This window comes from Hyla sarda, chromosome 2 (genome assembly GCF_029499605.1).
Source record: "Hyla sarda isolate aHylSar1 chromosome 2, aHylSar1.hap1, whole genome shotgun sequence".
Lineage (NCBI taxonomy): Eukaryota > Metazoa > Chordata > Amphibia > Anura > Hylidae > Hyla > Hyla sarda.
In genome coordinates this window covers 292,663,470-292,735,558 of record NC_079190.1, presented here as the reverse complement: position 1 = coordinate 292,735,558, position 72,089 = coordinate 292,663,470, and the positions used below count along the sequence as shown (strand labels likewise).

The following is a 72,089-nucleotide window of genomic DNA, read 5'->3' as shown; positions in this document are numbered from 1 at the left end:
GATTTTTATTCCTTTATTTATGGTATAAAAAGTGACCAAAATTTGAATTTTTGGCGCGTACGCCATTGACCGTGCGGTTTAATTTATGACATATTTTTATAGTTGGACATTTACGCACGTGGCGATACCACATATGTTTATATATTTATTTTTTATATGGAATTTGGGAAAAGGGGGCGATTTAAACTTTTAATAAGGAAGGGGTTAATGTGTGTGTTTTTAAACTTTATTTATTTTTTACATTTTTTGTCCCCTTAGGGGACTTTTAGGAGGAATCATTTGATTCCTCATACAGATCAATGGGATTCCATAGAATCCCATTGATCTGTGGGCCCTGCCAGGCTTTATCATTCAGAGCGCAGGAGCCGCCGCAGCAGGAGAGGTAAGCCCTCAGGCTACCTCAGCAGTGGATCGCCCCCCCCCCCCAAATCATGCTGCGGAGGGGCGATCCACCCCACTGGACCACCAGGGACAGGATAAAGGCACCTTTAGACGCTGCTGTCAACTTTGACAGTGGCAATCTAAATGGTTAATAGCCGGCCGCGGCCACATGTCGGCTATAACGCTGGCCCCCAGCTACAGGAATCAGCTGGGGGCCGGCCGGTATGACGCGGGCTCAAGTCGGGAGCCCGCGTCATATCCCGTTAACGGCCATTGGACGAGCATAGACGTCCATGGTCATTAATGGGTTAAAATAACTGAACAGCAGGGATGACGAGAGTCAGACTCTCACAACCTGATATTCTATCCTAAGGGTTAACAATATGTATGTTAAAGAACCGGATAACTTGATGGCGTATCGGAATAGATGAGTTCCACATTCCAATCAAACCATAACCAGGGATTCATCCAATAATTGTAATGTAATATGTATCAAGCCATGTGCTAAAACAGTGGAGCAGGTGCTTATAGCAACCAGACTGCAAGAGTTAAAGGACTCTAAAAAATTAAAGCAGGAACCTGATTGGTTGCTACGGGCAACTGCTCCACTATACCTCTGCATAAGTTTCATAAATCTCCCCCAACATGTAGTAGTATCCTCATTCTCAGAGGCCTATAACAAAATAAAATAAACATAAAAAGGGGGCATTTATCATTATATATATATACACACACAGTTTTCACTGTCTGTATTGCGCAATCTTTTTTGCGCAATTCAGATTTTTGTATGTTTGTTTTTACATAATTTTTGATAGAAGTTTACAAGTGGAATTCTAAATCACGGTGTACGGTAGAGCTGATTATGTGGTGGATATCGATTTATCAATGGTGTCTTTTCTCTTTACACGCACAAATTTTGCGCAAGTCCTGATTTTATTGCGCAAATATACACCATCAAGGAGGACCCTTAAAATGTTATAAGAATAAGTCCAGCAATATGTAATAAATATTTAGATTAGACTCCAATCTGCATAGACTGCAGATCTGTAGAACTGTGTAAAATTTTAACTCCTGTTGTTCTTGATGAGTGCAGGAGATTGCACCTGTGTAATGTAACCATGGTGACCATACAGTTAAAGGGGTATTCCAGGAAAAAACTATCAACTGGCTCCAGAAAGTTAAACAGATTTGTAAATTACTTCTATTAAAAAATCTTAATCCTTTCAATAATTATCAGCTGCTGAAGTGGAGTTGTCTTTTTCTGTCCGGCAACAGTGCTCTGTGCTGACATCTCTGCTTGTCTCGGGAACTGCACAGAGTAGAAGAGGTTTGCTATGGGGATTTGCTTCTAAACTGGGCAGTTCCCGAGACACGTGTCATCAGAGAGCACTTAGACAGAAAAGAACAACTCAACTTCATCAGCTCATAAGTACTGAAAGGATTAAGATTTTTTAATAGAAGTAATTTACAAATCTGTTTAACTTTCTGGAGCCAGTTGATACATACGCAGAGCTGAGCGTGTGACCAGGCGTATGCAGCAGAGCTGAGCGTGTGACCGTGCGTATGCAGCAGAGCTGAGCGTGTGACCGTGCGTATGCAGCAGAGCTGAGCGTGAGAGGATTTCTAACACTGTGAGCTAAAAGAAAAGGGGTAATTATTATAATAAATATAGGTGATAGAGGCATAAAAATTAGATGTACATTGTCAGGATTAGGTACTGAGTAACCTAATTCTTTTTTTGTGGGATCTGACCGGTACAGTTTAAAAGGAAATTTATCAATCCTTGTGCAGAGGAAACATTAACCAGTTGCCCATAGCAAACAATCAGATCACTTATTTTTCAGAGGCCCTTTCAAAATTAAAAAAAGCAATCCGATTGTTGCTATGGGCAACTGGTCAACTTTTCCTCTGCACAAGTTTTGATAAATCTCTCTTAGGCTACTTTCACACTGTCGTTAGAAGATAGCGCAAGTAAAATTTGTGCTTGTGCCATCTTTTTCTCCCGCTATCTTCCGGCAGAATAACAGCCGCAATAATGGTGGTCAGAGAATCGCATCTAAGTGAATGAAAAAAAAAAAAAAAAGGAGAGCCTTAACGGCCGTTTTTTGGGCAGAGCCCCAGTGGCAGTGTGAAAGTAACCTTAGTCTTTTGTTAGATCTACCTGAAGTTACTGACCAGCATAGTGAGAGAGTGTTCACAAGAAGAATTTATACTACAGTTAATCCCCCTATTCCAGCTGTTTCAGCCATTTACACTTTTATTGAGGATGTTTTAAAACAAGGCATTCTGTCCTCAAAATTTGCGGAAAGATTATTAGTGGATTTCTCCTAGAGACCATATTGGTACATTAATTCGCTGACCACCCACGGGCTGCACTAGTGTTGCGGGCCGGGATACAGTGGCTGAACCTTTATCGCATGACCTCGACTGGCGTTCGAGATAATTGTTTGGGGGTATCACTTCTCACAAGATCCAAAACATTTGCTGTGCATTTTGGATGTTTGGTTGGCAGGTTTTTCATTGGTTAGCATTGATGTGGAGAGCCCCTACACCCACATCCTTCGCTACAGATTGCAACAGATACAACAATAGTGTGAGACGTTTGGGGATTATATATGTGATATGCTGGAATTTGTGTTAAATCACAATGCGAGAGATTTATAAAAAAAAAACCTGTGTAGAGAAAGAGTGGTATAGTTGCCCATAGCAACCAATCACATTGCCTCTTTAATTAAAAAGGCCTGTGTGGGGGGGGGGGGGGGAGATCTGGTTGGTTGCTATGGGCAACTGCTTTAGAATTTCTTGGCCAGAGGTTAAAAGCAAATAGAGAGCTCTGAAGTTTTTAAAATTTTTGAGGGGTCCTAGAAGGAATTTCTGGCAATAACTCATATCTTAAATACATAACCCCATCTAAACGCTATGTGGACAATATTCTCATACTATGGGCAGCCAAGATATAGGCAGCACTTAGAGGACTACCAATCCCAGAGGGCTGAGAGAAAAAAAAAGACTCAAAGACCCCTAGCTACGCAATACATGAAGTATATAACATGACAGACCACAGAAAACAACATCCCAGCTGGCGAAGTGCTGAGAAAGCCAGATCCTCCAGTGCTTCCGGAGCAGTAACAGGTGGGTGCTGCGTGCTATATTGCAGGGGTCCCCAGCGGCGGGATAGGGTATAAGATGTCTAGGGGTGGAGTACCCCTTTAACCCCTTAAGGACCACGGACGTATGAGTACGTCCCTGCGCCCTGGGTCTTAAGGACCAGGGACGTACTCATACGTCCCAGCGAATTTCTCATCCCGCCAGGCGGGTTGCGAAACCGGACGCCTGCTGAAATCATTCAGCAGGCGTCCCAGGCAAACGCCGAGGGGGGTCCCGGGACCCCCACATGTCAACGATCGCCGCAGATCGTCCGCGAAATCGCGCGGGCGATCTGCGGTGATTCCGGTTATTCGGGTCAGTGATGACCCGGAAATAAATGGTGATCGGCGATGTACAATACACCGCCAATCACCTACCGTTGCTGGGGAGCGGTGACAATACTGTCACCACCCCAGCAACGCTGCTATTGGCCGGCGATCGTCCAGCCAATAGCAGAGCGGCAGAGGAGCGGTTAACGGCTCCTTCCCGCTGCTGTACCCGCTCTCTGCGTTCAGTCAGCGGGTGCCGCAGAGAGGTGAAGCCATAGATCCCCCTCGGAGCCGGAGCCCCCTCAGGAGCCGTTACAATAGGGATAGCAGTGTATAGGGAAGGGTAGGAGAAATAAAGTGAAAAAAAGAAGTAAAAAAAAGAAAGTACCCCCCGACCCCCTAATAGCTCCCCAAGGGTCCTATTAGGGTCTGATCCCTGACCCCGGTCCTATTAGGGGTTCAGGGAGCTGCGTGCGCCACCCTTTTCTTTCTTTTCCGAATCTGTCATTGAGGACGATGAAGATCCTACATTTTTGTGTTCTTCATCGCCCTCCTCATCATCTAGCAGTGATGATGAGTCCCTTGTACGGCGGCGGAGACGCCGCCAGGCGAGGCCACGCACCCCCATGAGAGTGACCCAGTGGCCAACACTAGTACGAGTGGCAATGCCGCTCGTAATAGGAGTCCGGCCCCCCAGACAAGTGCACCGGAGCCCCCTTCCAATGACCCTGTCTGGAGCCCCCCAGAGGATTATCAGCCACGGATTCCTGAGTTTGTTGGCAACTCTGTATTGACCATGCTGGATTCACTGATCTGGACATTTTTTTTCAGTGACAGCCGGGTCAATCACATGGTGGAGCAAACGAACTTGTACGCCCAGCAGTTCATTGCCCACCACCCAGATTCCTTTTTGGCCAGGTCCCATGAATGGCGCGCAATTGATGCAGCGGAAATGAGGACATTTTGGGGCCTCTCGCTGCATATGGGCCTGGACAAAAAACCAAGTGCTCATCATTACTGGAGCGGGGACGTCCTCTACCAGGCCCCGCTTTACAGTATGGCGATGACACAGAGGCGGTTCGAGGCTATTCGGAAATGCCTGCATTATGCAGATAATGCGGCATGTCCGCCCCGAGGTGATCCCGCCCATGACCGGCTTTACAAAGTGAGGCCGGTCATCGATCACTTTGGGGCCAAATATTTGGAGGCCTACGTACCGCTCAGGGACCTCTCGGTAGATGAGTCTCTCATCAGTTTTAAGGGGAGACTCATCTTCCGCCAGTATATTCCCTCGAAGCGGGCGTGGTATGGCGTGAAGCTCTATAAACTCTGTGAGAGTACCTCCGGGTACACTTGCAGGTTTAGAGTATATGAGGGACGAGATTCCCGTATTGAACCCCCAGATTGTTCCCCCACTCTGGGTGTTAGCGGGAAAATCGTTTGGGACCTTATGCACCCATTGCTGGATAAGGGATTCCACGTGTACGTGGATAACTTTTATACCAGCATCCCTCTGTTCAAATCCCTTTCCGCCAGATCCACGTCCGCTTGTGGGACCGTACGGAAAAACCAGAGAGGCCTCCCTCTAAATTTAGTCAAGACGCTTATTCCCAAGGGTGAGTCCCGTGCCCTGACCCATGATAACCTGTTGTTGGTGAAGTATAAGAGGGATGTCCTTATACTCACCACTATTCATGGGAATGGCAGCACCCCTGTCCCTGTGCGAGGTACCGAGGGACCGGTCCTCAAACCCGATTGTATTCTGGACTACAGTCGGTATATTGGGGGAGTTGATCTCTCAGATCAAGTCCTCAAGCCATACAACGCCATGCGGAAAACACGGGCATGGTACAAAAAAGTTGCGGTCTACTTGGTACAGGTTGCCATGTACAACGCTTTTGTACTATCCCAGTACGCTGGCAACACAGGGACATTCCTCCAGTACCAAGATGAAGTCCTAAGGTTCCTGATCTTTGGCGACCGGGAAAGATCAGGGCGGACTTCCCAAGGGTCTGGAATTATACGCGCCAGGATCGTCCCTGGCCAGCACTTTCCAGGTGTGATCCCCCCCACTGGAAAGAAGGAACGAACCCAGAAAAATGCAGAGTGTGTCACAGGAAGGGGAGACGGAAGGACACCACATATCAATGCGACACTTGCCCAGATAATCCGGTCCTCTGCATAGGCTGCTTCAGGGAGTATCACACTTCTATGGAGCACTAAATTTTCCCTTTTCATTTCAATTTTCCATAATTTGACCAATGTACCAAGTCCAGAGTACATTCCAAAATTTAACCCCCATAAAATCACTAAATTGCCCCAAAAAACCTGAAAAAAACCCAAAACCTGATAAGAACTCTGGGGGTGTTTTTTCAAAAATGGGTCATAGGTCACTGAGTCACTATCATCAGGGACTTTTTATGTTGCCTCAAATGCGCAGTGCTCTCTCTCCACCTGAGCGGGTGCGCATTTGAGGCAACAGGTTAGGGACGGCCACACACATCACATTCCCAGAATAATGACTCAGAGCATAGGGTTTGGGGCGGGCATATTTTTGTTAGTTTTGGCTATGCTCTGGGTCATCATTCTGGGAACATATCCTGTTTTATTATGTTTTATAATTTTCTGGCCCACTGTACCCCATATTACGGGCCTCTGTACCCCACCTGTCTACCCCAGTTACGGCCCGTTGTCCCACATAGTGTTCCCCTATTTTAGGGCTCAGTGCTCCCCCCATTAGCGCTCCTTGAGGGGGGGGGGTCCCATATCCTGGCTCCATATCAAGCTAAAGGTCCCTGACTGCGCTCCCACTCAAGCAAGACCTGCTGTGCACCCGCCAAGCCTAAATCATCAAAAAATAAGGTATGTCCTTACTCCAAAGAAATGTATTTACAAATTGTGGGGTGTCTTTTCTGCTATTAACCCTTGTAAAAATGTAAAATTTGGGGGGAAATACACACTTTAGTGAAAAAAAACTTTTTTTTACATATGCAAAAGTGGTGAAACCCCTGTGGGGTATTAAGGCTTACTTTACCCCTTGTTACATTCCTCAAGGGGTCTAGTTTCCAAAATGGTATGGCATGTGGGGGGTATTTTGCTGTCCTGGCACCATAGGGGCTTCCTAAATGCGACATTTCAGCAAAGTTTGCAAATGTGACTCCTCTTCTGAGCATTGTGGCACTCCTGCAGTGCACTTGATGTCCACTTATGGGGTACCTCCATACTCAGAAGAGATGGGGTTACAAATTTTGGGGGGTCTTTTCTACTATTAACCCTTGCAAAAATGTGAAATTTGTGGGGAAACCCACATTTTAGTGAAAAAAAATATATATTTTTTTACATATGCAAAAGTCGTGAAATCCCTGTGGGGTATTAAGGTTCACTTCACCCCTTGTTACGTTCCCCAAGGGGTCTAGTTTCCAAAATATAATGCCATGTGGTTTTTTTTTTTTGCTATCCTGGCACCATAGGGGCTTCCTAAATGCGGCATGCCCCCAGAGCAAAATTTCCTTCCAAAAAGCCAAAATGTGACTACTCCTCTTCTGAGTCCTGTAGTGCGCCAGCAGAACACTTTTCACCCCCAGATGGGGTGTTTTCTGAATCGGGAGAAATTGGGCTTCAGATTTTGGGGGGTATTTTCTGCTTTAACCCTTTGTAAAAATGTAAAATTTTTGGGAAACCAAGCATTTTCGGTAAAATTTTGTATTTTCTTTTTACATATGCAAAAGTCGGGAAACCCCTGTGGGGTATTAAGGTTCACTTTACCCCTTGTTAGGTTCCTCAAGGGGTCTAGTTTCCAAAATATAATGCCATGTGGGGTTTTTTTTTGCTGTCCTGGCACCATAGGGGCTTCCTAAATGCGGCATGCCCCCAGAGCAAAATTTGCTTCCAAAAAGCCAAATGTGACTACTCCTCTTCTGAGACCTGTAGTGCGCCAGCAGAGCACTTTTCACCCCCATATGGGGTGTTTTCTGAATCGGGAGAAATTGGGCTTCAAATTTTGGGGGGTATTTTCTGCTTTAACCCTTTGTAAAAATGTAACATTTTTGGGAAAACAAGCATTTTATGTAAAAAATATTTTTTTTTTAAACATTTGCAAAAGTCATGAAACACCTGTGGGGTATTAAGGCTCCCTTAATTCCTTGTTACGTTCCCCGAGGGGTCTAGTTTCCAAAATGGTATGCCATGTGTTTTTTTTTTGTGCTGTTTTGGCACCCTAGGGGCTTCCTAAAGGTGACATGCCCCCCAAAAACCATTTCAGAAAAATGTTCTCTCCAAAATCCCCTTGTCGCTCCTTCGCTTCTGAGCCCTCTACTGCGCCTGCCGAACACTTTACATAGACATATGAGGTATGTGCTTACTCAAGAGAAATTGGGCTACAAAAACCAGTAAAAATTTTCTCCTTTTACCCCCTGCAAAAATTCTAAAATTGGGTCTACAAGAACATGAGAGTGTAAAAAATGAAGATTTTGAATTTTCTCCTTCACTTTGCTGCTATTCCTGTGAAACACCTAAAGGGTTAAACTTACTGAATGTAATTTTGAATACTTTGGGGGGTGCAGTTTTTATAATGGGGTAATTTGTGGGGTATTTCTAATATGAAGGCCCTTCAAATCCACTTCAAAACTGAACTGGTCACTGAAAAATAGTGAGTTTTAAAATTTTGTGAAAAATTAGAAAATTGCTGCTGAACTTTGAAGCCCTCTGGTGTCTTTCAAAAGTAAAAACTCATCAATTTTATGATGAAAACATAAAGTAGACATATTGTATATGTGATCCAAAAAAAAATGTATTTTGAATATCCATTTTCCTTACAAGCAGAGAGCTTCAAAGTTAGAGAGGCGGAGCCATGAAATCACGCGGCTCCGTCCCCTGTATCGCCCGTCATTACGCACAGAGCGAACTCGCTCTGTGCAGTAATGATAGCGGGGATCCCGGGGCTCCCCAGCAGTGGGACCGCGGCGATCTGACATCTTATCCCCTATCCTTTGGATAGTGGATGTCTAGGGGCGGAGTACCCCTTTAAAGGGTTAAGGACCAGAGTATTTTATGTAAATCTGACCACTGTCACTATATGCATTAATAACTCTGTGATGCTTTTACTTATGAATTTGATTCAGAGACTGTTTTTTCATGACTTTTATGTTAATGGTAAAATTTTGTCGTTACTTGCATAATTTCTTGGTCAAAATTTCCAAAATGTCATGAAATTTTTTTTACATTTTGCATTTTCCTAACTTTAAAATGCTCTACTTTTAAGCAAAATGGACATGCCAAATAAATTATATATTGATTCACATATACAATATGTCTACTATATGTTGGCATCAGAAAGTTGACATGTTTTTACTTTTGGAAGACATCAGAGGACTTCAAAGTTCAGCAGAAATTTTCATGAAAATTTCAAAATCTGCACTTCCACCAGTTCAGTTTTGAAGTGAATTTGATGATATGATATGATATGATCTTTATGATAGAAATCCCCCATAATGGACCCCATTATGAAAACTGCACCCCTCAAAGAATTCAAAATGACATTCGGAAAGTTTGTTAACCCTTTAGGTGTTTCACAGAAATAGCAGCAAAGTGGAGGAGAAAATTCTAAATCTCAATTTTTAACACTAACAGGGTATGTTCAGACTACGGATTTGTAGCTGAATCTCCTCCGCTCGCGGATTCAGTCTGGCAGCCAGCGGCAGCAGGACCGCGCGGCACTGCGCCTTCACCATTGACGGCTGTGCAGTGCTCGCGGACTTCCACGTGAAGCATAAACATGTTCTTTCTTTGCGCCGAACAATTTCAGCGGCGGAATTGTCTGCTGAAATTCCGCAGTGTGAACGGGTCTTGCGGAAGACCCATTCACACAGATGCTAACATTCACTGTACGGAATTTCACTCACGGAATTCTGCAGTGTGAACATACCCTAATGAAGGGAAGGAGCGACAATGGGCTTTTGGAGAGCGAATTTTGCTGAAATGGTTTTTGAGGGGCATGTCGCATTTAGGAAGCCCCTATGGTGCCAGAACAGCAAGAAAAAAAAAAAAAACACATGGCATACTATTTGGGAAACTACACCCCTCAAGGAACGTAACAAGGGGTACAGTGAGCCTTAACACCCCACAGGTGATTGATGAACTTTCTTTAAAGTGGGACATGAAAATGAAAATTTTTTTTGTTTTTTTCTCACTAAAATGCCCCAACTTTTTCATTTTCACAAGGGTAATAAAATGTTATGGAAATAGCCCATATGTGGATGTAAAGTGCTCTGCAGGTGAACTACAATGCTCAGAAGAGGAGGAGCGCCATAGACACCATAGTGCATTTGGAGAGAGAGTTTGTTTGGAATGGAAGTCAGGGGCCATGTGCGTTTACAACGCCCCCATGCTGCCAGAACAGTGAACCCCCCCCACATGTGGCCCCATTTTGGAAACTACACCCCTCACGGATTGTAATAAGGGGTACAGTGAGCATTTACACCCCACTGGCGTTTGACAGATCCTTGAAACAATGGGCTGAGGAAATAAAAAAATATAATTTTTCAGTTTCACGGATACCTGTGGGGCGTAAATGCTCACTGCACCCCTTGTTACATTCCGTGAGGGGTGTAGTTTCCAAAATGGGGTCACATGTGGGGGGGGGGGGGTTTGGGAATTCACTGTTCTGGCAGCATGGGGGCTTTGTAAACGCACATGGCCTTCAATTCCAGCCAAATTCTCTCTCCAAAAAAACAATTTTGCTTCTTCTCTTCTGAGCATTGTAGTGATCCCGCAGAGCACTTTACATTCACAAGGGGTATTTCCTTACTCAGGAGAAATGGTGTTACAATTTTGGGGGATGTTTTTCCTATTACCCCTTGTGAAAATGAAAAATTTGGGGTAACACCAGCATTTTTATGAAAACAATTAATCAAATTTTTCATTTTCACGTCCCACGGTAACGAAAGTTTGTCAAACACCTGTGGGGTGTAAATGCTCACTGTACCATTTGTTACATTCCTTGAGCGGTGTAGTTTTCAAAATGGGGTCACATGTGAGTGTTTTTATTTTTTTTTTTGCGTTTATGTCAGAACTACTGTAACAGCCACCCCTGTGCAAATCACCAATTTAAGCCTTAGAGAGTAGCTCCCACCATCCTATTTTTTTTTCTGTCCCTGCCTATTGCCAATCTATCCCTAACCCCCTCCCTGCTTTTAATTTATATTTTTACTATATTAAAAATAACTTTTTTTCTGCCTGGTACTGTGCTCACTACCAGGCAGACTTCCCCAGCAGGCACCACGTCACTGATGCCTGCTGGGGCCGACACTTCCGCCCTTAGTTCATCTACACAGGGTGCCTCCAGCTGTTTCACCACTACAACCCCCAGCTTGCCCTGACATCTACTGGCTGTCAGGGCATGCTGGGAGTTGTAGTATTGAAACAGCAGGAGGCACCCTGTGTAGATAAACTATTAGTTAGTTACATGCGGCGCTACGGCACTAGCCCGTTCCCTCCGCCCCCCCCCCCCCCCCGCGCCATACCCCGTTCCCTCCATCACAATGCCCCCCCCCCGCATACCCCGTTCTCTCCATCACAAACCCCCCCTCCCGCATACCCCGTTCCCTCATTACACTTACTGCAGAGTCCGGCAGCGGGCGTGCAGGGACAGCCGCAGCGACGACGATGTGCGGGAGGAGTGGCCTCACAACCAGTGGCCGGGGAGCCAATGCGCTCGCTCCCTGCCTGTCTGATTGACAGGCAGGGAGCGAGTGCAGCCTAACTGAAAAAGGACTGATTGCCAGGCCAAAATCTGTCCTTTTTCAGGTGTGACGTCACGCCAGGCTGCAGCCGGCCACTAGGAGGGAGACCACTAGTGGCCGGTTTTCAAATGTAAATTAAACGATTTTAATAAAAAAATAAATAAATAAATAAAAGTATATTAGAGATATGTTGTAGTACATAAGTACTACAACATATCAAGAAATAAAGTTGGTGACAGTGCCCAGTGACAGTGCCCATTTAAATGTACATAGTGCGCTCTCACTCCTGAGCCTTGTAGTTCGCCCGTAGAGCACTTTACGTCCACATATGGGGTATTTCCGTACTCTGGAGAAATTGCTTTACAAATTCTTTAGTTTTTTTCTCCTTTTAGTCCTTATGAAAAGGAAAAGTTGGGGGCAACACCAGCATGTTAGTGTAAACAATTACATTTTTTTTTACACTAACATGCTGGTGTAGCTCCCAACCTTTCCTTTTCATAAGGGGTAAAAGTAAAAAAAATTCAACAAAATTAGTAACGCAATTTCTCCTGAGTACGGAAATACCCCATCTGTGGCACTAAACAGTTGCCTTAAAATACGACAGGGCTCTGAAGTGAGAAAGCGCCATGTGCATTTGATGCCTAAATGAGAGATTTGTATAGGGGCGGACACAGATGGAAGCGTTACACTTGCCTCCACCACCACAAATACCCTATGACAGTGTTTCCCAAACAGGGTGCCTCCAGATGTTGCAAAACTCCCAGCATACCTGGACAGTCAATGGCTGTCCAGCAATGCAGAGAGTGGTTGTTTTGCAAAAGCTGGATGCTCCGTTTTGGAGACACTGCCGTACAAGATGCTTATAATTGGTACATTCACATGGGCGGGGGTTTCCAGCTGGGAGTTTGAGCTGTAGCGGAAAATTTGCAACAGCTCAAACTTGCAGCGGGAAACTCACTGTAAACCCCTGCTTGTGTGATGGTACCCTGTACTTTCAGCTGTTGCTAAACTACAACTCCCAGTATGCACTGACAGGCCGTTCATGCTGGGAGTTGTAGTTTTGCAACAACTGGAGGCACACTGATAGAAAAAATTAGTTAGGTAACAGACTCAGTGTTTTCCAACCAGTGTGCCTCCAGCTGTTGCAAAACTACAACTCCCAGCATGCACAGTCTGTCAGTGCATGTTGGGAGTTGTAGTTTTGCAACCGCTGGAGGCACACTGGTTGGAAAACACTGAGGTTCTGCTAACTAACTCTGTGTTTTCCAACCAGTGTGCCTCCAGCTGTTGTAAAACTACAACTCCCAGCATGCCGAGACAGCCGTTTGCTGGTCGTGCATGCTGGGAGTTGTAGTTATGCAAGATCTGAAGGGCCACAGTTTAGAGACCACTGCACTACATGTGATGTCGCCCACCTGGATCGCTGCCACCTCCTCTGCCTGGACCCGGTAACCACCACCGCCACCCGCTGCTCCTACGTTCCCCTGCTCTGCCCGGACACCCATTGGTGGGCAGAGCAGGGGAACTGAACTTTAATACCCCCCACCCCACCCCGGATCTTCGATTGGTCGGTCGCTTCTGACCCGAAATGCCACAAATCGCCGGTCTGAATTGACTGTCGATTTGCGGCGATCGCCGACATGGAAGAGTGGTGCAGTTGCCTATAGCAACCAATAAGATTGCTTCTTTTATTTCTAAGGGGACTTTTTTTTTATTTTTTTTTTTCCTAAAAAAAAAATAAAAAAAGAATCTAATTGGTTTCTATGGGTGAGTGCTCCACTTACGAGATGAAAATTAAAGGGGTATTCCCACATTTTACTTCTTATCCCCTACGGGATAAGTGTTTGATTGCGGCGGGAGGGGGTCCAAAATCCCACTTGTCTGGTATTGTAATCTGCTGTGGATGTTACTTGTGCAAATCCATTCTTTGTGGACTTTAGCGTATCTTCACACATTGCGGATACACCGCAGATCTGATGCAGATTTTAAACTTCCTATTGAAGATAAAGGGATACGTTTGCGGGGATGCTCAATAGCTGCAGGATGCATCATCCTGCAAAACCACATGCCTGCACATGATCACGACTAGTACCTGCCCCCTCTAGACATGCAGAGGGTAGGAGCGAGCATTGAAGCATGTTAAGCAGTCTTTCCCAACCAGGGGGCCTCCAGCTGTTGCAAAACTACAAGTCCCAGCATGCCCGGACAGCCAAAGGCTGTCCGGGCATGCTGGGACTTGTAGTTTTGCAACAGCTGGAGGCACCCTGGTTGGGAAACACTGCATCTAAAAGGTAAAGTCAGATGTGCAGACTTGTTGCTACAGAAATAAAAAGTTTACATAGATTGAATAGATTTTTTTTGGTTGCAGAATAAGTCTACCAGGTGTGAACATAGCTCAACACACTGTAACTGATAAAAGAATAAAAGGAGTTACGCATCTGTATTATTTCTATGGATAAACTATCTGAGCTGCCAAACTGACAGCTGATGAATTAAAGAACAGCGCTGAAAACCCCATCCTGTGTGAGGTAACTGGATGAACAAGCTGCACTCCCGCTGGCGGCCAGAGGCGGCGCTCTCTCACCTGTGGGGCCTGCGTTGACTTTAGGCTGCAGGATGGTCGCTCCATGCCTGCACAGTCGTAGCATCCAGGAGTGACGTCCGCCCAGCGCCATAAACGCCATACTTTCTGGTTGCTAGCTCACTGACAGCCCCGAGATCCCGCCCACCTTGACCTACCCGGAAGTCTCTACTGTTCTGGGTGACCGGAGCAGCACGTGACCTGCGGGAGCCGGCCGCATCACGTGACTAGAAGTAGTCAGAATAGAAGCCATGAATGTTAATTCTAGGCGTCTGTCTGTCGTTTTTCTTTTAGTATGCGCAACCTGTGCCCTGTCCTTTATACTGCTTCAGCTCCATGGTTACTGTGGGCAGCGGCTCCATTAGTCTCTTTACCAATTCACAACCACATTCTTTTTATGCCAAATGGTATTTCTTCCCACCTCCAGGTGGCGCTAGAGTCCGTTCCCCTCTTTGGAGACGAGCAGTAATTATACAGTATGCCCAGATTTATCAAACTGTGTGAGAGAAAAAAAATAAAGAAATTTTCCCAAAGCAACCAATCACAGCTCAGCTAACGAGCTCTGGTAAAGTGAAAGCTGAGCTGTGATTGGCTGCTGTGGGAAAATCCCTCTATTTTTTTTCTCACACAGTTTGATAAATCTCCTTCATATATATGTGGTTGTTACCCAATGGAAACCTCTATTTGGCCCTGTTCACACTACAGTGATTCCACGTGAAATAAACGTGAGGGATTCCACCTTGCAGTAAAATTGAGAATTTTTCTATCCTTGGTGACCGAAAATTTAGATTTTAATAAAGACAAAAAGCAAGTATTATGCTTTTAACAACTTCTTTACTGTCTCAGCAGCAAATAGATATTGAATGTATTAGAAGTAAAAAAAATTAACATACCCTGTTTCCCCGAAAATACACCCTACCCGGGTACATCCTACTCGGGGTGGGCTGCAATTATAATCCCTACCCCGAAAATAAGACCTAGGCAATGCCCGGGCTGCAAATATTAAAAAACAAACTTTAACTTACCTTCGTCCTCCGTTCCCCCGTTGCTAAGGAGCCGGCGTCACTCTTCTCCGCTGCTTCCTGGTGTTGGGACGTCACAGAGCCTTCAGCCTATCACCAGCCGCAGCGATGTCCCGCCTCTGCCGATGATAGGCTGAGCCCACTGTGTGAGTGGGCTCAGCCTATCATCGGCAGAGGCGGGACATCGCTGCAGCCGGTGATAGGCTGAAGGCTCTGTGACGTTCCCATCCCCAGGGAGCAGCAAGAACAGCGCAGAACAGTGACGCCGGTTCCTTAGCAACGGGGGAACGGAGGACGAAGGTAAGTTAAAGTTTGTTTTTTAATATTTGCAGCCCGGGCACTGGAATACAAAGTACAATTATCTGGCAGGGGGGGGGAGAGAAGCAGCGCTCGCGGGTGACATACAGTATGATTAGTCCCCCAATGTGGGGTGCAGCGCTGGGCTGATAAACTGGTGGGGGGGAGGGGCAATGTATGTTCAATGTACATACCGTAAATAAATAAGCCCTACCCTGAAAATAAGCCCTAGTGTGTTTTTTTTTGTGACTAAAATTAATATAAGACCCGGTCTTATTTTTGGAGAAACACGGTATGAAGTGCATATAAACACTTAAACTAGTATGCAACCTATAATGCTGGATAACACAGCCAATCAGTCCATAGCATAGGTGATAAAGGTATCAGACACCCAAGTAAATCCCTTGCTGTGCACTGGGAGAAAGAACTTGGAAACTTGAATGAAGACCTCATAGGAGAAAAGCAACGATGAAGAAAAACTCAACTCAACGTAGACAGTGACTTCTGTAGAAGAATTAATCGTAGATGCAGATGTAGGTGATAATCGATATGTATCACTGAGAAGCTGTAGAGAGAGATAACATAGATTACAGGGATGGGTTGTAAATAGGGCGGGGGATAATACTAGCGTTTTGTCTTTATTAAATTAAATTTTCCGTCACCAAGGATAGGAAAATTCTCAATTTCAAGACAAGACAAAACGCTCCTATTATGCTAGTTTAAAGCTATGTATTTAAACACAATTACATCAATATAAATTTTGAAAATACATTAAATAATAATAAGAAACTTACAACAAAACCATAGATACATGGGGATCAGGTCTAAAATAGAAGGTTTTGAAAGTAGAATCAGAGGACCAATAGGTGGCTTTCAATAAATCAGAAAGAGAAGCCCCTGATTGAAAAATCTTTGTGGATACCGCTCCTCTGGTGGAATGAGTGCCGAATTTTGAAATATCAATACCTGCCATATGCATGGTCTGTCTGACCCATCTAGCGAGAGTGGATGAAGAGACAGGAGCGTGGGGTTTACAGAAACAAATAAGTAGTTGAGAGGAGGATGACAATCTAAGAGATTCAGTTTTGGATTCGTAAGTACGAAGACAGCGAACTAGGCAGAGTTTATCGTGATGAGGAAAGATGTGAGGGATAGATGTTCGTAAGGGATCCAAATCCGATTTACTGCACCAACGAATCCAAAGTCCCCAGGCAGATCTGTAAGCTGCTCTGGTACCTGGAGACCAGGCATCTGATAGGATGTCTCTAGTTGATTGAGAAAATTGAAGGTCAGATCCTGTTGACCTTAAATCAACCATGCGACTAGAGGTAATTGATTGGATAGAACCAACAGATGGTAATTCCCTTGAGGGTCCATAAGAAGGACGGGAGAAGTCGTGGAAAATCGATGAGTAAATTGAGTAGTTGAGGGAACCATGATTGAGTTGGCCTAAGTGGAGTTACAAGAACTAGATTGATCTTTTGAATAATTGTTTGGAAAAGCACTCGAGGAATTAGGTTGAAAGGAGGAAAAGCATAAAGAATTTTCTGTGGCCATTGTTGAAGGAAGGCATCTATGCCTAGCGCCTCTGGATCCGGACGCCAGCTGAAGAAAAGAGGAAGTTGAGTATTGAGACGTGAAGCGAATAGATCTAAATGAAGGAGACCCCATAAATTGTTGATCAATTGAAAAATCGGAGGATGAAGTCTCCAATTGCTGGAGTCCGTCACATAGCGGGAATACCAATCCGCTATGGAATTGGAGATTCCCGGCAGATACTCTGCTTTGAGGACAATGTCTCTGTCCAAACAGAAGTGCCAAAATTCCTTGACAAAATCTGAAAGCATTTTGGAATTCGTACCTCCCAGATTATTGATGTATTGGACAGCCGAAACGTTGTCCATACGTAAGAGGATACAGCAATGAGAAGAAATTTTTACGAAACTCTTCAAGGCAACAAAATCCTGCCAGGAGTTCTAAGCAGTTTATATGTAAACGGGATTCTGAGGGAGACCATTTCCCTCCAGTAGAAAGGTGACCGCAATGAGCTCCCCATCCCGAAAGACTCGCGTCGGATTCTATAATGATGTCTGGATTTGGGTGAAAGATTGTGAAAGATTGCTTTCCCGTTCCAGGATTCTATGTGGGAGAGCCACCAAAGAAGTTCTTCTCTGGATTCGGAGGAAATAAGAATCTCATCTGAGTAACCTAAGCCTTCTCTCAAATGATGAATTTTTAAGGCGTTGGAGAGCTCTGCAATGGAGAGGAGCAGGGAAAATGGCTTGAATGGAAGCTGCCAGGAGACCCACTATGCGAGCTATTGTTCTCAAAGATATCAGATCTTTGTGAAGAACTTGACGAATCTCCTTCCGAATGGTTTTCAATTTCCTGGAAGGAAGACTCAAAGTGGTCAACTGGGTATTGATCATGAAACCCAGGAATTCCATTTCTTGCGATGGAACAAGAATTGACTTCTTGAAATTGATTAGAAAACCCAGTTGGGTTAGGAGCAAGAAGCAGGAAATGTCCAGCGAGGTAGGATGCAAAACAGGATACTTTATTAGGACAAATGGTCAGCACATAAAACCAACGCGTTTCGGGTCAGACAGGACCTTTAGTCATGGCCATGTGCTGACCATTTGTCCTAATAAAGTATCCTGTTTTGCATCCTACCTCGCTGGACATTTCTTGCTTCTTGCTCCAAGTCTCAGGCCGGTGGCACTGCCGGCCAGTCCGTGTGTGGGAGACGCAGCGGAGGTAAGCCATCCCATCTTCTTTCAGTTGGGTTAGGAGGGATAAAGTCCATTCCATGTGAAGAGAAAGAAGTTCTTTCGATTGGGCCATCAGAAGGATGTCATCTAGATAAATTATAAGACGAACCCCGCGACTTCTGAGAGAAGCTACTATTGGTTTGAGCAATTTCGTGAAGCACCAGGGTGCTGACGACAGGCCGAATGGGAGGCAAGTGAATTGCCACTTTTGATTGTTCCAAAGAAACTGGAGGAAAATTTGGGATGAAGGATGGCTTGGAACCGTGAGATACGCATCATTCAAATCTATTTTTACCAGCCAATCTCCTTTTAAGAGAATGTCTCTTAGGAGATGAATACCTTCTATTTTGAAGTGGTGATACACCACCAAATTGTTGAGTATTTTTAGGTTGATGACAGGTCTGTGACCCCCATCCTTTTTCTTGACCAAGAAGAGATTGCTTAGGAATCCTGGAGAGTGTATGGGAACAGGGAATAATTGCCTTCTTTGCAAGAAGTTCTTTCACCTCTTGGTCTTTGAGATCCCTGTCTCGAAGGGAAAACTGAATCGGGTGAGGAAGAGAGTATTGAATGGGAGGAGCAACAAATTCTATTTGATAACCCATGAAAGTGTTTAGAATCCATGAGTCTGACATAATCGTAGTCCAATGTTTTGAAAAATGTAGGAGTCTTCCCCCTAAGGGGATATGAAGGGAAGAAAACAGAGTTGGAATTACCTGTAGGTGGTCGTGAACGAGGGTAGCCTCTTTGTCCTCTGGAACGCCAAGGTCTTCCTCTGTATGGGAAGAAAGGTTGGGGTGTGGTGGAGGGATTTGTAAATTGGTTTTGCGTGGGGTTTTGATAGGAGCCTCCATATGATGGTCTGGGTTGAGAGGGTCGGCCGGAAAAGCGGCTCGGTCCTCTTCCGGCCTTCCCAAAAATGTTTTTTGGGAAAAAACTTTCTTCATGGAAATTTGGGCTTTACTCAGAGATGAGAAAAGGCCCACATATTTGTTCAACTCTCGAATAAATTCGTTCCCAAATAACATACCCTTAGTGGGATTAGGGGGTTCAGTAGACGCCAAATTTGTTAATTGTGGGTCTATTTTCATTAATATGGAACGTTTCCGTTCAGTGGTCAATGCCGAATTGGCATTGCCGAACAGACAAACTGTTCTCTGGGCCCACCCTTTAAGGGTTTCTGTATCAACAGTAGTGTTATTTCTAGAGGCTTGTTCAGCCAAATCTAACATTTATGTGATAGGGCCTAATAAGTCCATTAACTTATCTTGACACGCTTTAAAACTTCTATCCACCCCTTTCTTAGGATTTTTCCCCATTTTAAATAAAAATTTTGTTAACAAGGGATCTAATTCGGGAGTAGCTGAAGAGTTATGAGGGAGAGTTGGGCGTGGACATTCAGCCTTTAATTTATTTCTGGAAGCCCTGTCTAAACTTTTATTAGACCATATAGCCATATATTCCGCCACTTTGGGATCTGGTAACCATTCCCCAGAACGGGGGTGGTAAATCAGGGAGGGATCAAAAAATGCCTCTCCTCAATCATCTATATTAGCGTCTTCCTGTGTTGCAGGGTCATTGTGGTCTTCACCACTTTCCTCAGAGAAATATGATATGTCCTCAACATCATGTAAATCCGAATCATCCGATTCGTTTGAGGAATGATCTCTGAAGGAGTCAGGTTTATTTCTAAAGGCGGATTGTTTTGCCCTAAAAGTAGGGATCGACCGATATTGATTTTTTAGGGCAGATACCGATAACCTGTAAACCTTCAGGCCGATAGCCGATAACTTATACCGATATTCCGTGCATTTAAATTTTTTTTGAAAAAATGCTGTTAAATGAACATGTTTATTGTTAATGTTTATTGTTAACGTTTAGCTTTTTTTGTAAAATTTTTTTTATAGGTAAATAAACATAAATAATACAGAAACATACCAGTCAGATTGCAGCAAAACAATGGTGATATGGTCAAATACAACAAATTGGACCACTTGTGTTTTTTAAATAAATATCAGTCAAAAGGTAACAAGAACAACAATGTTCAATGGCACATTTACTTAAATGTTAGTAAAATGAGCAGCAATGACATAGGCAATTATATCAAAGGGACACTACAGTGTATATGAGCAAGGCACCAAGACAGCTTCATTAAAGGGGTACTCCAGTGGAAAACTTTTTTTAAATCAACTGGTGCCAGAAAGTTAAACAGATTTGAAAATGTACTTCTATTAAAAAATCCTAATCCTTCTAGCACTTATTAGCTGCTGAATACTACAGAGGAAATTCTTTTCTTTTTGGAACAGAGAGGTCTCTGCTGACATCATGAGCACAGTGCTCTCTGCTGACATCTCTGTTCATTTTAAGAACTGTCCAGAGTAGAAGAAAATCCCCATAGCAAACACATGCTGCTCTGGACAGTTCCTAAAATGGGCAGAGGTGTCAGCAGAGAGCACTGTGGTCATGATGTCAGCAGAGAGCTCTGTGTTCCAAAAAGAAAATAATTTCCTCTGTAGTATTCAGCAGCTAATAAGTACTGGAAGGATTAAGATTTTTTAACAGAAGTCATTTACAAATCTGTTTAACTTTCTACCACCAGTTGATTTAAAAAAAAGTTTTACACCGGAGTACCCCTTTAAGCTACATTTGTTTTGTTGCCTAACTGCTTAGCCTTAGGGTGAATTTAAAGTAATTTAAACACATGGTTTAATGCATATAATAAAGAATATTACATTTAAAACAAGATAAATGTTGAGTAACTTAAGCTTTCTAGCTGAGTAACGATAGGTAGCATAACCTATAAGGCTAGACATAGACAATACGATTAGTCATCAATCATACAGGTATTGGTCTTGGGGAGCAGAGGAAATAGTAGTGGGCACTACACACAGGACCAGTTCCTGAGCAACCCAGATCATTCAGCGAATGCCAAGCCATGTTAACCTGCTATCCAGCTTCAAGGTTACAAAAAAGTGAGTTAAGACAGACATTAAATAACATTTTTATGAAAAGTATGCTAAAGTAATCTAAAACTTTAGAATTTCTTCAATAATTCCAGTTGAGAAGGAGTACATTGTAGTGCAGAAAGCACAACATTTCTGCATGTTCTCCTGTTAAATGGCTTCTGTTTCTTTCATAAATTGCTGACACTTCACTGAAAACACGCTCACTAGGTACAGAGGAGGGTGGAGAGCAAAGGTATCTTCTGGCATAGGGTTTTAAAGCGTGTCTCATTTTCTTTCTACAACTCAAGTGGATTGCCCTTTCTATTGATCACTGGTTCTTTCAAATAAAGATTAAGCTCATTGTCAAGGCTGACTTTTGGTGAAGTTAGAGAATCTCCTACATGAGGCCCCAATAAAACGCTGAACATGGCATCAATTTGGCCATGTTTAAGACTTTTTTCCATGTGTTTCCTTTTTGGGAATTTGTAGGTTTCTGTTGCATCATCATCTTGCTCTTCAAGACTAGTACTATTAGTAGCATCAGGCTCGTCCAGAAAAATCAAGACTAGTAACATCAGGCTCTTCCAGATGTGACCTTTCTAGAACCTGCACCTACTTTTGCATATTATGTTCTGTCAGCCATTTTTTTGCCTTGGCCAATACATTATCAGAAGAGAAAGCATGATGTTAGAATCAAGGATCTAAAAGACATGCCAACACTACGTTTATATTCTCTTCATACTTCAAAAAACGTTTGTTGAGGCTTTCGTTCATAACCTCCGAGTGTTTTAATTCCACATGTAGTGGGCCCTTCATTCTCTTGAAGAAGCATCTTCAGCACTCTCACACATGGAATAACTGATGACACACTTGAGTCGTTATGGCTAACCTCTAGGGTCACTTCCTCTATTGGGAGGAGGGTCTGAATAAGATTTGCTACAATCTCCCACTGATCAGCATTAGGGCAAGAATAGCCTCCATCCTCACCAGCATCGATGCTAAGAGCTCGCTTCTGTTCCAGCATTCTTTGTAACATGTGAAGTGTGGAGTTCCACCTTGTTGGAACAGCCTGAATCAGGCTGCTTTTGGGAAGGCCAAGGTCTGACTGAATGCACCTCAGTCGTGCTTGGCAATGAAGGAATGGTGGAAATGACTTGCGCACTTCTTTAGCATGGCAATTATGTCGATCACAGTTCTCTGGCTTGACAGACCATCATTTACTACAAGTTGCAGGGTGTGTGCCATGCAGCTGAGATTTGACACTTCAGCAAGCCTCATTCCTTTCACCATGTTTGCTCCGCTTTCTCGAAGCACAAGCAGCATCACAAACTTATCCCCCAATCATCAAGCATGCCTAGAAACATTTCTTTGATGTACTCGCCAGTGTGGGATCCTTGCATCACCTTTGTGTTCAAAACCAACTGCCTTTTTGTCCATCCATTATCAATGAAGTGACACATAAGACTCATTAGTGATTCTGTTGATCAGGACCAGCAGGCCGTAGTGAATGAGAGTGAATTGCCGGTGTTCTCTGGTTGTAATATTGTTTTTACTTTCTGAATCACCTTCTGATGAATCTTTGGCAGCATTTCGGTTCTGTAAAACTTTTCATTTTTCAGTGTGTACCTTGGCTCAACTATGGACAACAAGTGCTTGTAAAGTCTGACACCATTGTAAATGGCTAGTTATCCGTAACCATCATCTCTGTGATTGCCCTGTCCAGAAGCTGGGATCTTTCATCGCACTTTTGCCACTTTGTGCGTTTCTGAAATAGGTCTTTTATGTTTGTCTGGAATAGAGTTGGTGTTTCACATGATTCCTTTTCATTTGTTTTCCGTGCTCCATTAAATAATTCAACATGATGAATTCTTAGATGGGTCTAAAGATTGGATGTATTCTTTGTTTTTGCGGTTGCATATCCCATGCTTACATTGGTTTTGCATGTGTTGCACATTGCCTGTCCTGGGAAGGGTTCACTAAAATAGTCCCAAATTATACTTTTACTGTTTCTTTGTGCATCCATCTGCATTGAAAGAAGAGGGTTACAACAAGCTACAGTGAGGTTTAGAGTAAGTTGTGGATAAAGAAAAAAACAAACAATATCAATATTAATAATATGAGATCCCAGCATGTACCTGGCCATTACTGATGCTGATAGGAGTGTAAACAATATCAATATTAATAATATGAGATCCCAGCATGTACCTGGCCATTACTGATGCTGATAGGAGTGTAAATGATGTCAGCAGTCGTACTTCTGCCATGCTCACCCGGCCAGTACATACTGGGATGCTATTAGCCTTTTACTTATTGGAGCGGTACAGATTAAGGAAAGTGTGCACACCGCACACAAACAATACAGTGACAAACCTTACATTTCACTAAGCTAAAAGTAGTACTACTGTATCCTCTGAATATAATACCGCCACACACCGTACCCTCTGTATATAAAACCGCTACACACCATATCCTCTGTATATAAAACCGCTACACACCGTACCCTCTGTATATAAAACCGCTACACACCATAACCTCTGAAAATAATACTACTATTGACCCACTACACACTGAACCCTCTGAATATATTACTACAACACACTGTACCCTCTGATTACAATACTACCACATACTGTGCTCTCTGATTACAATACCGTAATGTATTGTGGCCCATAAAAACCATACTACCCCAAAAAAGGCGCAAGCAGGGTTTATTTGTGCCTTTTTTTGTGCTTGAGTTGCAATCCAATGATTTTGGCAATACACATATGGAAAGGTTTTATGAACTGCGCTTTTTTGTGAATAGGCGCAAAAAAGGCACAAAGCCACAAAAAGTTTCAAAAACTTCACCAGCCCAGAATTAGCTTTTTGGTGTATGTGAAGAGAGAAATTTCAGAAATGTGACCTGCACAAAATTTCAAATGCTCTGTGACCATTTAATAAGTTTTGTGCTCCTACACATTACCAGCACACAAAAAAAAGTGTAGAAAAATGCTTCACTTACACCTACAATGATAAATGCCGGCCTATACCTCTGAAATGCAAAACACTCTGTGCCCCTCATATATAGTAGTAATGCTCCATCCTGTGCCCCCACATATAACTATAACCCGTCCTGTTCTCCCCCCACATAATAATAATACCTTTGTCCTGTGTCCATTGCATATAATGCACCCTGTGCTGTGCCCCTCACATATAATGCCCCTACCATGTTTCCCTCACATATAACCCCTTAAGGACTCAGGGTTTTTCAGTTTTTGCACTTTCGTTTTTTGCTCCTTACCTTTTAAAAATCATAACCCTTTCAATTTTCCACCTAAAAATCCATATTACGGCTTATTTTTTGCGTCGCCAATTCTACTTTGCAGTGACATTAGTCATTTTACCCAAAAATGCACGGCGAAATGGAAAAAAAATCATTGTGCGACAAAATCGAAGAAAAAACGCCATTTTGTAAATTTTGGGGGCTTCCGTTTCTAAGCAGTGCATATTTCGGTAAAAATTACACCTTATCATTATTCTGTAGGTCCATACGGTTAAAATGATACCCTACTTATATAGGTTTGATTTTGTCGCACTTCTGGAAAAAATCATAACTACATGCAGGAAAATTTATACGTTTAAAAATGTCATTTTCTGACCCCTATAACTTTTTTATTTTTCCATGTACAGGGCGGTATGAGGACTCATTTTTTGTGCCATGATCTGAAGTTTTTATCGGTATGATTTTTGTTTTGATCGGACTTTTTGATCACTTTTTATTCATTTTTTAATGGTATAAAAAGTGACCAAAAATGCGCTTTTTTTTTACTTTGGAATTTTTTGGCCCGTACGCCATTGACCGTGCGGTTTAATTAATGATATATTTTTATAGTTCGGACATTTACGCACGCGGCGATACCACATATGTTTATTTTTATTTTTTTTTACACTGTTTTATTTTTTTTATGGGAAAAGGGGGGTGATTCAAGCTTTTATTAGGGAAGGGGTTAAATGATCTTTATTAACACTTTTTTTTACTTTTTTTTTGCAGTGTTATACTGGGCATTATATGTGAGGGGCACAGGACAGGGGGTATGATAAGTCTGGGGCACATGTCAGGAGGGGGGGCATTATATGTGCATTATATGGGCACATGCCCCCTGTCCTGTGCCCCTCACATATAATGCCCCCTGAGGGGGTAGGACAGGGGGCATTATATGTGAGGGGCACAGGACATGGGGCATTATATATGAGGGGCACATGACAGGGGGCATTATATGTGAGGAACACAGGACATGGGGCATTATATGTGGGGTCACTGGACAGGGGGTATTATATATGAGGGGCACATGACAGGGGGGATTATATGTAGGGGCACATTATGGGGGGATTATATGTAGGGGCACATGACAGGGGGCATTTTATGTGAGGGCACAGGACATGGGGCATTATATGTGAGGGGAACGGGGCATTATATGTGAGGGGCACAGGACAGGGGGTATTATAATTCTGGGGCACATGTCAGGGGGCATTATATAGGCACATGACAGGGGGGGGGCTGTCATGTGCCCCCACATATAATCCCCCCCTGTCATGTGCCCCTCATATATAATACACCGTCCTGTGACCCCACACATAATGCCCCATGTCCCTCACATATAATACCCTCACTTATATTTGCCCCCCTCACTTATAATTTGCCCGTCCATCCATACAGCGCCCGAGCAGAGCAGTGATCACCTTTCTCACACGCTGGTACGTTCTAGTACTGTGAGTGAGAGCTGCGGGGACGTGATCTCCGGGCGCCGGCGCAATGATGTGATGTCATCACGCTGGCCTGCCGTGGATGACGTCCCTGCGGCTCTCACTCCCACTGCAAGATAGAAGCAGCATGAGAAAGGTGAGGGAGTAAGGGGGTGGAGGAGCGGGACAGCGGACAGCTCCCGCTCCACCATCCTGTCCGCTGTGTATTTGCAAAGGGTTACACAACTAGATTGCGCCGCACGGTAAAACAGGGCGTGCGCACGAATCACGGGACTTCAGTCCCGGCCCGAAGTTCAGGGGGGACTGAAGTCCCGCGATTCATGCGCACGCCTTGTTTTGTGCATTATCGGCAAGTTAGAAGCCGATACCAATAACGGGGAAAATCGTGAATATCGGCCTATAATATCGGCCGTGCCGATAATCGGTCGATCCCTACCTAAAAGACTGGACCTCCTCGCAGGCTGAGGGTATAGCCTGTGGTGGGTTAGAACCACAATTATTGTTAGAATCTGTATTTTTGGGGTTATCCAACTTTTGTTGGGAGTCAGGCTGTAGTTTTTTAATTTTTGATGATTGATGGGCGCCAGAAATGTGGCGTTTTTGCCTTTAGCTTTTCTTGGACCCTGAAGCCCTTTAGCTAAATCTGAAACAGATTCAGGAGGTGACCAAAAAAGGTCTGAAGGAGTAGTAGGTTGTGCAACTCCAGAAGTTGGAGGGGTAATGTGTTGTAAGGCTATATTAATAGATTTGGAAAATGATTCCTGTAAAACAGAAATTGCTGATTGCACAGCGGTATGCACAGATTTGTTAACAGAAGAATCCACCATGGCTTCCATGCAATCCTCAGAGGAAAGTTCATTATTCTTTCCAGAATTTTCCATTGTAGGGAATCTGAACAATTTTTAATAAACTGAGTAAAAATTAATTAAGGAAAATAAGAATAAAATCAACTCACTTATGCAATATATGAACTAATTTAAATTAATTATTCCAAAGTAATTAATTAATAAAATAAATAATATATTAATTAAATAATAAATATTAAAAAAATTTAAATTGAAATAGAATATATTGGGGACTTAAATGACAAAAACCGCTAGATAGCTCTGTAATACTGTGAAAGAAATATCAGAATATGTTTAACTATAAAGATAACACTTGTGTCCATTGAAAGGATATAGTAACAAATAGTGACGTCCGGCCGGCTCTGTCGCTCTGAGGTGAGTGACAGAAAGCCCGCCGAATCCCGTCAGGAGATCACCTCACTGACGGGAGATCTCGCAAGAGTAGCGGACGAGCTCTCGGAGAGAAGGGAAAATGGCGCCCGTAACGCAGTGAGAAAAGAGAGAGACGGAACGAACGGTGGAACAGGTAAAGTATATATAGCGAGGAATAAATCATTTGATAAGGGGGTCGGAATGACAAAGAAAAAACAATTATATATATATATATATATATATATATATATGAGACCAATGAACGGCGGAACCGATAAATGGCGAATATATGATAAAAATAAGCGAAAATAAGAGTAATAAAGATTAATAAGAAAAATATATCCTGTAGGGAAGTATATATCAAATAAAAAAGTTAAATATAGGAACAGGAGGAATAAAAATATATATATATATATATATATTAACCAATACTAATGGAAAAAGAGAAATAATTAAATATTAAAGTGATATTAAAGGAGTAGTCCAGTGGTGACTCTTTATTCTTGTTATAAAATATTTAATTAATTATTTTAATTAAAGGGGTAGTCCAGTGGTGAAAAACTTATCCCCTATCCTAAGGATAGGGGATAAGTTGCAGATCGCGGGGGGTCCGACGGCTGGGGCCCCCTGCGATCTCCTGTACGGAGCCCCGACAGCCCGCGGGAAGGGGGCGTGTCGACCTCCGCACAAGGCGGCGGCCGACACGCCCCCTCAATACAACTCTATGGCAGAGCCGAAGCGCTGCCTACGGCAATCTCCGGCTCTGCCATAGAGATGTATTGAGGGGGCGTCGGCCGCCGCTTTGTGCGGGGGTCGACACCCGCTATCTGGGCCGAGAGCCGGGGCCCCGTACAGAGAGATCGCAGGGGGCCCCAGCGGTCGGACCCCCCGCGATCTCAAACTTATCCCCTTATCCTTAGGATAGGGGATAAGTTTTTCACCACTGGACTACCCCTTTAATTAAAATAATTACTGTATTTATCGGCGTATAACACGCACTTTTTAGGCTAAAATTTTTTGCCTAAAGTCTATGTGCGTGTTATACGCCGATACCGCCCCAGGAAAGGCAGGGGGAGAGAGGCCATCGCTGCCCGCTTCTCTCCCCCTGCCTTCCCTGGGGTATAGAGCCCTGCTGCCGGCCCTTCTCACCCCCTGGTTATCGGCGCCGCTGCCCGTTCTGTCCCCCTGACTATCGGTACCGGCGCCGATAGCCAGGGGGAGAGAAGGGGCAGCGGCACCCATTGCAGGCGCCGCTGCCCCGTTGCCTCCCCCCATCCCCGGTGGTATAATTACCTGGGTCGGGTCCGCGCTGCTGTAGACCTCCGGCGTGCATCCCCTTCGTCGTTGCTATGCGCTGCACGGCGCGGCGCATGACGTCAGTGCGCCGCGCCGTGCATAGCAACGACGCAGGGGACGCACGCCGGAGGCCTGGAGAAGCGCAGACCCGACCCAGGTAATTATGCCACCGGGGATGGGGGGAGGCAACGGGGCAGCGGCGCCGGCAATGGGTGCCGCTGCCCCTTCTCTCCCCCTGGCTGTCGGCGCCGCTTCTCTCCCCCTGGCTATCGGCGCCGGCAATGGGGCGCCGGCACCGATAGTCAGGGGGACAGAACGGGCAGCGGCGCCGATAGCCAGGGGGAGAGAAGGGCCGGCAGCAGGGCTCTAGACCCCAGGAAAGGCAGGGGGAGAGAAGCGGGCAGCGACGGCCTGTCTCCCCCTGCCTTTCCTGGGGGTGTATCGGGGTATACACGCGCACACACGCACCCTCATTTTACCATGGATATTTGGGTAAAAAACTTTTTTTACCCAAATATCCTTGGTAAAATTAGGGTGTGTGTTATAGGCCGGTGCGTGGTATACCCCGATAAATACGGTAATTAAATATTTTATAACAAGAATAATGAACATAAATTATATGGAAAGAAAATATTTGGTAGAGCAAATATCACTTATCTTCACACAACTGCTGAGCAGCAAAGAAGAAGGGATTTACCTGGGTGTCTGATACCTTTATCCCCTATGCTATGGACTGATTGGCTGTGTTATCCAGCATTATAGGTTGCATACTAGTTTTGTATGCACTTCATATGTTAAAATTTTTCACTTCTAATACATTCAATATCTATTTGCTGCTGTGGCAGTAAAGAAGTTGTTAAAAGCATAATAGGAGCGTTTTGTCTTGTCTTGAAATCCCATTGATTTTAGTGGATTTTGCGGTGAAATTTCCCTGAAATAACTTCCAAATGTGATTGAGGCAGAAGACTGAACATGTCCAATCCACCAGAGAAGTCCCGCTTATCAGTGGAACAGAACTTATGGCCGAGGCAAATTGCAGAGGACCTAAGCGCCAATTCTGGATTGCTGATCCACATAGGAATTCTGTTATGTTTTCTACTTAAAGGGCAACTGTCACAAATTTGTACCCCCATAAACTAATCGCAGGGTAACAAAGTTCTTTAGAATTATTCTCCAGGTATACCTTTTACTGCTTTCTAGCAGCTTTTATCAGGCTAAAAAAAAAAATGCTTTATAAGACAGCCAGCAACAGTCGGATAGGCGTGGCTATGGCCTGTGGTCGCTACACCTATCTCCTGTATGTCATCGCTAGGACCGCTGTGTAATTGGTCCCTGCACATAGGCCCCTTTATTTTCCTTATCTGTGGCGGTGAACATACAAATGTATAAGTAAAACAAGTGCCCGTTCTTCTATCAGTTTACATTGCCCGTTCTCCTATTAGGTTACAATGCTTGTTCTCCTATTCTCCTAGGTTAGGCTGCTTTCACACTATAAAAATTCATCTGTTACAAATGTCCATCAGAAAACCCATGTTAAAGAGATGTTAAACAATCCCATTCATATCTATGGGATTTTTTTATTACCCGTTATGAACCGTTATAGCCCGTCATGAATAACGGCCGTGAACGGGAGAAATAACGTGACATACACTAATTTTTCGCCCGTCACAAGAAACGGGTAAATTAACAGCCATTATTTTAAACATTGAAGTCTATGGCAAACGGATGATCCTTTATGTCATCCGTTTGCACCTGGTTTATACAGGGTGGGCCATTTATATGGATACACTTTAATAAAATGGGAATGGTTGGTGATATTAACTTCCTGTTTGTGGCACATAAGTATATGTGAGGGGGGAAACTTTTCAAGATGGGTGGTGACCATGGCGGCCATTTTGAAGTCGGCCATTTTGAATCCAACTTTTGTTTTTTCAATAGGAAGAGGGTCATGTGACACATCAAACTTATTGGGAATTTCACAAGAAAAACAATGATGTGCTTGGTTTTAACGTAACTTTATTCTTTCATGAGTTATTTACAAGTTTCTGACCACTTATAAAATGTGTTCAATGTGCTGCCCATTGTGTTGGATTGTCAATGCAACCCTCTTCTCCTACTTTTCACACACTGATAGCAACACCGCAGGAGAAATGCTAGCACAGGCTTCCAGTATCCGTAGTTTCAGGTGCTGCACATCTCGTATCTTCACAGCATAGACAATTGCCTTCAGATGACCCCAAAGATAGAAGTCTAAGGGGGTCAGATCGGGAGACCTTGGGGGCCATTCAACTGGCCCACGACAACCAATCCACTTTCCAGGAAACTGTTCATCTAAGAATGCTCGGACCTGACACCCATAATGTGGTGGTGCACCATCTTGCTGGAAAAACTCAGGGAACGTGCCAGCTTCAGTGCATAAAGAGGGAAACACATCATCATGTAGCAATTTCGCATATCCAGTGGCCTTGAGGTTTCCATTGATGAAGAATGGCCCCACTATCTTTGTACCCCATATACCACACCATACCATAAATATTTGTGTTCCAACAGTCTTGGAGGGATCTATCCAATGTGGTTTAGTGTCAGACCAATAGCGGTGGTTTTGTTTGTTAACTTCACCATTCACATAAAAGTTTGCCTCATCACTGAACAAAATCTTCTGTGTAAACTGAGGGTCCTGTTCCAATTTTTGTTTTGCCCATTCTGCAGCACCTGAAACTAGGGATACTGGAAGCCTGTGCTAGCATTTCTCCTGCGGTGTTGCTATCAGTGTGTGAAGAGTGGGAGAAGAGGGTTGCATTGACGATCCAACACAATGGGCAGCACATTGAACACATTTTATAAGTGGTCAGAAACTTGTAAATAACTCATGAAAGAATAAAGTTACGTTAAAACCAAGCACATCATTGTTTTTCTTCTGAAATTCCCAATATGTTTGATGTGTCACATGACCCTCTTCCTATTGAAAAAAGAAAAGTTGGATTCAAAATATCCAACTTCAAAATGGCCACCCTAGCCAAAATACACCCTACCCCGAAAATAAGCCCTAGCTGGATTATCGGGGTGGGCTGCAATATAAGCCCTACCCCGAAAATAAGACCTAGGCAATGCCTGGGCTGCAAATATTAAAAAACAAACTTTAACTTACCTTCGTCCTCCGTTCCCCCGTTGCTAAGGAGCCGGCGTCACTGTTACAAAGTACAATTATTTGGCAGGGGGGGGGGGGAGAGAAGCAGCGCTCGCAGCTGGCGGGGGGGGGGGGGGGGAGGGGCAATGTATGTTCAATGTACATACCGTAAATAAATAAGCCCTACCCTGAAAATAAGCCCTAGTGTGTTTTTTGTGACTAAAATTAATATAAGACCCGGTCTTATTTTCGGAGAAACACGGTATCACCAACCATTCCCATTTTATTAAGGTGTATCCATATAAATGGCCCACCTTGTAATATCCGTTATTACTTCTGAGCATGCTCAGAAGAGGTGACATCAGCAGACTCCTGCAGTGCTGAGGGACTACTACTACTACTCCCATCATGGAACAGTCTTGTTTCCATGATGGGTGTAGTAATTCCCTGGCTGCGGGAGTCTGCAGACAGCTGAGGAGGCTACATTAGTGTTTGTACTACAACCCCCATCATGGAACAGAGTCTGTTCCATGATGGGGGTTTTAGTACAGGGGGATTGATCGCACTGGGTTTCACTTCTGAGACCCGATGCGATCTGAAGTTATTAAGCAGGGGAGTGGGCGGCATGGTCCGCAACCCTGTGATCTATGGGTGTGATTTAACTTTCATTTTTAAATCCCCCGCTGGGAGCCCTGAATGGCCGGTACTGAGGAGCCAATCAGGGCTCTCAGCAGGAGATTTAAAAATGAACATTGTGAGTAGCAGGGGGGCATATCTATATTAAAAGCACTGTGGGGGGCAAGCTATATAGCGCTGCAGGGGGGGGCTGACATATAGCCTATATATCTAGCCCTCCCCCCAGCGCATTCATAATATGCCCCCTGCAGCGCATTTATATATATATACCCCCGCCGGCGCATTAATAAATATATACCCCGCAGCGCATGTATAATGTACTGTCGCAGGCTGCCATCTATATACATATGTCACCGCTGCGCTATGGATGAAAAGCATTCTAGCAGCAGCATCGGCCAGCCCGATGCTGCTGATAGAAATACTTTTCATTCATAGCGCAGCGACGGCATATGTATATAGAAGCGCTGTGGGGGGCAGATAACGCTATATGTCTGCACCCCCCAGCGCTTCTATATACATATACCCCTGCAGCGCTATGTATGAAAAGTATTTCTATTAGTGCAAAGTGTCAGCAGATGGTTGTTGGCACTATGCGCTGCTAATAGAACAGAAAACAGAAACACAGAAAACGGACGTTTAATAACGGATGAATGCTCATAGTGTGAAAGCAGCCTTACAGTGCCGTCACAGTGGGTTAGTTTGCATAGCAAGCGGCAGAGCATTACGCTGCACACTGGAGCTGGGAGTGAGAGCTTGCTATGAAAACTAGCCGTCCGCAGCGCCGGTGATGGTATCACAGCATACTGGGGCCATCAGGAGAGAGCGCTTGCGCCCCGCAGCACCAGGAGACAGTTTTGTTCACATCACCGGCGCTGCGGATGGCTAGTTTTCATAGCAAGCGCTCGCTCCCGGCCCCAGTGCGCAGCGTAATACTTTGCTGCTTGCTATGCAAACTAACCTGCTGTGGCGGCAATGTAACCTAATAGGAGAACGGGCAATATAAACTGATACAAGAACGGGCACTTGTTTTACTTATACATTTGTATGTTCACCGCCACAGATAAGGAAAATAAAGGGGTCTATGTGCAGGGACCAATTACACAGCAGTCCTAGCAATGACATACATGAGATAGGCGTGGCGGCCACGGAAAAAATGGAGACTGAAGAAACCAAAAAGTTTGTTACATATGAAACAAGATAAAATAACTGACATTATTATACGATTTAAAAACCTCTCAAAAGATGGCTACAGAGCCATCTAGTGGCACTAGACATACATGACAGACAATTATAAATATTCAGCAACATTCAGCAATTATAACATACTGTTATTTCTTAATATAATATCCAGTGGGCTGCAGCACCACTATTAGTATACACACGAGGCTCCGCAGTTTAAAATGAGCAAAATGCCCCCTCTACATGTTTTGTCACTTCCATGACGTCATCAGGAGGAAAAATGGGCATCCTAAACTGCGGAGCCTCATGTGTGTATACTAATAGTGGTGCTGCAGCCCACTGGACATTATATTAAGAAATAAGTGTTACTACTGTAAACAATCATATGATAGCAAGTAGATAAACACACAGTGGTCCATGATTCTAAGTGTGTTACTCACGATATGTATTCATTCATCTAACATTGTAAATAAACTAATAAAAGTTAAGTTTTAGGGGTGGGAATCAAAAGGGTTTTTGTGATCCTGGGAATCCCAGGGTCAAAGGATTTATGACTGGCTGTGCACGCGCAGTGAACTCACAGACATCGCGACCGCTCCCCCTGCTCTCTGTACTAGGCTGAGATGCGTGCGGCGACTTGCAGGTCCTGTGTGTCTGCTCGTAGTGGAAGATTGCTGCTATGAGCAGCCACAGCAGGAGGCAAGCTATAGGGTTGGTCATCGGGGGATCCGCAGCATATGTCCCTTATGTGGTAAACCTAGAATGTTAAATATGCAGTTGCATTTGGATGTAGCATGTTATAGAGCAGGAAGAACTAAAAAGATTTTTTTTTTGGGGGGGGGGGGGGGAGAGATTTAGTATTACTTGTAAGGTTATTGGTACAGGTTATTGCCTACATCAGGGGACTTGTGAGTGAATTACACATGGAATGGTAGATGTATGAGGTTTTCTCCACAAGGCCTATCTTGAAACATATGTATGTATGCTCTTTCAGGTTCTGGCTGAGGAATCCTGCCAAATCAATTCACCTGGCGATGTATAAGATATAACCTTGTACCTGCATCTGTTAGGATGGTGAACTTGCTGCTCTAATATACTATTGTGTTTATGTGATTATTTTCTCACCTGAGAAATCACTATAATTAGCCCCTATTATATTTAGGGCACTCCCCTGAGGACGTCGACACCACAAGCGACAAACGCTTAGGGAAAAAAACATATTTTGGAGTATCTTGATAAAAATAAATGTATGACTCCATATCAGCATGGCTTTATGAGGGAACGGTCCTGTCAAACTAACCTGATCAGCTTTTATGAGGAGGTGAGCTCCAGACTTAACCAGGGGGGGGAATCGCTGGAGGTCGTATATCTGAATTTTTCCAAAGTATTTGATACGGTGCCACATAAAATGAGAAGGATTGGGCTGGGGGAGAATGTGTGCAAGTGGGTAAGTAACTGGCTCAGTGATAGGAAACAGAGGGTGGTTATTAATGGTACTTATTCTGATTGGGTGACTGTTACTAGTGGGGTACCACAGGGGTCAGTCTTGGGTCCTGTCCTATTTAATATATTCATTAATGACCTTGTAGAGGGGTTGAATAGTAAAGTAGCAACCTTTGCAGATGATACTAAACTCTGTAAAGCGGTAAACACTATAGAGGACAGTGCACTGTTACTAATGGATCTGGATAGGTTGGAAGTTTGGGCTGGGAAGTGGCAGATGAGGTTCAACACTGATAAATGTAAGGTAATGCACATGGGAGGAAAAATCTGGGCTGGGATTATGTATTAAATGGGAGAACCATTGGGACGACTGACGTGGAAAAGGACTTGGGAGTCTAAGTTAACAGTAAATTTAGCTGTAGTGACCAGTGTCAGGCAGCTGCTGCCAAGGCTAATAAAATCATGGGGTGCATCAATAGGGGCATAGATGCCCACAACAAGGAAATCTACTGCTGTACAAATCACTAGTCAGACCACACAGAATACTGTGTATAGTACTGGGCACCAGTGCACACGAAAGATATAGTGGAGCTGGAGAGGGTTCAAAGACGGGCAACCAGGGTAATACAGGGAATGGGAGGACTACAGTACCCAGAAAGATTAGCAGAATTAGGGTTATTTAGTTTAGAAAAAAGAAGGCTTAGGGGCGAGCTAATAACTATGTATAAATATATCAGGGGGCAGTACAGAGATCTCTCCCATGATCTATTTATACCCAGGACTGTATCAATAACAAGGGGGCATCCTCTATGTCTTGAGGAAAGAAGGTTTCTACACCAGCACAGACGGGGTTCTTTCCTGTAACAGCAGTGAGACTGTGGAATTCTCTGCCTGAGGAGGTGGTCATGGTGAACTCTGTAAGAGAGTTCAAAAAGGGGCTGGATGCATTTTTGGAGAATAAGAACATTGCTGGTTATGAATACTAGATTTATAGGGACAGGTGGTTGATTCTGACTGCCATATTTGGAGTCGGGAAGGAATTTCTGGATCATCTCAGTAGGGACTTATTAGGGGTATAGGTTGAACTTGATGGACTCTGGTCTTTTTTCAACCTTATGAACTATGAATAAATCTAAAACACAAATAATAATGTGCTCTTTTATGTGCCGAATAATTGTATGTTAAAGCAAACCGTAGAGAAGCTGCTAAAAAGATACAAAATACAACCCTGAGTGCAATAATTCAAACATGCACCTCACAGATCCCCATATTATAAGAACAACAAAATAGCATCCCTTAGAAAACCCTAAAAACAATTTACATACAACGGAGGTTAAACTAACAGGTCTATAATTCCCGGGGGCACCTTTTGACCCCTTTTTAAATATTGGCACCACATTTGCCATGCGCCAGTCCTGGGGAACAGTCCCTGTTACTATAGAGTCCCTGAATATAAAAAATAGGGGTCTGTCTATTACATTACTTAATTCCTTTAGAACACAGAGGTGAATGCCATCTGGACCCATCTTGTCTATTTTGATTTTTTAGTAGGCAGCACTGTACTTCCTGGGTTAGACAGGTGACCTGTACTAGGGAGTTTACCGTATAAGCCGAGTTTTTCAGCACGGTTTTTCGTGCTGAAAACGCCCCCCCTCGGTTTATACTTGAGTGAACCCTCCGCCTGTCAATCCCTTCATCAGTGGTCTTCAACCTGCGGACCTCCAGATGTTGCAAAACTACAACTCCCAGCCATCGGCTGTCCAGGCATGCTGGGTGTTATAGTTTTGAAACCTCTGGAGGTCCGCAGGTTGAAGACCACTGCGGCCTTCGTCATCATCCCCCCGCCCCTTTTGCTTTGTACTCGCCTCCCCTCGGCGGGACATTAGGGTGAGCTGGTCCGGGCCATCTACGCAGCAGGGACCGTCCGGTAAGGATGGTTAGTCGTTGCAGGCTGTCCATTTTCACCGGAGGGGCCTCTTCTCCGCGCTTCGGCCCCGGAGTAGTGACGTTGCCTTGACAACAACGCACAGGGAAGTTGCGTCCCTGTGCGTAGTCGTCAAGGAAACGTCACTACTCCGGGGCCAGGGCCGAAGCACGGAGAAGAGGCCCCCCCTCTGTGAAAATGGACAGCCTGCAACGACTAACCATCCTATAGAGGCTGGGACCCCTGCAGTGCATGAAGCAAGTGAAAGAAGAAAGTTCTCCCTTCATGTACAGGATGTAAATGTACGTTCTGGTGTATGAAGTATCAGGATATACATTTACATCTATTGTCCTTAAGATAAGGCGTAACTTGTAGCTTCTGGACCCCAATGCAAAATGTGTAACAGGACCCTATGTCTACCATATGCCATTTCTAGTACTGGTGTCTTTTGAAGCAAAGGTGACCTGGGGCCTTGTCAAGCACCAGGGCCCAATGCAACTGCTACTTTCTGCACCCCCTATAGTTAAGCCCCTGTATGTGTCATCAGCGCTCCATTGCAATGCAATCTAAACTTTTGACCTGTCTGGACAAGATGTCAAAAATGTATTCAAAGGACAGTGATGCTAAAAACTGCTGTGGGAACTGGACGGAAATTTCCATCGCTACAACTATCAGATATACCGTATTTTCTGGCGTATAAGACTCCCCCCAGCTTTTACAGTTAAAATATAGAGTTTGGGATATACTCGCTGTATAAGACTACCCCTTCTACCGCGATGTACGGTACCTTACCATTGTTCCACCACACTAGGTTGGCAGTATACGGTAGTTCCCCCCACATTAGGTTGTAGTTCTCCCACATTTGATTGGCAGTATACGGTAGTTCCCCCACATTAAGTTGGCAGTATATTTTCCCACATTAGGGAGGCAGTGGCCCCCCACAGACATACAGCTTTCAGCCATACACAGTGTATGGCAGGAGGCTGTATGCCTGTGTACTGCCTCAACTTAGTGCTGAAAGGGGAAATAAATCTCGGCCGGGACGCCTGGGGTATGGGTAACTGGGTTTAAAAGTAGTCTTATATGCCGGAAAATATGGTACCACCATTTCCACAACTTTAAAAAGACTATGCTGATTTTTGGATTTTATCAAATATAACTTTATTTGGTGTTTTTACAGCAGCAACTATATTGCAAGTGTATGAATCAGTGTTTCCCAACTAGTGTGCCTCAAGCTGTCAGAAAACTACAACTCCCAGCATGCCTAGACAGCCAAAGGCTATAATAACAATGAACTGTAATAATCATTGAGACATGTAAAAAGGTATTCTCCTGGTATATGTAGTACACTTCATTGCTATAACTACCAACATAAATACAAAAGACTATTTTATTTGAAGAAGGGGGATGACATTTCTCAGACACTGCAGCACAGAGAACACGCTATTGATTGTATTTATTATTATTAAAGAGGTAAAGGTTAGTTACAACAAGGGTAGAACATTATCAGTATCCTAATAATAAGTCACAGGGCAAAACGAGTGATAAGTGTGGGGTATTGTAACTCAACTGTTCCTCGTATGACCAGAACACTGCCACACACCGTGCCTGCAAATATCACCAACCACTCTGCCCTGAACCAAGATATACCAGTGTTCCTTACTTAAAACAATAAATGTGTGTGCGTGCCTCCTCAATGAATGATGCCACTATGACCCCCTTTCCCATTGAACTGTAGCATTACGACACCCCCCATGTACTGTGCCGTTATGGCCCTCATAGGAAGTTGGCACTTAAATAATTTCCTGTAACTCTCCAGCTGTTGCAAACTACAACTCATCATGATGGGAGCTGTAGTTCTGCAACAACTGGAGAGCTACAGGTGGGGAAACACGACTATTCCCTTGACATGGCTCCCCTGTCCTAAGTCCCTTGGTGATCTGGCATCTTCTAGTTAGGCCTGACCAGAGCAGAATAAGGCAGGCAGCTAATAACTAACCGTGCCCTCGGCATCACAGAGGTAGCACCACTCAGGAAGAGACAGATACAAATAATATATATATAGTTTATATAGAAAACTCTGTAGTTCATGTACATAAAATAGTCTCCAATTCAATATTCTTGTGTTACCAACACAGAGCTGCAAAGTTATCATTGTCTGGTTAATGTTTTATAACCATATTTCCTTCAGAATCTTGTGTGAACATTTTGTGGAGGGTATCCTCATCATGCAAGGTCTGTAGAGTTCCTTTCATCGGACTTCTTGTGTCCCAATAGGCATTAGTTTTGTCCTGAAGTGGTGCAGCATTCATGCGGCGTTCACTTGTAAACCGGTGACAGATTACTCGGTTCCCTTGTGTATCTTGGGTGAAAAGCTGACTTTCAAACTGACTTGGAGGAAAACAGTGTTCCTTATTATAATCCTCCTGAGGACATTCAGAAACTGAAGCGTCAGACAAGTTATTTCTGTACTTGGAATCATAAGCAGTGGCCCGGTAGTTTGAAGGAGGATTTAGAGATTTGTCTTGGGACCTTAAGATTGAGGAACTAACAGGATTCTCGTTTTTATCCAGCACACAGCTCCAGGCATCATTTTCATTCTGTCCTGAACTCACTGGCTTCTCCGTTTTTCTGTGTTTTTCATGTAAAAAGACGCTCTTTTTGTTTTCAGCATGTTCAGAATCGCTATAAGTTGGCTTCCAACACATAGAAGCTTCTGTTGAGAATAAAAATACATAAATTACCATCAAACTAATAGTACAAGCTTTCTTAGGACAGGGATGAACAAAATTCAGTCACCATTGCCATTATAAAATCTGCCCCAGCCGCCAGGTTTTGCTTATTGCCAAAAGGATAAAAGTGAATTCCATCACTGAAATGGCACATCATAAAAACACAGAAAAGTGATATGTGGTAGAGTAGTCTGCTGCGTACAAGATGAGAGGACTAGGATGGCAGGTCCTGGGGACATGGATTAAAGAGTACCTATCATCAACTAAGCTGTCCCTAATCCCTCCCCCCAACCTGTCCCTGACTCTCGCTGACTATCCCTGTCTATATTTTTACCCAAAACCCCATATAAATACCTTTTTTAGATCCCCTGTGGCTGCTCAGGCTCCTGCCATGAGCGAGGGAGGAAGGGGGCATCCCCCGGCAGGCTTGACATAATCTGAAGCCTGTCAGTCCGCACTGCCGCCCTTCTCCCTCTTCAACATCAGAGTGTAATAGATCTCCCCGGCAAGGTGAGTGAGCCCAGCAGCATTGCGGGACTTGTACACTCTGTGTCCCGAAGCAGTCATTCATTGTCCCGTTGTAGCGCGGCAGCACGTCGGGACTGATGTGCTCTGTGTCCCGACGTGCTGCCTTGCTACTACGGGAAAATGAATGACTGCTTCAGGACAGAGTGTGCACAAGACCCGTTCCTCTTCTGTGCTGCCCTGCGCTACACTGACATTTGGCCAGATGAAGCGGCTGGCCATGTAAGGAGCACCCGTGCTGCAGGCACATCGCTCGCTCCTGCCTGTCTGATTGACAGGCGCGGAGCTGCGCTGTGCTCTTCAGTGTCCGGCTTCACTGAGATTTCGGACTCATGCTGCCAGGCCGGCATGAGTCCGAACTATGCGCTGTGACATGTAGGGAGACCCCTAGTGGTCGTTTTTTTAAAGTTAAGAAAAAATAAAAAATTATATATAATATATAAGTATATAATATTATAATCTATCTATCTATCTATATATATATATATATATATACGCACACACATTTTTGTTAATCACATGTAATTAGAAAGTTGTTTCTAATACATTGATTAACAAAATATAAAAAGTTTTTTTGGCGACAGGTACGCTTTAAGAATACAGGTAGACTTTTAGTGATCACTAATATAAGGGGTTTTTGTCATATACATTTTCCAACATCATACATTTAAAGGGGCTGCAGAACCCCACTATTCCTACTTCTTCAACACTGGGCAATAAGGAATGCTGCTGCACACCAGGCAGGACAGTTGCCAAAGCAACTAACACCCAGCAAGTATTGTGCACATCCCCTATTTTTAATACCAGGCCAAATACACAATACTTGCACTAGATGGTTGCCTAGGCAACCACCCAGCCTGGCGTGCAGCAGCATCTCCTAATGCCGATGTTAGAATGGGCAAGGAGAGAGAAGGACTGCGTAACCCATTTAAGAAAGATTTCTCTGCACATACCAATGCGAGAAGGAGTCATCACATTCGGTGTCTCTTGCGCCTTTATTCCCTCACACTCAGGAGAAGTTTCTTCCGACAACGTATTAATAGCAGCAACACAAGGCTGTTTTTCCCTATTGCCTGAAAAAGACAACATTCTGTAGAGAAAAGGATTGATGGTTGCCAAGATAGATTTTCTGTCCATACAATAGTTTTTCCATTCATTCTTCCATTGTGGCCTTATACAGTTATCCAAGATATATCCAATTATAATAACTGTACATTATCACATATGGACAAATTTTATTTGAAACCATAAAGTACTGTAAATTGCGGTGGTAGATTTTACTGTGTATTCTCACATTGAATATTGAGACTCCTTACAAATCTGTCCAGTCCATCCTAAAGCAGCTGCCAGACTCCTCTTCCGCCATTACACTGATGTTTTCTCCCTGTGACAATGCTCTGGTTACTCATCTTCCATAATCCAAACCGCTCATTCCCGTAAGACTTATCTGCACCATTTCTCTGGAATGCAATAGCCTAAACCCTCAGTCATATGCCTGCTTAAAACCACTCCCCTGCTATCGGTATGTCCCCCCCACCCTATCATTCGACTGGGTCTCCCTACACTCTTAACTTTAGACATTCAGAAGTTGGCTGGTGATCGATTTACCCACCTTTTTACATGATTTCTCCCATTTATAAAATATTATTGAAGAAATAAAAGCATTTTCTGCCTTTGCCTCAACCTTATTTCTCAGATTATAAGCTCTGGCATGCAGGGCCTTAACTCCTCTTGTTTGAATATTTAACGTGTAATATTGTACTGTCTGATAAATGTCTCTGAGCCCTCAGAATTGTAAAGTGTTGCTGACTTGTTTTGGTGCTATAGATTATAGTAATAATAATTATCCTCTAGAGGGAAGACAATGAACCTGTACACCCTGGGACACCAGGTCATACATGTGTGGTAGCCCTTGGGGGGTGTATGGTAGTGGTGGTATGGTATCGGTATATGAGGGGTTAATGTTAACCCTATAGTTTGTGACGCCAGGCTGAGGGCTGGTATGCTGAGGCAATGCTCCGGCCTATCGCCGCCCTTCCCAGTAACGATAGGTGCATGAAATGACTGAAGGTCCACAAGGAGATTGAACTTGAACAACTTTACTTAAGTGCTTGCGATACATCCAAGGCACAGTAACAGTCTCGTACAAACAGTCCTTATATCGCTCAGTGACTGACAGTTGTTGTGGACCTTGAGCTATTTAGAAAGTCTCTGAATTTAGGGAAGATATTTGCAGATCCGTCCGGATTTAGGGGTTATATTAGGTCCGGTGATGCTGCAGAGTGTTTGGGGATTGATACACTCTCTATTCTGAATTACTCAGCTGTCGCCGCAAGGCTCGGGCCTAACTCACTGCGATAGTTGCTGCGCAGATCCTTCTCGTTTGACAGCCCAGGAACAAGAGAGAAAACATGGCCGCCGCTCCCTTATATGGGCAGGGGGCGGGGTGAATCTGATTGGTCCGAACATCTGTCATTCACCATTACACAGAGTAATGGGACTGGATACGTCACCAGGCCGCCAAAGGTCCTTAAGCAGAATACCATAGCGTTTACCTAGTCACATGACCCGCAGGTCTTGCAACGCTATGGAACCGGTAATTAACCATTTATTTACATATATTACTATATTTACATCACCCTTACATAAATTACTAGGCTATTAGTTGTAACAGAGGCGACAAGGGGTAGGCTACACAACAGGGATCCCTACATCCTAGGGACTCTGGCTATGGAGACCCACACATACATAGGTACCGTATATGATGCGGTACCGGGACACCACACATGTACATCCTGGCCTCTTCTAATCCCTGACACCAAACATGCGCTGATCGAGCCCAGATTCCTGCTGTTACAATCCCCACCCCCACGACTTGGTCAGTTCTAACCAGCAAATCACAGTGCTTCTGGCCAATCCAGCCTCCGGTGACCCAGAAAATAGACCCTCCAGCTCCACGTGAGAAGTGGCGGTGATGTCACCTCCTGGATTGCTGTGGTTGGTCAGTAGGACAAATCACAGCCACCAGCAGGTTTACCTTCTCATTGCTCTGCTTGCCCACACCTGGTAACGGCAATTAGAGTAGAGGCCTGTGCATTTATTTTGGAAATCCTGTGACCTGTTTTTTTATTTTTTTGGTGCAGCATGCTCCCAGTAGCACTCAGAGGGTCCACAGCACCTTCCCTTTAGGGTGCTGCCCTCTTCCCCAGTCTTCCCTCCCCCACCCCTTACCCAACTTTACTAATTTTGTGGCTGGACTCTTTCATATAAAAGAGCATCCAACAACTATGAGTAAATCGCCTGCCCCATTGCTGACTAGCTTCTTTTGAAGTGCAAGGTTTTATTTTTTTGTCTTTTTTTGGAGGGGTGGGAATGTGGGTGGAGCGGGTGTAAAAGCATTTTTCCTTTTTAGGGGTGTTTATGGTCCATGCCACCAGCAGCTAATGCCACTGAGTGCCACCTCTGGAACTTGAGTCGCCCAGACTGTTCAAGGCCAACACTTTGCAGAGAGAGAAATCCCCCATCCTAGAAAAAGCACAAATTTGCTGAGAAATGCAGAGTGTGTCAGAAAAGGAGGATAAGAAAAGACAACTTATCAGTGTTACTGTTGCCCTGATAATCCAGGCCTCTGCATCAACAAATGCTTTAACCCCTTAACGACAGTGGACGTAAATGTACATCATCGTGCCGTGGTACTTAACACACCATGATGTACATTTATGCTCCGCCATGACCGCGAGCACCGGACCAATGCTCGCATCATGAACGGCAGGTCCAGGCTGCATTCAGCAGCCAGGAACCCGCCGGTAATGGCAGACATCAGCGATCACGCGGATGTCCGCCATTAACCCCCATAAATGCCATGATCAATACAGATCACGCATCTGCGGCAGTGCGGTACTTTAAATGGATGATCGGATCGCCCACAGCGCTGCCGCGGGGATACGATCATCCAGCATGCTGGCCGGAGGTCCTCTCACCTGGCTCCAGCCGTCTCCCGGGGTCTTCTGCTCTGGTCTGAGATCGAGCAGACCAGAGCCGAAGATGACCGATAATACTGATCAGTGCTATGTCCTATACATAGCACTGAACAGTATTAGCAATCAAAGGATTGCTATGAATAATCCCTTATGGGGTCTATTAAAGTGTTTAAAAAAAAAAGTAAAATAAAAAAAAGTTAATAAATAAAAAAAAAAATCCCCTCCCACAATAAAATGTAAATCCGTTTCCCATTTTACCCCCCCCAAAAAAAATTAATAAAAGTGTAAACATTTTTTATTAATACACATATTTGGTATCGCTGCGTGGGTAAGAGTCTGATCAAAATATATTGTTAATTATCCCATACGGTCAAAGGCATAAAAAAAATAAAGTCCATAATTGCTGCTTGTCATTTTTTTTTAATTAATAAAAAAAATTTCTAAAAAGTAAAAACCTAACCATTAAAAACTACAGATGAATGAAAATGAAAAAAAAAAAAGGAGCCCTCATACCGCCTCGTATACGGAAAAATGAGAAAGTTATAGGTGGTCAAAATAGGGCAATTTCAAACATACTAATTTTGTTAAAATGGTTTGAGATTTTTTTTAAGCAGTACAATTATAGAAAAGCATATAACATGGGTATCATGTTAATTGTATTGACCCACAGAATAAAGAACACATGTCATTTTTACCGGAAAGTGTACAGCGTGAAAACAAAACCTTCCAAAATTTGCTAAATTGAGATTTTCTTTTCAATTTCCCACATAAATAATATTTGTTTGGTTGCGCCATACATTTTATGGTAAAATAAGTGATATTACTACAAAGTACAATTGGTGACGCAAAAAACAAGCCCTTATATGGGTCTGTGGATGGAAATATAAGAGTTATGATTTTTTAGAAAGTCAGGAGGAAAAAAACGAAAATGCAAAAATAAAATTGGCCTGGTCCTTAGGCTAGGTTCAGACTACAGAATTTCCGCCTGCAATTCCGCTTTGAAATTGCAGGCGGAAATTCCGCTTGCTAAAATGTACTGTATAGTGAATGGATTTCCATTCACAAATTCACACTTCACAAATTCGGCTTCACAAATTCCGAACGGAAAATCCGCTTGGAGGAGAATTCCGCCTGAAGAATGGCGTTGCTCTTTCTTCAGGCAGAAATCCGTGCGGAACACATTGCAGTCTATTGGAGACTGCAGTGTCCACACGGTCCTAGCACCGACTGATTCAGTCAGGGCTGGCCGCACTCTGAATCTCCGGGCGGAAATTTTCTGCCCAGAGATTCCGTACTCTGAACCTAGCCTTAAAGGAGAACTCCAGAATATAAAAATTGTGCTCCATACTGCCAGCAGAAAAAAAAAAAAAAAAGATACATACCTTCCTTCGCTCCCCCAGGTCCTCCGGTAACTGGCTCCGGTCTCCACCGCAATCCTCTTCCTGGTTGCCGGTGGTCGGCGAGTCATACTGCACTCAGCCAATCACCGGCCGCAGCGAAGTCCCGACTCGGCCGGTGATATGCTTCAAGACGCACAATTCTTCACTACTCCGGCACCTGCTGCCGGGGCTGAAAACGTCACACTGCCGCTCAGCCTATCGCCGGCCGAGACGGGACTTCGCTGCGGCCGGTGATTGGCTGAGCGCAGTATGACTCACCAACCACACTTAAAGGGGTACTTTGGTGGATTTTTTTATTTTTTAAATCAACTGGTGCCAGAAAGTTAAACAGATTTGTAAATTACTTCTATAAAAAAATTCTTAATCCTTCCAGTACTTATCAGCTGCTGTATAATGCAGAGGAAATTATTTTCTTTTGGGATTTCTTTTCTGTCACAACCACAGTGCTCTCTGCCAACACCTCGCCGTCCATTTTAGGAATTGTCCAGAGCAGGAGAAAATCCCCATAGCAAACATACTGCTCTGGACAGTTCCTGACATGGACAGAGGTGTCAGCAGAGAGCACTGTGGTCGTGACAGAAAAGAAATCCAAAGAGAAAAGAATTTCCTCTGTAGTATACAGCCACTAATAAGTACTGGAAGGATTAAGATTTTGTAACAGAAATAATTTACAAATCTGTTTAACTTTCTGGCCTCAGTTGATAAAAAAAAAAAAAAAATTTTAATAAAAAAAAATGTAGGTTTTCCACCAGAGTACCCCTTTAGGACACATGACGTTCTCATACGTCTCCATTTCCGAGTCCTTAAGGACACATGACGTATGAGAACGTCATGTGTTTTACCGGCCCCCCGCAACCATCTGGAGCGGAGCCGGTGCCCGATGCCTGCTGAAATCGTTCAGCAGGCATCGGGGCATATCGCCCAGGGGGGTCATTATGACCCCCCATGTCGGCGATGGCCGCAGATCGCTGGACAATTCAGTCCAACGATCTGCGGCGGATTCCGGGTCAATCGGGTCTCCAGTGACCCGGAATTATTGGCTGATCGGGGCAGTCAGCGACGGCCCCGAAAAGCCAGAGCCAGCAGGGGTGAGGTGGCACTGGTGCCACCTCACGATCGCCCTGATTCGTCGGCCGGATTACCAGCCGACCAATCAGGGCGCCTGCTGCGGGTGTCACTCCCGCAACCCGCTACGCCCCTCTTCCAGAGGACGTGAGCGGGTGCGGGACGTGCACCCCGGGTGCTGGGGACCCCGATCCCCGGCGTCAATGTTGGGATCGGGGCCCCAGGAGCAGCGGCGGCGACGACGAGGGACTGACCTGTGCGGCGAGGATCGTTGGAGGTGAGTGACAGCCTCCTGCTGTTGCTTAGCAACAGCTCCAGCATGCAAAAAGGGCATGCTGGGAGCTGTAGTTATGCAACAGCAGGAGGCAGACCACCACAACTCCCAGCATTCCCTTATGGGCATGCTGGGACTTGTAGTTTTGCAACAGCTGGAGGCACATTCTTTCTATGGAAAAGTGTACCTTCAGCTGTTGTATAACTACAACTCCCAGCTTGCACAATCAGCTAAAGTGCATGCTGGGAGTTGTAGTGGTGCATCTGGTGGTTGCATAACTACAACTCCCAGCATGCCCATTGGCTGTCGGTGACTGCTGAGAGTTGTAGTTTTGCAACAGCTGAAGGCACACTGAGTTAAGTAGCAAACCAGTGTGTCTCCAGCTGTTGCATAACTACAATCCCCAGCCAAAGTAGTATGCCTCCAGCTGTTGCATAACTACAAGACCCAGCATGCCCTTCCGCTGTCCGTACATGCTGGGGGTTGTAGCTTTTGCAACAGCTGAAGGTACACTGGTTGCAAAACACTGAGTTTGTTACCAAACTCGGTGTTTCACAACCAGTGTGCCTCCAGCTGTTGCAAAACTACAACTCCCAGCATGCACTGATAGACCGTACATGCTGGGAGTTGTAGTTTTGCAACAGCTGGATGTTCCCCCCCCCCCCCCCACTGTGAATGTACAGGGTACACTCACATGGGCGGAGGATTACAGTAAGTATCCGGCTGCAAGTTTGAGGTGCGGCAAAATTTCTGCCGCAGCTCAAACTGCCAGCGAGAAACTACTGTGAACCCCCCGCCCGTGCGACTGTACCCTAAAAACACTACACTACCACACAATAAAATAAAAAGTAAAAAACACTACATATACACATACCCCTACACAGCCCCCCTCCCCTCCCTAATAAAAATGAAAAACGTCTGGTACGCCACTGTTTCCAAAACGGAGCCTCCAGCTGTTGCAAAACAACTACTCCCAGTATTGCCAGATAGCCACTGACTGTCTAGGCATGCTGGGAGTTTTACAACAGCTGGAGGCACCCTGTTTGGGAATCACTGGCGTAGAATACCCCTATGTCCACCCCTATGCAAGTCCCTAATTTAGGCCTCAAATGCGCATGGCGCTCTCACTTTGGAGCCCTGTCGTATTTCAAGGTAACAGTTTAGGGCCACATATGGGGTATCGCCGTACTCGGGAGAAATTGTGTTACAAATTTTGGGGGGTATTTTCTGCTATTACCCTTTTAAAAAATGTAAAAATTTTTGGGAAAACAAGCATTTTAGGTAAAAAAAAAATATATATTTTTTTACATATGCAAAAGTCGTGAAACACCTGTAGGGTATTAAGATTCAAATTACCCCTTGTTACGTTCCCCGAGGGGTCTAGTTTCCAAAATGGTATGCCATGTGTTTTTTTTTTTGCGGTCCTGGCACCATAGGGGCTTCCTAAATGCGGCATGCCCCCAGAGCAAAATTTGCTTTCAAAAAGCCAAATGTGACTCCTTCTCTTCTGAGACCTGTAGTGCGCCAGCAGAGCACTTTTCACCTCCATATGGGGTGTTTTCTGAATCGCGAGAAATTGGGCTTCAAATTTTGGGGTATTTTCCGCTATTACCCTTTTTAAAATTGTAAACATTTTGGGAAAACAAGCATTTTAGGTAAAAAATATATATATATTTTTTTACATATGCAAAAGTCGTGAATCACCTGTAGGGTATTAAGGTTCACTTTACCCCTTGTTACGTTCCCTGAGGGGTCTAGTTTCCAAAATAGTATGCCATGTGTTTTTTTTTGCTGTCCTGGCACCATAGGGGCTTCCTAAATGCGGCATGCCCCCCCAAAAACCATTTGTCGCTCCTTCCCTTCTGAGCCCTCTACTGCGCCTGCCGAACACTTTACATAGACATATGAGGTATGTCCTTACTCGAGAGAAATTGGGTTTCAAATACAAGTAAAAATTTTCTCCTTTTTCTCCTTGCAAAAATAAAAAAATTGGGTCTACAAGAACATGCGAGTGTAAAAAATGAAGATTGTGAATTTTCTCCTTCACTTTGCTGCTATTCCTGTGTAACACCTAAAGGGTTAATACACTTACTGAATGTCATTTTGAATACTTTGGGGGGTGTAGTTTTTATAATGGGGTCTTTTATGGGGTATTTCTAATAAGAAGACCCTTCAAATCCACTTCAAACCTGAACTGGTCCCTGAAAAATAGTGAGTTTGAAAATTTTGTGAAAAATTTCAAAATTGCTGCTGAACTTTGAAGCCCTCTGGTGTCTTCCAAAAGTAAAAACTCATAAATTTTATGATGCAAACATAAAGTAGACATATTGTATATGTGAACCCAAAAAAAAATTTGGAATATCCATTTTCCTTACAAGCAGAGAGCTTCAAAGTTCGAAAAATGCAAAATTTTCATTTTTTTCATCAAATTTTGGGATTTTTCACCAAGAAAGGATGCAAGTTACCATAAAATTTTACCACTAAGCTAAAGTAGAATATGTCACGAAAAAACAATCTCGGAATCAGAATGATAACTAAAAGCATTCCAGAGTTAATGTTTAAAGTGACAGTGGTCAGAATTGCAAAAAGCGCTCCGGTCCTTAAGGTATAAAATGGCCTGGTCCTTAAGGGGTTAAGTGTACCATACACCTATATAGTTCTACATTTTTCTTTTTACTCAGTTTATATTTCTCCTTATTTTACACCCCAATGTACTTTATCATTTATTTGCCTCTAATGTGCATAGGGCTCTATACCCCTGAGCCGTGTTGCATTTATTTTTAACATGCTTTTAGGATGTTAAAGCTGTGCATCATTTTTTTTTTTTACAGACTTTTGGTGAGAATTGCAATTTTCCATTTTTATTAAATGCCCTTCATCAAATACAATAAATAAAATTATTGGGTAGAAATATTCACTGCCCCCCACACATTCTTTGGGGGTGTACTTTTTGTAATGGGGGTCAGTTTTGGGTGTTTCCATTTTATTTTCCTTTCCAACCAGCTAGTGATAAGTCAGTTGCCAAGTTAGGCCTCAAATATCACAGTGCTCTCTGCCCTGAGCCCTGTCATATTTCCAGGAAACAGTTTAGGGCCCCTCGTACAATGTTCCTAGAATGAGGAAGCAAAGCATAGGGTGTAGTAGAGCACAAGTTTTACTTTTGGCTATGCTCTGGGTTCATCAAACTGGCTACAGAGTTGGCATTTCAGTAAGAAAATTGCAATTCTCATTTTTCACACTCTGCATTGCATCTGTTCCTGGAAAATAAACGTATGATACACTTATTGATCAAAATGTCCACTTCACCCTTATACACTCCTCAGGGGGTGTACTTTATGTCATTGGGGGAGGAGGGGTTAGGTCGAGGTCATATTTGGGTGTATTCTTTGCCCCTCTTAATTTATGTAACTGTCAACTACTCATGTCAGGAAAGTAAGAAAAATAGGATAAAAGGTTCGTTCACATGTGCGTATTTTCTGCTGCAGATTTGCTTTAGGAGATTTTGCTCCCTGTTAAGGATGCAGGGATGGCCTAATCCCGTTAACAGGGTTTAAACCGTTCTCATCAGTGGAGAACGGGTTAAACCGATCGGGCCAATTAGAGATGAGCGAACTTACAGTAAATTCGATTCGTCACGAACTTCTCGGCTCGGCAGTTGATGACTTTTCCTGCATAAATTAGTTGAGCTTTCAGGTGCTGCGGTGGGCTGGAAAAGGTGGATACATTCCTAGGAGACTCTTTCCTAGGAATGTATCCACCTTTTCCAGCCCACCGGAGCACCTGAAGGCTGAACTAATTTACGCAGGATAAGTCATCAACTTCCGAGCCGAGATGTTCGTGACGAATTGAATTTACTGTAAGTTCACTCATCTCTAGGGCCAATGCCCGGCATTAACCCCTTAGATCGCGTTGATCACGGCGTCCAAAACAAAACAAACTGTCCCGGCAGCTCAGAGGAGCTGATCGTGACTTTCGCGACAAAATCTTAATGTCCCGATCAGCTGAGAGGTTGACGGGAGGGTGCTTACCTGCCTCTCCATCGTCCGATCGGTGATCTACTGCTCCAAGCCTGCTCAGCAGGCAGGAGCAGCAGAGCGCTGAGAACACTGATCAATGCTATGCTATGGCATAGCATTGATCAGTATATGCAATCAGAAAATTGCATGTTTTAGCCCCCTGTGGAGGCTAAAAGAAAAAAAAAAAAAATGTTTATTAACCTCTTTCCTATTAAAAGTTTAAATCACCCCCTTTACCAATTTTTTAAATAAAATAATGTAATAAAGCATAAAAACATACCGTATATACTCGAGTATAAGCCGAGTTTTTCAGCATGATTTTTCGTGCTGAAAACACCCCCCTCGGCTTATACTCGAGTGAACTCTCCACCCGGAGTGGTCTTCAACCTGCGGACCTCCAGAGGTTTCAAAACTACAACTCCCAGCAAGCCCGGGCAGTCATCGGCTGTCCGGGCTTGCTGGGAGTTGTAGTTTTGAAACCTCCGGAGGTCCGCAGGTTGAAGACCACTGCGGCCTTCGACATCATCCAGCCCCCTCTCACCCCCCTTTAGTTCTGTACAGTACTCACCTCTGCTCGGCGCTGGTCCGGTGCTGCAGGGCTGTCCGGAGAGGAGGTCGTCCGGTGGGATAGTGGTTCCGGGCTGCTATCTTCACCGGGGAGGCCTCTTCTAAGCGCTTCGGGCTCGGCCCCAGAATAGTCACGTTGCCTTGACAACGACGCAGAGGTACGTTCATTGCCAACGTACTTCTGCGTCATTGTCAAGGTAACGCCTCTATTCCGGGCCGGAAGCGCAGAGAAGAGGCGCCCCCGGTGAAGATAGCAGCCCGGAACCACTATCCCACCGGACCACCTCCTCTCCAGACAGCCCTGCAGCACCGGACCAGCGCCGAGCGGAGGTGAGTGCTGTACAGAACTAAAGGGGGGTGAGAGGGGGCTGGATGATGTCGAAGGCCGCAGTGGTCTTCAACCTGCGGACCTCCGGAGGTTTCAAAACTACAAGTTGTAGTTTTGAAACCTCTGGAGGTCCGCAGGTTGAAGACCACTGAGGGCGGATGATGAGAAGAGGATGATGAAGGGGGGGGTGTGGGATGATGACAAGAGGATGATGAAGGGGGGTGGGGATGATGACAAGGGGATGATGAAGGGGGGATGTGTGGGATGATGACAAGGGAATGATGACAGATGATGATGATGAGGGTCTGGATAATGACAGGCGGTGATGATGATGAGGATGTTAATGACGGGTCTGGATGATGACAGGGGGGGGGGGGGATGATGTATTTCCCACCCTAGGCTTATACTCGAGTCAATAACTTTTCCTGGGATTTTCGGTTGAAATTAGGGGTCTCGGCTTATACTCGGGTCGGCTTATACTCGAGTATATACCGTATGTTGTATTGCCACGTGCGTAAATGTCCGAACTATTAAAATATAAGGTTAGCTAAACCGCACGGTCGATGGCGTGCACGTAAAAAAATACCAAAGTCCTAAATTGTGCATTTTTTGTGCACTTCATGTACCATAAAAATAAAATAGCAATCAAAAAGTCCCATCAAAACAAAAATGGTACCGATAAAAACTAGAGAGTCGGCGCAAAAAGTGAGCCCTCATATAGCCCCATATACAGAAAAATTTTAATAAGAAGTTATGGTGGTCAGATGATGCAAACTTTAAAAATACCGTATTTATCGGCGTATAACACGCACTTTTTAGGCTAAAATTTTTAGCCTAAAGTCTATGTGCGTGTTATACGCCGATACCGCCCCAGGAAAGGCAGGGGGAGAGAGACCGTCGCTGCCCGCTTCTCTCCCCCTGCCTTCCCTGGGGTCTAGAGCCCTGCTGCCGGCCCTTCTCACCCCCTGGCTATCGGCGCCGCTGCTCGTTCTGTCCCCCTGACTATCGGTACCGGCGCCGATAGCCAGGGGGAGAGAAGGGGCAGCGGCACCCATTGCCGGCGCCGCTGCCCCGTTGCCTCCCCCCATCCCCGGTGGCATAATTACCCGAGTCGGGTCCGCGCTGCTGCAGGCCTCCGGCGTGCGTCCCCTTCGTCGTTGCTATGCGCTGCACGGCGCGGCGCATGATGTCAGTGCGCCGCGCCGTGCATAGCAACGACGCAGGGGACGCACGCCGGAGGCCTGCAGCAGCGCGGACCCGACTCAGGTAATTATGCCACCGGGGATGGGGGGAGGCAACGGGGCAGCGGCGCCGGCAATGGGTGCCGCTGCCCCTTCTCTCCCCCTGGCTATCGGGGGAGAGAAGGGCCGGCAGCAGGGCTCTAGACCCCAGGAAAGGCAGGGGGAGAGAAGCAGGCAGCGACGGCCTCTCCCCCCCTGCCTTTCCTGGGGGTATATCGGGGTATACGTGCGCACACACTCACCCTCATTTTACCATGGATATTTGGGTAAAAAAATTTTTTTACCCAAATATCCTTGGTAAAATGAGGGTGCGTGTTATAGGCCGGTGCGTGGTATACCCCGATAAATAATCTTGGTGCATGTAGTTTATAATTTTTTTTTATTCTAATACCAAAAAAAATAAAAAATAAGGTGTCCTTGTAACTGTATGGACCTACAGAATAGAGAATTTATTTTATTTTAAACGAAAAGTACACCGTGTAGAAACGGAAGCCCCAAAAGTTGCAAAATGGCGGTTGTGTTTTTTTTTTTTTTATTTCACCCCACAAATAATTTTTTTTGTTTCGTCGCAGATTATATTATAAATTAAGTAATGTCATTACAAAGTACAATTGGTGACGCAAAAAACAAGAACTTATATGGGTCTTTAGGTGCAAAAATTGAACGAGTTAGGATTTTTAGAACTGGAGAAAAAAATGAAAATGCAAAAACTAAAATTTTCTGCGTCCTTAAGGTGATAATGGGCAGCAAAATCTGCAGTAGCAAATCTGCAGCAAAAATACACGTGTTAACGCACCCTAAGGGTACGTTCAGGAGAGCGGATTTTCAGCGTTTATTTCGCTGCAGATCCGCCGCTGAAGGACCCCTGCATGGTGGCTTTACATGTGCCTGCTCGGAGCGGCAATACGACGCTACGAGCAGATACACTGCGATGCGCATGCGCAGTATACTCGCACATCGCGGCAGCTCTCGGCCTAGCTCTAGGAGCAGTGGGAGCGCCCGCGATGTGTGCAAATACACCGCATGTGCGGCGACTCGCACATCGCTTCAGTGTGTCTGCACATAGCAGCGTATTGCAGCTCCAAGCAGGCACATGTAAAGGCAGCATAAAGAGATCCTTCAGCGGCGAATCCGCAGCATAAAATACGCTGTAAATCCTCTCCTCTGAATGTACCCTAAAACTGGAATATCTGCAAAGAAAATAGAAACCAACGTTTCTACTTTACTGCTTTTCGTGTGAAACACTTTATGAATGTCATTTTGAAGGGTGCATTATATAATGTACATTCAAATTCATTTTAAACTGAAAAATAAATAAAAATAGATGTAAATTTTTGTGCTCTAATGTCTTCAAAAAGTTAAAACACGTGTATTTGCCAACATAAATTGTGTATATTTTTTGGTAAAAAAAAAAAAAAATGCTGTCCCTGCAGTTATTGCCTGTGTGTCTCTACGAGGAGTCCAAATACAGGAAGTGAGGGCAGAACAAGCAGGGATGTGTGCAGGCTCCTGGCTTGTCAATCATCCTGATGTGTGAGCCTGGAGCATGTCACAGAGTTTTATTGCTCAGAGCCCTGCTTGTCCTCATTGCATGGGGTCCTGCTTGTCCACCCTCACTTCCTGTATTTGGACTCCTCATAGAGACACACAAACAATAGTTGTAGGGACAAAAATATACACATTTTTTAACCAATGTATATTACAAATATACATATAATGGTATTATCTACATTATATAAAAAGTTTGTTGATGACAGGTACACCAAGGAGCAATCTGATTGGTTGCTATGGGCAACTGTTCCACTTTGCACAAGTTTTGATAATTCTTCCCCATTGTATATGAGAAGCAATACATTATTTTGCATGACCATTTTCCTTACAAGCAGAAAAGTTCAAATTTAGAAAAAAATTTAATGAGATTTGAGGTTTTCACAAAGAAAGATCAATATCAGTACTAGGGATCGTACTGATATTGGCCGATATTATCGGCCCATATTCACAATTTTGGACATTATTGGTATCGGCACCTTGCCGATAATGCCCCGCCCCCGGGCCAGAGACCACCACCACTGCCCCATTGCATCCCCCATCCCCGGTTTAAAATGACCTGTTCCTGGGGTCCGCGCTACTTCTGGCTCCTGCGACATCCTGCACGCTGCGCAATGACGAGTGACGTCCTCACCGCAACGTCACCGTCAGCGCACACAGTGACAGCTCAGGACGCCGCCGGAGCCAGAAGTAACGGGGCCCGGGAACAGGTAATTATAAAACCGGGGATGGGGGAGGCAATGGGGCAGCGGTGGTGGTTGGACTAGGAAGGACCCCAGGACAGGCAGGGGGAGAAAAGCGGGCGGCGGTCTCTGGCCCCGCAAAAGCCGTTGCAGTTCACCGATTTAAAGCGCCCTCCCGCTTTAAATCATAGATCTGCAGCGGCTTCTGCGGGGCCGGGTGGGGCCGGGTGGGGGGGGGGGGGGGAGAAATATACCGATATTCCGGTATAAGTTATCGGCTATTAGCCTGAAAGTTCACAGATTATCTGTATTGGCCCTAAAAACAAAACAAAAAGAAAATAAAAAAAATCGATATCGGTCGATCCCTAATCAGTACAATAGGAAAAAGCATTCTAGAGTTATAAAGTGATACAGGGTCACACGCAACACATCCGTATTGTATTTTACCCAGAAGACAGAACCTATTGTGTGCCTCCTGATGTGCCTGCATGCGTGCGCGTCTGCTCAGAGTGGCGAATTGCTGGTCGAGCAGGCACACTATAGGGTCACTCATCAGCGGATCAGCAGCATAAAATATGCTGTGGATCAGTTACGTGTCACACTCCCCTTAAAGGGGTACTCCGCTGCCCTGTATCGGAAACGCCGCTCCCCAGCATCCGGAAGTTTATTGTTCCGGACGCTGTGTGCGGGCTTCCGTGTTCAGGGCCGCCCCTTGTGACGTCCCCTTCCCATAGGCTTTCGCTGAGGGGGCAGTCCTGAACACGGAAGCCCGCACACAGCGTCCGGAGCAATAAGCTTCCGGACGCTGGGGAGTGGAGCTTCCGACACAGAGCAGCGGAGTACTGTCAGTATTCTGACCCACAGCCCTTGCTTTTTACTAGAATACAGTCCTGTAGGTGATCATTACCTGCTGGGGAGAAGAAGGAATACATTGAAGTCTGCTTGGTACAAAGCTGAGGTGACTTTGTTTGCGTGAACTCAATCAGCACAGAACTGATAGACTGTCTTCTAGATAGTGGATTAAATCTTGAGGATGTGCAGGGAATCACAGTCTAGAAGAAAAGGTTTGGAACATTTATAGACATTAGAAAACAGTACTTAAAACACAGTATTCAATAATAGTCATATTAATAAAAAAAAATGATATACATGACTTTTTTTTTAATATTTTAGGATCCATAAAAGCCAGTTTACACCACACTATGGCCATGTAATTCATTGTATACTAGTAAATATAATTTTGATGGCCATAAGTTCAATATATAGTTAACGAAACCATATGGCGAAGGGCATAAACATATAAAAAAAAAAATTGCTGATTTTTGGCGACTTAACCCCTTAAGGACACAGCCCATTTTCACCTCTAGGACGCAGCCCTTTTTTGCAATTCTGACCACTGTCACTTTAAACATTAATAACTCTGGAATGCTTTTACTTATCAATCTGATTCAGAGATTGTTTTTTCGTGACATATTCTACTTTAACATAGTGGTAAATTTTTGTGGTAACTTGCATCCTTTCTTGGTGAAAAATCCCCAAATTTGATGAAAAAATAGAAAATTTTGCATTTTTCTAACTTTGAAGCTCTCTGTTTGTAAGGAAAATGGATATTCCAAATATTTTTTTGGGATTCACATATACAATATGTCTACTTTATATTTTCATCATAAAATTGACAAGTGTTTACTTTTGGAAGACACCAGAGGGCTTCAAAGTTCAGCAGCAATTTTACAATTTTTCACAAAATTTTCAAACTCGCTATTTTTCATGGACCAGTTCAGGTTTGAAGTGGATTTGAAGGGTCTTCATATTAGAAATACCCCATAAATGACCCCATTACAAAAACTGCACCCCCCAAAGTATTCAAAATGACATTCAGTGAGTGTTTTAACCCTTTAGGTGTTTCACAGGAAAAGCAGCAAAGTGAAGGAGAAAATTCAAAATCTTCATTTTTTTTACACTTGCATGTTCTTGTAGACCCAATTTTTGAATTTTTACAAGGGGTAAAAGGATAAAATTTATACTTGAATTTGTAGCCCAATTTCTCTCGAGTAAGAACATACCTCATATGTCTATGTAAAGTGTTCGGCGGGCGCAGTAGAGGGCTCAGAAGCGAAGGAGCGACAAGGGGATTTTGGAGAGTACGTTTTTCTGAAACGTTTTTTTGGGGGCATGTTGCATTTAGGAAGCCCCTATGGTGCCAAAACAGCAAATAAAAAAAACATGGCATACCATTTTGGAAACTAGACCCCTTGAGGAACGTAAAAAGGAATTAAGTGAGCCTTAATACCCCACAGGTTTTTCATGACTTTTGCATATGTAAAAAAATAAAATACAATTTTCACTAAAATGTGTGTTTCCCCCCAAATTTCACATTTTTGCAAGGGTTAATAGCAGAAAATACCCCCCAAAATTTGTAACCCCATCTCTTCTGAGTATGGAGGTACCCCATAAGTTGACCTGAAGTGCATTACGAGCGAACTACAATGCTCAGAAGAGAAGGAGTCATATTTGGCTTTTTGAGAGCAAATTTTGCTCGGGGGGCATGTCACATTTAGGAAGCCCCTATGGTGCCAGGACAGCAAAAAAAAAAAATGACATGGCATACCATTTTGGAAACTAGACTCCTTGAGGAACGTAACAAGGGATAAAGTGAACCTTAATACCCCACAGGTGTTTCACGACTTTTGCATATGTAAAAAAAAAAGATTTTTTTTTTACCAAAAATGCTTGGTTTAGCAAAAATTTTACATTTTTAAAAAAGGTAATAGCAGAAAATACCCCCCAAAATTTGAAGCCCAATTTCTCCCGATTCAGAAGACACCCAATATGGGGATGAAAAGTGCTCTGCTGGCGCACTACAGGTCTCAGAAGAGAAGGAGTCACATTTGGCTTTTTGGAAGCAAATTTTGCTCTGGGGGCATGCCGCATTTAGGAAGCACCTATGGTGCCAGGACAGAAAAAAAAAAACCCACAAGGCATACCATTTTGGAAACTAGACCCCTTGGGGAACGTAACAAGGGGTAAAGTGAACCTTAATACCCCACAGGTGTTTCACGACTTTTGCATATGTAAAAAAATACATTTTTTTTTTACACTAAAATGCTTGTTTTCCCCCAAATTTTACATTTTTACAAGGGATAATAGCAGAAAATACCCCCCAAAATTTGTAACCCCATCTCTTCTGAGTATGGAAATACCCAATAAGTGGACGTGAAGTGCACTGGGGGCGAACTACAATGCTCAGAAGAGAAGGAGCATCATTGAGCTTTTGGAGAGAGAATTTGGCCATGTGCATTTCCAAAGCCCCCCGTGGTGCCAGAACAGTGGACCCCCCACATGTGACCCCATTTTTAAAACTACACCCCTCACGGAAGGTAATAAGGGGTGCAGGGAGAATTTACACCCCACTGGCATTTGACGGATCTTTGGAACAGTGGGCTGTGCAAATTAAAAATTTTATTTTTCATTTTCACAGACCCCTGTTTCAAAGATCTGTCAGACCCCTGTGGGGCGTAAATGCTCACTGTACCCCTTGTTACATTCCGTGAGGGGTGTTTCCAAAATGGGGTCACATGTGGGTATTTATTGTTTTGCACTTATGTCAGAACCGCTGTAATATCAGCCACCCCTGTGCAAATCACCAATTTAGACCTCAAATTTACATGGTGCACTCTCCCTTCTGAGCCTTGTTGTGCGTCCCCAGAACACTTTGCGCCCACAAATGGGGTATCTCCGTCCTCAGGAGAAATTGCGTTACAAATTTTGGAGGCTTTTTTTCTTTTACCGCTTGTGAAATTTTAAAGTATGGGGCAACACCAGTATGTTAGTGTACAAAAATGTTTTTTTTTTACACTAACATGCTGGTGTAGACCCCAACTTTACCTTTTCATAAGGGGTAAAAGGAGAAAAAGCCCCCCAAAATTTGTTAGGCAATTTCTCCCGAGTACGGCGATACCCCATATGTGGCCCTAAACTGTTGCCTTGAAATACGACAGGGCTCCAAAGTGAGAGCGCCATGCGCATTTGAGGCCTAAATTAGGGATTTGCATAGGGGTGGACACAGGGGTATTTTACACCAGTGATTCTCAAACAGGGTGCCTCCAGCTGTTGCTAAACTCCCAGCATGCTTGAACAGTCAATGGCTGTCCGGAAATGCTGGGAGTTTTTGTTTTGCAACAGCTGGAGGCTCCGTTTTGGAAACACTGCTGTAGGATACGTTTTTCATTTTTATTGGGGGGGAAGGGGTGGTGGGGGGGGCAGTGTACGTGTGTATATGCAGTGTTTTACTCTTTATTTTATGTTAGTGTAGTGTTTTTAGGTTACATTCACACTGACGGCGGATTACACTGAGTCTCCCGCTAGGAGTTTGAGCTGCGGCTGCTGCAGTTCAAACCTGAAGCAGGGAATTCACTGTAATCCACCGCCAGTGTGAATGTAACCTGTACATTCACATGGGGGGGGGGGGGGGGGGTCAAAACTACAACTCCCAGCATGCATTGACAGAACGTGCATGGTGGGAGTTGTAGTTTTGCAACATCTGGAGGGCGACAGTTTAGAGAACACTCTCTAAACTGTCGCCCTGCAGATGTTGCTAGGCAACAGGCTCTGGACACGCGGCGTCATACTTACCTCCACCGCCGCCGTCATCTGGAGCTCCGCCGCCGGGTAAGTGACCGCCGCTGCCGCTACTACACGGTTCCCCCGCTGTGCCCGGACACCGATGGGCGGGCATAGCGCGGGGAACAGAACTTTAACCCCCCCGCCCCCAGTCTGCTATTGGTCGGTCGCTCCGCCGATCAATAGCAGGGATAGGAGGGGTGGCAACCCTGCCACCTCACTCCTATCTCTTCAAGGGGGATCGAGGGTGTCTTGGACACCCCCGATCCCCCTTATTTTATCGCGGAGCCGCCGTTGATGGGCAGGGGGAGAGCGCTCCCCCTGCAAACACCATAGATGCCGTGATCAGACTGATCACGGCATCTATGGGGTTAATGCTGCCGGGACCGGCGCGATCGCGGCCCCGGCAGCTGCGGTGGGACTCCGGCTGTGATTGACAGCTGAGTCCGACCCGCGATCTCCTGCGCTGCCCGCGGCAGAGCAGGAGATCGCTTGGACGTATGCATACGTCCATTTGCGCGAACGTGTAATTCGCCTGGACGTATGCATACGTCCAATAGCGGGAAGGGGTTAATATACCAGAAAATTTTTTTTTTATAAAGAGCAAAAAGTCCCATTAGAACAAAAATGGAACCAATGAAGATCACAGCACAAATATTAGCCCTCATACAGTCCCTGTATACAGAAAAATTATAGGGGTCAAAACTGGACAATTTTGGGCACTCATTTTCTTAGAAAAAAGTTATACTTAAGTAGTAAAACCTATATAAAGGGTATTGTAATGCTATCGACCTACAGACAAAATATAATATGTATTTTACCAGAAAGTGCACTGCGTAGACACAGAAGCCTCAAAGTTGGCAGAATGACTATGGAATACATTGTTTTGCCATAGATTTTGTAACACAATAAGGCTACGTTCACATGTCCGGAATGTCTGAACAGAAAATCTCTATGCAGACAATCCGGAGACTGCGGGTGGCGGAACAATATTGTTCCAGCGCTAGGACTGCGCCGTCTCATAGACTGCTATGTATTCCGTACAGCGTCGGTAGAAAGAATGAACAGGTTTATTATTTTTGCAGACACTGTGGGAGATTCTCAAAGAATTTAAGTGGCCGAACCCTCAGCTATGGGAATTTCTCCATGTGTACAGCGCAGCAGAATCCCATTGAATACAATAGGACTCTACAGCTCCGGAATCTCCAGCAGAATTCCGAGTGAACATGTCCTAAGTGACGTCATTACAAAGTACTATTGGCCTCATGTGCGTCTGTAGGTATGAATTATAATAGGGGGAGATTTATGAAAACATGAGCAGAGGAAAACTTGTCCATAGCAACCAATCAGCTTGCTTCTTTCATTTTTAGTAAGGCCTGTGAAAAATGACGCTGATTGGTTGCTATGGGCAACTAGACAACTTTCTTCTGCACAGGTTTCCATAAATCTCCCCCTAAAAGTAAATTAAAGAGAGAGAAAACAAAAAAAAAAAACACAAGGAATGTAAGAAAACAAAACCACTGCGTCCTTAAGGAGTTAACAGGGAGTGAGCCCATTACTGCTGCCTCCCGATGGCCGCTCACCTGATGGCATTTCTTCTTCAGCTGGGACGCGTCTAACCAAACCCCGCACTCTTCTGGCTGCGGAAGCGTCCGGGCGCGTTTCTTGCTCCCCATCCCGGGACACAGTGCGGCGGAGGGATACGAGACTGTGTCGCTGTCCGGCTGTACACCGGCTGGGTGTTGCGGCCGCTGACTTTTCCAATTTCCCGCGCCGGGTCTTAGCAGTGAGGTGTCCTGCACACAGCCTGCTCTATACAGCTGTAGGTGGCCGCGGAGCTGCCTGATAAGTTTTTTCAACGTCAAATAAATGATGAGATTGCTGGCTAAAGGCGCACGAGAATGTCAGAAGGAAGTGTGCGGTAGGAAGTGTGCAGTAGTTGTGCCATAACATGACTGTTCACATGCCCTATAAAAGTTCAAAGGTCACTGCTTCCAGCCATGCCATACTACCGGGAGAAGAGGAGCTGCCAGTATACGTCCATTAGTATGAAGTGGCTGCTGCACCCCAGTGCCCATAGTACATTATATTGCATGACCATTTTCCTTACAAGCAGAAAATTTCAAATTTAGAAAAAATTAATTTTCATGAGATTTTGGAGGTTTTCACAAAGAAAGATCAATATCAGTACTAGGGATCGTACTGATATTGGCTGATATTATCGGCCAATATTCACGATTTTGGACATTATTGGTATCGGTATTCAGACTAGTGTATGATACAGGAGTTTACATGAACCTAATGTTCACTTCCAGGTTAAAATCCACAGTTGTAATTCATGTTCCCATCACATGACGCCCCCACTGCTGCCAATGTGGCCATTAATACAACCCAAATCTTTTACAGATCCGCAGTTGTAAAATCCAACCGTCCCAGGGCAAGCACCACCATAAACCTTCTGCTTTTCATTATATATACCACATTGCCTGCACGAGAAGCTTAGGCTCAGTCTACACTACGTTCCTGCCCCCATTAATCTTATCTGTCGGCAGCCCGTCTAAAAACGGGATTCAGACGTTACTGTTAACGGCAGCTGCGGACCCCATTCACAGCTATGACCGAATGGAGTCACTTAGTGGCAAATTTAGTATTTTAGACTCAAACACGGGGGCTGTTACATTTTCAGAATGGTGCATACATCATGAAGAGTCACTAAGTAATATGCTGATGGATACGATTAACGGGAAGGAACACAGTGTAGGCATAGCCTGAGGAAAACTGTAGGAGAGAGGTAAATGGCTATGTGGACATATGAGGGCTCTGTGGGGGCCTAATACTACATTGGGACAGGGGCTTATCTATTTTATGCACAGAAGGGTCCATCCACTATATGGGGGAACAAAAGTGGCATATCCACTATATGTGGGCACAGAGGGTGCCTATCTATGGGGTACAGTGGGGCCAGTCCAATATATTGGGGCTTTGTGGGTGCCTAATACTACATAAGGGCCAGAGGCCTATCTGCTGTATGGGGGAACAGTGGGCCCCTACAGAGGGCCTAACTACAGAATGGAGGCACAAAGTGGGCCTAACTACTATATGGGGCACAATGGGGGCAATTACTGTGAGCGAAAATGCAGGAACAAGGATCCTAAAATGTTTGTCCAGCAGATTCTGCAGAAAAAAAAGGAAAAGTCAGTGACTAATCAGAGAATACGCCACCTGTGATTCACTCAGAGAAGACACCCCCCGTAAGTTGCTTGTAGCTGTAGTGCAGTCTTCAGGGGCAAACTGACCGGCCGGTCCGATCGGACGTTGTCCGAGAGCCCAGCTGGGTTAAGGGCCCGCCGCTACTGAGGATCCAGACACCGCTGCCTTCTCCTGTATGTACGATACACGCACATACAGGAGAAGGTGTCCCCTCTGTCTGAGCCGCATCTGTAGCTTACACAGAGGAGATGTGACCTCCGCCCCCACTCAGCACGCAGTACAAGCGCTGATGACGTCACTCATCGGCGCCTGTACTGTGGAGGGAAGACGCGGGCCCCTGCTGCTGAGGAGATCACTGTATGGGACATCAGGTGAGCATTTTTTTAAATGTTTTATGTAATACCTATGGGGAAGAGGGGGGGTAACTCTGCCTATACCTATGGGGAAGAGGGGGGGTTACTCTGCCTATACCTATTGGGAAGAGGGGGGTTACTCTGCCTATACCTATGGGGAAGGGGGGGGTAACTCTGCCTATACCTATGAGGAAAGGGGGGGGGGTAACTGCCTATACCTATGGGGAAGAGGGGGAGGGGGGTGTAACTCTTCCTATACCAACGGGTAAGAGGCCGGGGGTAACTCTGCCTATACCTATGGAGAAAGGGGGGGACCTCTGCTGTCTATATCTAAGGAGAGAGGGGGGTTAACTCTGTTCCTATACCTATTGGGAAGGGGGGTTAACGCTGCTGCCTATACCTATGGGGAAGGGTGGGGGGGCTAACTCTGCTGCCTATACCTTTGCTGTCATGGCTAAACACTAAATGGTAAACACTGTTTTTAATATGCACGAAAAACAGGAATGTCCAGCGCTAAACTCAGGAACGATTCTTTATTAAATAGCCATGGGAGACATAACAGGAACTCAGACAAAGTGACGCGTATTAGCCGAAACGTGGTACTTTGTCGGAGTTCATGTGATGTCTCCCATGGCTATTTAATAAAGAATCGTTCCTGAGTTTGGCGTTGGACATTCCTGTTTTTCGTGCATATTCTAAGAGACGCAGTCCAAGTCAGGTCCGTGCGCCTACTGCCGGGGGAGCTGAAACACATCTTTGTTTCCAATTGTTTTTAATGGAATCTTGTTTCACTGATGGATTAGTGTGCTATGGGTATCCACCTTTGTGTGTGTGTGTGTGTGTGTGTGTGTGTGTGTGTGTATATATATATATATATATATATATATATATATATATATATAATTTTGTATTTATTTTTATTTATAAAATGTGGAAAACATTTTTTTATCATTTATTTCACATTTCACCTCCATGAGCATCTGTTCGAGACCCAGGCAGCAGCTGGGGTCATCTCCTACCTCCATGTAATATTATACAGTGATCCCTCAACTTACAATGGCCTCAACATAGTTTCAACATACAGTGGTCTTTTCTGGACCATTGCTACTTGAAACCAGACTCAACATACAATGCTATGAACAGTCCAGATCTGCGAAATGTATCAATGGCTGGAAGAACTGACCAATTAGAATGGGCAGTTCACTGGTAAAACCCCTGTATTACTGAAGTGCATGCACTGACTGGCTCTCTGGTAGCGCCCCCTACAGTACAGGATGGTACTACATGTTCTGTACTACTCTTTACCTGTGCCAGGGATAGCTGCTCCTATGGACACCAAGTAAGGGCGGCTTCATTTTACTTTTTTAGGACATTGTGTGTTCTGTACAGGACCCTGAAGAAGCTCCTGCCCTCTACATAGACAGTGATTTACAGCTTCCAGCAGCTCTTTTTTACACATTTTGGGGCTTCAGAACCAGATTTCCATAGAGTTATGGTTTCAACATACAATGGTCGTCCTGGAACCAATCAATATTGTAACTTGAGGGACCACTGTATATCCAGCAATAGGTATTGAGCCCTGAGTCCAACACCCAAAGGAGAGCAGTGTGCTATGTCCTATTTTGCCATCTGTGTGTGTGAGGGTAGTTGCACCAGGTAACGCCCCAATTGTTTTTTCTTTTCATGTACTTTGTGGTATGCCATGACAGCACTGATCAGTAATATCGCTGCTCTACTTGTACAGTCTGCTTCAGGCAGACTGTACAAGAAGAGCTACAGGAATCGGTATGGAGATGAGTAGAGGTAAGTGCCCCCAAAAACCCCTGACAACTGTTATTTTATGGTGTAGATGGTGTGATCAGCACTGATCACAGTATTTAAAGAGTTAAATGCTGGACATCAGCATGATAGCAGCTGGTACTCACTGAGTATCAATCACTCGTACATACGAGGCCTCTCTTGTCTTGGAGGACCTGTCCTGTATAACTCAGCAGCCCATTGATGTGAAAGGGGTGGCACTGCAAGGAAATGGAACGCTTAGGCCCTGTCCACAAGGAAATGTATCATCCTCTTGTTAATTCCAATTGGATTCTGCTGCAAAGTTCACACATCGAAAATTCCATTGTGGAACGTCAGACGAGGAATTTGATTCCGCCAGAATATTGAACTTCAGTCTTCTGACAGAATTCACTGTAGAAGTTGCAGGATTGTGCTGTAGTGACTAGGATGGCGCTTAATGGGGTATTCCTGCTTTATACATTCAAAGGATAGGGGATAAGATGTATAATTGCAGGGGTCCCGCTGCTGAGACATGAATAGAGGGGGTGTGGCATGACCTCATGAGGGGGCATGGCCGTGACGTCACATCTGGGACTCGGAGGCAGCGCCAGGAACAGAATTCCGGGGGCTGCACTGAGATTGCAGGGGTCCCAGCTGCAGGACCCCTGTGATCATACATCTTATCCCCTATCCTTTGGATAGGGGATAAGATGTATAGAGCCGGAATACCCCTTTAATATCTATGCTGACATTAAAGGGGTATTCCAGGCAAAAACATTTTATTCTTTCATTCTATTATTCATTCTATGCGGGTGCTGAATCTCCAGTTTCGGAAACCTCCGGGACTGGGGACGTGATGTCACGCCCCCTCCATTCATGTCCTTTGGATAGGGGATAAAATGTTTTTGCTCGGAATACCCCTTTAAGTGTAAATTCTCGTGGAGGCTGCTTCAAGCTGATTTCGCTCGGAATTTCTATAGTGTGACCAGACCCTTACTGTTAGTTTTTTCCACAAATTACAGCTGGCCTAGCAGAAGGACACAGTGGTTGGCTTAGTTCTGAATGAATTATTCTGTGATTTATTTTCTCGTTGTAAAAGAACACACGAGTTAAAGGGGTTCTCCGGTGCTTACACATTTTATCCCCTATCCAAAGGATAGGGGATAAGATGCCTGATCGCGGGAGTCCCGCAGCTGGGGACGCCCGTGATCATGCACCTGGCACCCCGTTTGTAATCAGTCCCCGGAGCGTGTTCGCTCCGGGTCTGATTACGGGTGACTACAGGGCCGGCGGCGTGTGACGTCATGCCTCCGCCCCCATGTGACGTCACGCACCTCCCCTCAATGCAAGCCTACGGGACAGGGCGTGATAGCCCCAGCTGCGGGACTCCCGCGATCAGGCATCTTATCCCCTATCCTTTGGATAGGGGATAAGATGTGTAAGCACCGGAAAACCCCTTTAAGGAGATTTTGTGATTTTTTAAATACCATTACTGTCCATGTATCTCCGAGACATTTTTATCTAGCAGAAAGACACAGTGATTGGCTTATTTTGGAATAGGAATTGCCTAAAAAATTGAAAATATCCAAAGTGGAGACCCCCTTTAATTACACCATAACATTGGTTGATATCATATATTTTAGACTTATAAATCATTCTGTGTAAGAGAACACACTGGTTGGGCAGGTTTTGTGGTTTTTAATTAACATTACTTCCATCTATTTCAGAGACCTTTTTCAGGAATGCAGAATGATGTACAGGGATTTACACTGATAGCGCTGGAGATTTTACTTTACACAAAGCCTAGAACTTACACTTAGGGGGAAATCACAAGGTAAAATAAGATGCTGAGACATGTTTGCAGCTTGGCCATATCCTGCTGGTCCTCCTAATCTACAACTGGCCAGCATTCATCTATTTACACAGCCGTACACACCTCTAAAGGGGAGTTAAATGGGTACTCCGACGCTAAACATCTTATCCCCTATCAAAAGGTGTTTAGCGCCGGAGTACCCCTTTAATACAGGGTGGAAGGAAAAGAAGTACTTTTGTAGTGACCATGATGATAACAGTATAGATGATTGGGGTTTGTAAGTATACATTTTATACCTTATTATTGGCTTTGCTTCTTCTGGATGCTGGTTCTTCTTGTTGGGACCATCTTCTTAAAGTATATTGATTATGGGGGAGATCTCTCAAAACCTGTCCAGAGGAAAAGTTGCTGAGTTGCCCATAACAGCCAATCAGATCGCTTCTTTCTTTTTTTCAGAGGCTTTTTATAAAAATGAAAGAAGCGATCTGACTTTTCCTCTGGACAGGTTTTGATAAATCTCCCCTATATCTTTATAATTGGTTTCATGTAAAAAAAATCCATACTGTACATTGTGTAGAGTTCTACATAAATACACTGTAGCTGGACCTCTGGACACATTTAGATATGGCATGTAGGCTAACACCAGTTTTTTTGTTTTAAAATATTGAAAAGCATTGGTATATAAGACATATTTCTTTTGGTTTGACATCCATCCAGTCTTCTGTTTTTTCAGTACACTATTCCTATTCGTTTCCAATATAATTGTTACTATTCTTCAGTAATCCACCATAGTAAATTCCAAATCACAAAGAGGCTGAATAATCCTATGGGAATAAAATGTATGTGGTATTATAATTTGTATAGTGTATGGATGTATATATGCAGGGGTGTTACTAACTATCCCTGGGGCTTAGTAGCAGAATATGTGCACTGTGATATCATAGCAGCAGAATAATGCACATAAAAAGGCCACCATGTATGCTGTGATCATGTGACATCATAACATAGAAATAAAAATATAGTAATGTCACATGTAGGCATTTTAAGGTCACAGTACTGGAATAATACAGAATGTAATGGTGCAGCGGGACATTGCACAAAGCAGAATTAACTGTGGGGCACTGTTGTAAAAATTGGGATGGGGCCACATTCTGCGTTCCTTAAACCCATTGTCCATAGTTAGGACTAACTACTCCTTCTCCCATAGAGGATAATGGGTGTTGTGTAAATAGCGTAGAACCACTGGCTACACAGTTTCCTCTGCTAAGGAGTTACAGTGCTACACTGTTTACGTCACCTCTATTAATGTTAATGGAAGTTAAGCAAACTGCATGAACCAACCACTATAGCTGTTTTCAGCTTCTCAATCACCTCACTCAGCTGCAACCATCATAAAGGAGTCCTAGAGAAGACATTTGTGGATATGTCATAAATGTCCCGATGGATATAATCCTTTATTGTTCTCAATAATGTCTACGGACATTCACCTATATATTTGAAGGGGTACATGGGGATAAAACTTTAAAAAAGTTTATTCTGATCCCTCTGGTGCAGTCTTTTTCGGCATTACTGATACAACATGATGGCAGGAGGATGGTTAGAGACCTCTGAGGGCCATTTTAACTCATCCGGCCCCTGCGTTCGCACCTTGTAGGGTGATGTGTACCCTGAGCACATCAGCGCCTGCCTTTGCCTCCTTTAGATGCTGTGATCAGTATTTTATCACAGGGTCTAAAGGGTTAATGACAGACATCAACAGGTTTGCAGATGTTAAAGATGAGTGCTGAAATCAGCTGTCACTAACCTCCAGTAAAGCTCCTAGGCTCGCTTCGTAGACACTTAATACTCCTGGGTGTCCATGTACGCCCAACACCAAGGACATACAGGTATGCCCTGTGTCATCTAGGGGTAAAGGATTTTTCTGGGCTAATATGATTGATGGTATATCATTAAGGTAGTTCACTAATCACTGATTGGCAGGTTGCTGACATCCAGCAACCCCTCCCAAACAGCTGTTAGGCACCTGCAATACACAAAGAATGTTGCCTAAAGCAGTTGGCTCTGTTCACTGTGTAGTGGTGATAATGAGCTACTGCATCTAAGCTCCCGTTAAAATGTACCTGTCGTCAACAAAAACTTTTTATATAATGTAGATAATACCATTATTTGTATATTTGTAATATACATTGGTTAAAAAATTTGTATATTTTTGTCCCTACAGCTATTGTTTGTGTGTCTCTATAAGGAGTCCAAATACAGGAAGTGTGGGTGGACAAACAGGGCTCTGTGCACTTTGGGCTCTGCACACTGAGGCTCTATGACATGCCCTCGGCTCACACAGCAGGATGATTGACAATCCAGGAGCCTGCACAGAGCTCTGCTTGTCCTGCCCTCACTTCCTGTATTTGGACTCCTCATAGACACACACAGACAATAGCTGCAGGGACAGCATTTTTCACCCAAAAATACAAATTTTTTAATCAATGTATATTACAAATATACATATTATAGTATTATCTACATTATATCAAAAGTTTTTGTTGGTGACAGGTACACTTTAAAATAAACAGGAACTTAGCTGCAGGCCCAGCCACTACACAGTAAATAGAACCAACTACTTTCAGCCCAGCCCCATTTACTGGGTATTGAGGGCATGGAACTGTTGTTTGGGGGATATTCCACATGCGGGCACCCTAAAGATAAGCCATCAATCATATTAGCCCATAGAACTCCTTTAAGAGGAAAACAGTCATTCTGTTCACCCACACAAAACCCAATACACTGGGTTATAGTGTGGGTGAACAGGAGATCAATGAGGGATCATTATCTTCTCTGAATTGCACACTGGAGGCGGGCCCGCTGGGTTAATTTGCATATTCATTGTCGCTGGTCACATGAGTGCTCAGTCGGTGCATGTGCTCACGTGACCAGCAACTACACGTTACGACTCCACATCACAGACAATGAATATTCAAATTGACCCCACAGGCCCACTTGCAGCACACCATTTAGAGAAGATAGAAGCGGATCATCGGTGGGACATATCTCCAGAAGGAAGGTACATATTTAAGTCAGTGACCCCTCATTGATCTCCTGTTCACCCACAATATAACCCAGTGTATTGGTTTAGTGTGGGTCAACAGAATGACCGTTTTACTTTAATTCCTTTAATCAGCCCAACATTTACCTTTAATTTAATATCTTCCTAGGGACCTGTTGAAGAAAAAATCAAGCAGTATTTCCTTTTGCAGGATGCATTGCTCCCCCCTTCTGCACTCACATAAATTTCCTTAAAGTACCCAAACTTATTTTTTATTTTTTTTTGTATTACTTCTTTCCTTTAATCGAGCAAAGTGTTACAGCTATCAGCCACTCTTCCTAAATGCTCCCAGCAACAGGCACTTAAGTTAAAGGGTTATTCCCATTACACAAAGAAATTGTATATTTATAGGATCCTATAGATCTGTCATCACTGATATGTAATGGGAATACTGTGTTACAGTTAATTTTTCTTTCCTTCTCCATTTGGCCCAGACCGCCATGAAGACTTATTTTTGCTATGTCTCAACTACTGGCAAATGCTGAATACATTACTGCTTCAGGATGTGTCCCTAAATATAATACTGCCACACAGTGTGTCACTGATTACAATACCTCCACATCCTGTTCCCCTGAATACAATACTGCCACATGCAATGCCCCTGAATATAGTATTGCTACATACTGTGCCCCTGAATACCATACGCCCAGGGGTCAAGTCCTGGGAAAAAAAAGTGAAGGAACTCACCCATGATTTCCACTCAAAGGCTGGTACTGCTAATAGGAATGGTGTTCCTGCTGTGGAAAAAGTGCAGGAACTCAGTACCCACATGTTCATGCAGGACTTGACCCCAGCATACGCCACATGCTGTGTCCCTGAATATATTCCTGCCACATGCTGTATAGTTTTCTAGTTTTACAAATATATCTACTTTGTAAGCTTCTTTCTGTCACTGTTACCTTTATTAGTCAAGAAGATTCTTGGAGAGTTGCTGGTCACAGGGGCTGAAAGAAATTGCATATACATTAACCACTTAAAAACAAAGTACACTTTAAAGTGTAATGTTACAGTACATTAAAGTGACATGGAAACAGAGGACAGAGGTGGTTTTTAAATCCATATGTGAAATGGTGGCAGTCACATGATTTACCACAGTAAGCACTTCTGACTTTTATTTCCTGTATCCCCTTTTGCACAGGCGCTGAATAGTTGTTCAATAATCCCACCATAGGCAGCAGAATATATAGGCAGCAGAATCTCCTATATCCGCACATGTACCGAACATGTTTCAGCAACGGTCCAGCTCAAAAAGCCAAGGTAAGTGATCATGTGGATAAATTACATGACCATTGCACATCCTGGGGTAATAAAGACTGCCTGATTTATATTAGCTTAAAAGCATGCTCTGTGACCTGTTCACAGGTGGGGGAAGGGGGGGGGGGGCTGCACTGAAATCGTTCTATATACTTGTGTCAACTTTCACTGTAATGCTGTACAGATCATTTTCTAGAAGCATCCTCCTTATCATCACAAACAGATCAGAAAGTCGCCAGTTTACTTTTAGGCCTAGTGGTCAGAATAAGTAATACACAATTTCAGGCTTATTTATTATATAGATCAGTGTTTCCCAACCAGTATGCAAAACTACAACTCCCAGCACCATGTATTTTGATTCCCAGGGTAAAGGGTTCTTACCATAACAGCACTTGGTGACATTGTTGAACCTCAGGTCTTTAGGGCAGCAAGGTGACTCAAGAAGAAGACAGTCGTCATCAATAACACAAGGTTCTGATCCGCTCCCAAAGTCATCCCCATTACAAGAGCAGATGTCTCCAGTGCACTGTTTATATAAACAACTTGAGCACAAAGTGTCTACGAAAACAAAAAATACAATGCTAAAGCTGATCTTGACATTTCTGTCTATGACTCTATGAAGTATAATTCTCCTCTAACTTAAAAATGTAATTCCTCATTTCCACCCTTTACAGTAGTATATTTAGAGCATTGTCTAGAATTATTATGTACATAGGGAATAAAATGTCTGATCGTGGGGGGCCCGCCACTGGGACCCCCCGCGATCTCCGTGCAGTATCTGCATTCTATGCCAGGCTGCTGCTCCAGTCTCGGAAACCACTGTGTGAGACTGGTGCCATCAATCCCTGGGCAGCTGGACTACTACTTCCATCATAGAATAAAGG

At 44.3% G+C, this 72,089-nt stretch overlaps 2 protein-coding genes, 1 long non-coding RNA gene and 1 pseudogene across 4 annotated transcripts in view; all 4 read right to left on the bottom strand.

The window, feature by feature from the left end:
- Window positions 1-14,385, bottom strand: part of ABHD10 (abhydrolase domain containing 10, depalmitoylase) — a 23,676-nt gene extending 9,291 nt beyond the window's left edge. Inside the window, exon 1 of the mRNA XM_056557491.1 lies at window positions 14,121-14,385. Coding sequence (XP_056413466.1) covers window positions 14,121-14,220 — 100 coding nt within the window. The 5' untranslated portion in view covers window positions 14,221-14,385. The remainder of the gene's footprint in view (window positions 1-14,120) is intronic.
- Window positions 14,386-21,764: 7,379 nt separating this feature from the next.
- LOC130357450 (zinc finger BED domain-containing protein 4-like) lies at window positions 21,765-23,076 on the bottom strand (annotated as a pseudogene).
- A 14,795-nt stretch (window positions 23,077-37,871) lies between these two features.
- Window positions 37,872-61,554, bottom strand: AUNIP (aurora kinase A and ninein interacting protein). 2 transcript variants are annotated; one of them, XM_056557489.1, is made up of 4 exons: window positions 61,280-61,549; window positions 55,984-56,128; window positions 40,928-41,047; window positions 37,872-39,433 (listed from the first exon to the last, which is right to left on the bottom strand). In XM_056557489.1, exons 1-4 carry the CDS (start codon window positions 61,370-61,372, stop codon window positions 38,880-38,882), a joined length of 912 nt encoding a protein of 303 aa, XP_056413464.1. In that variant the 5' UTR covers window positions 61,373-61,549; the 3' UTR covers window positions 37,872-38,879. The 2 variants fall into 2 exon arrangements, with proteins under 2 accessions (XP_056413464.1, XP_056413465.1); XM_056557490.1 differs by lacking the exon at window positions 40,928-41,047 and having other exon boundaries at window positions 61,280-61,554.
- Window positions 61,555-67,463: 5,909 nt separating this feature from the next.
- On the bottom strand, window positions 67,464-71,714 carry LOC130356253 (uncharacterized). The gene is made up of 3 exons (XR_008888819.1): window positions 71,587-71,714; window positions 70,851-70,895; window positions 67,464-67,675 (listed from the first exon to the last, which is right to left on the bottom strand). It is a non-coding gene; the product is annotated as an uncharacterized LOC130356253 (long non-coding RNA).
- Window positions 71,715-72,089: the final 375 nt, after the last annotated feature.

What these genes read in the sequence shown, in the direction of transcription:
- AUNIP (XM_056557489.1), bottom strand. Translation starts at nt 61,372, where the DNA reads ATGGGGAGCAAGAAACGCGCCCGGACGCTTCCGCAGCCAGAAGAGTGC. An exon ending in TGAAGAAGAAATGCCATCAG is followed by an intron (nt 56,129 to 61,279) that starts GTGAGCGGCCAT and finishes CTTTTCTTCTAG; the next exon opens with ACTGTGATTCCCTGCACATC. An exon ending in TTCCTTCTTCTCCCCAGCAG is followed by an intron (nt 41,048 to 55,983) that starts GTAATGATCACC and finishes TGTCTTTTTCAG; the next exon opens with GCAATAGGGAAAAACAGCCT.